General features: G+C 34.9%; 1 long non-coding RNA gene across 1 annotated transcript; it reads left to right on the forward strand.

Moving 5' to 3' along the window:
• Nucleotides 1-21,182: 21,182 nt before the first annotated feature.
• Nucleotides 21,183-45,744, forward strand: LOC126940293 (uncharacterized). Its single transcript, XR_007720695.1, has 3 exons — nt 21,183-21,274; nt 26,168-26,275; nt 45,613-45,744. It is a non-coding gene; the product is annotated as an uncharacterized LOC126940293 (long non-coding RNA).
• The last annotated feature ends 26,345 nt before the right edge of the window (nt 45,745-72,089 follow it).

Below are 72,089 nucleotides of genomic sequence, written 5' to 3' on the forward strand. Positions count from 1 at the left end.
TCAGTTGCCTTTTTATCTTCTTGTGTGTATATGTGTATCTATGTATCTATCTCTATTGTGTGCACATTATTTTTAAAAATAACAGTGATCTAACTGAGAAGAGAAATGTTGGCACAGCCTGGCCATGGATTCTACTCATTCTTGTTTAATCTAGTTTATATTATGAGATGGGTGAGGTGGAAGTATTCAGATTTCTGACATCTAGTTTTCACATATCCTGGTGGAGCATTTCATTCAAGTAACTATAACCATTCAAAATTAACACTCACATTCATACATACTATCTGTCATACTTAATTAGCAATGTTTTGATTTGATCTTTGTCGTGTTTTCCGTTCTAAAAGTATTTGATTTTTTTTTCCAAGACAAAGGGGAACTTCTCCAAATTATAGTCCTCTGTGATTTTTTTTAAAATTCAACGGATGACTTACTTCATAAAACTATTTTCTTGCTAAAATTAGCAACAATTTAAAAAAATCGTAAATGGTTATAACTGAATCTTTCTATTCTCTGTTGTTCCCATTTCTTTCTAATTGCAAACCATTCTTCCTGAGAAATAGTATATTTACTCCTTAATAGCCTTTCTCCTCCTGCTGTTTATTCTTTAGCTAAAGTTATAATCTCACATTTGTGGCATTATAATCATCTCTACAGTCACTAATTGTTCTAAAATGCTACTTTAGGTGAAGGTATACAGCAGGGAGTCAGTAAGCTATGGGAAAAACAATGATACAGTTCTCACCTGTGCACATTTCTTTGTGTGATGAAGGGAACAATTATCAAATAGAGGTTGATTTCCTGCAATTGCTTCAAGTTATGTTGTTTTTTGAACTTTAAAAAATAGATCATGTTTCCTAAGTTAGTTACTTTTTAGTGCTAACATATTATAATAGATTTTAAATCACTTCACCTGTTGAGCGAGTATAGTTAATTGTTTTGCATTTATTTTGCTTTGTAGAATCCAACCTATGTTTATGCTTGCTCAAAGATACAACATTCCCAATTATTTTCTAAAGATAATTTTTGGGATTATTTTGCGTGGGAAAATCTAGATGAAAACAAATTATGAAATAAAATCTGTGAAAGTAACTTGTACTTTGAAAGCACAATTATATTTAAAGAAAATCACTTATAAAATGTTAGATTCCTTTTTGGTTCTGTCACTGCATAATGAAACATCTATATTAATTTAGGTTCATTTAATATAATTTAACATAAGTACAAATCTGACTCAAAAATTAAATAATTTATATATGTATGTGTGTGTATATACATATATATTTGTAATTTAATGAAGACTTCATATATATTTAATGAAGATTTCCTTAAAGGGTATTCGTGAACTTTTACTTAACACACTTCTCAGCAAACTTCTGAGATTTCTTCTGCAGACACTTTCCTCTTTCCAAATCTCACAATTACAAAGGAATTTATCATTCTTTCCCGCTGTCCTATCAGTGTGCTTTTTTGAGAGTAACACATCTCTCCTCCTTTACCCTTTCATTTATCTTCGAATATCATAATGACTGCCCACATACTAACACTGAGTTCTTCCCTGTTGTCTGAACTAAATGAGCCAGAGGCAAATTGTCCTATTGTATTGTTTCCCTCTATGTACATATCACGGAAGTGTGATATTTTCTTGCATTACCTTCCTTACAAAAACACTCATGGAATATTTCTGATGCATAATTGTTGCCCTTTTTATAAGGATCAAAATTTCTTCCTCAGTGCATTGTTAATATAAACAGTGTGTCATTTTATCAATGACATACTTAGAATAGGTTATTAATAAATATTTACCTATCCATTAATACATATCAATAAATATTTACCAATTTAGGAAACTAATTTGACCCCAACCTTAATTCTACCTTTTTATGAACAACAACAAAACAATCTGGGAAGATAATTTCACAAAGTGCCAAGACACAGTACCTTGTTCATTCGTTGCTAAAACATTAGATGTTTTCTCCTGTAGCAATTGCTTTCATTTCTATAAATTGAACCATTCACCTGTTCAATGAAGCAAATAACTTCATTATATCATATTTGTATTGAGGTTTTTGAAACCCTGATGAATTTGATTTTCTAGATTGGATTTTTAATGTTTGTGCAAGTTGTATTTTTTTCTACGCCTATGAATATTCTTTTGGAAGCTACTCTAGGGGCCTGTCCTTTAGTTCTCTTGCTTTAGACACTCTGAAAAAACAAGGCACTGCTGCAGTGGGAGGGCTCCCTTTCATTTGTTCTTGGTGTTGTATGCCCTTAGAGATTCAAAATCACTTTTCGGTTTTAGCTTAGTGGAATTGAAAAGATTAACTCCAAGAGGGTCAAATCATATGACCTTGGAAAGAGGATTTAATGGAGATATACTATTGATTGTTTCTGAATATCACCTGCCTAAATTTTTGTAGATAGCAAATGATAAGTAGAACACTGAGTAAAAGGCAAAACTTTTAGAGAAGTAACTTTAAAATTTCAGGTTATTTTTCCTGTTTTGAAAAATATATGTTTAATATCTCCTTACCACCTCTTGCAAGTAATAGTTTATCTGTTCATGCATAGCAAATTACCTCTCATGTAGCTTAGAGAAATGTGTGAACTCTTTATATAAATGAAAAGCAGATTGCTTCTTAGAAGAGTAGGTACTACTTCTGGCTCTGCTACCTTCTCTTTTGTAACCTTGCTTAAATTACTTAAAATTTACTAATGTGTAATGATAGAGTGCTACAATACGTGATCTTTAGTATCTTTGCATATCTCCATAAGGCAGGACCTTAATACCTGCCCTCTGTTATTATATTGAGCTCTCTGTTTATATGTGTGTGTATCACAGCATATTTTTGATTCTGTAACTGACATTTTAACATGGTTATGTTAAAATCATGTTAAAACTAATCATGATAAAATGTTAAGTTACATAATTGGACTTGCGTTATCTATCTTGCATTGCATCAGTCACCCAAGTTCTAACTACCATATGTTCCATTACTAAAATACAAAAACATCAGCAGGACAAGTTATTTAATATCAAAAACTCCCTATGGGTCTTTTTGTATTTCTGTCTTCAGTATACTCACCTGTTTTATGAGCATGTAATCTCAATAGAACTCCATAATTATATTATAAATCTATGATAATTTTTAAAATAATAGATGAAAATGCTAAAAATAATAAAGAAGAATCAAGATATTTTATAGACTCATGTTTTTTATTTTAGTATTGGAAAGACCTGAAAGAAAACACCACCTCTTATTCCTGAAACATTTCAATAAATGGTCATTCAGCTTCTGATCGCTTCCCCCGACCGGGGATCCAAAAACTTCCAAGCTGCCCACTTTGAATCATGGACAACTAACAATACTTCCACGTAGTGAACTAAGCTTTACCGCTTTGGGACTTTAATTGTTATCACTAGCTCATCTCTTTGAGGTAGTATGGTCTAATTTTCCAAGGAAATTTCTTCAAACACTTGAGTATAATTATTATAGGCCCTATAGTATTTCTATTTTTTAGAATAAACATTGCCAGCTTCTTTAATTATTTTCACAAACTCGTAATGAATGGTCTTAACACATACTTCTGAATATACAGAAATCTATCTATCAATTTAGTGTCCAGAAACAAACATACAGCTGCAGCTGTGAGAATTTAATCCTGAGTCAATTGGGATCTCACATTCTTTGACTGCATATCATCTTTAATTAAAATTGTTTAAAGTAAAGACACATATTTATATCAGCCCAAGCACACTTTTAGTTTTAATGCAGACAATTCTAAATTTGGAATATTCTTCAGAAATATAACCATTGCTCGAATTATCTGCATTCTGATTATTTCACAACTTTGGTAAGTTACTGAATGTAATTTCAAAATGTCCATGTTTGTATACGCATATTTAATAAAATTGAAAGTTAACCATTCACTAAACTCTGAATAGATTCAGATAATTTTTTTGAGTAGTAAAAATGTGTACAATGGGTGTCTTAGTCTGTTAGGGCTGCAAGAAAAAAAAATATCATAGATTGAGTGGCTTTTAAACAACATGTCATGGGTAATCAGCAACTATCTCAGGAAGATTTATTAGAGAAAGTATAAACATACATTTCAAGGAAGCAACAGGCAGGCCAGCAAGTGAGGAGCTGACTGCAAAGAGACAAAGGCTTGCTGGGGTTTTTATAGGATGGTGTCTGTGCTATGTGCTGAGGAGGGCTTTGTGCAGTATTGATAATGCCAAGGTTGTAGCAAGTTAACTTGCAGTTTTTATATCACCTGAGGGTCTAGCAATAACTGGTCTGGGAGATTGTGAGTTATTTGTGCAGGAGGGCTATGCGTTCTGGACCATGAAGAAAGGCAGACTTAGCTTATCTGCATTCTTTTTTTCTTTTCCTTGGTGTTACCAGCCTGATTCCTTTTTGCTAATTAGGACTGCGCACAACAGAAATTTATTTCTCACAATTTTAGAGGCTAAGAAGTGCAAGATTAATTAAGTGCAATTTTAGAGGCTGAGAAGTCCTGGGCAGGACATATTTCCTGTAGATAGCAGTCTTCTAATGTAACCTCACATAGTGAAAGGTGCAAGGGATCCCTCTGGTGTCTCTTTTGTAAAGGCTGTAAAATCTCATTAATAAGTCCTCTGCCGTCATGACTTAATCACTTCCCAAAGGCTCCACCTCCTAATACCTTGGGGGTTAAAATTCCAATATATGAATTTTGGGGCAACATAAATATCCAATTTTTTGCAATGGATAAACAGACTCTAACTACAAATGAGGTGACAGTCTGTCGTTCAAATAATAGTTGAACTAGGGAAACGTTATAGGAAGAATAAGAACAATACAGGGAAAGAATGAGTAATCATGGTAATGTATTCCCTAGCAAGATCAATTAGTGAGAAGCCTTACATTAGTGAGTCAAAAGGGGCACTAAAGCAGACACATCTCTGAAAGAGAGTTGAAAATCAGTGCAATAGAATCTAGGAAATAATCTATTTACTATGTTATTAGTAAGGGTTCTCAAGAGGGACAGAACTAATAGGAGACACATATGTATATGTATGTATGTATGTATGTATATGTAAAGGGGTATTGATTAAGTTTTAACTTACATGATCACAAGGTCCCACAATAGGCTGTCTGCAAGCTGAGGAGCAAGGAGAGCCAGTCCAAGTCCCAAACTGAAGAAAGTGGAGTCCCATGTTCGAGGGCAGGAAGCATCCAGAACGGGAGAAAGATGTAGGCTGGGAGATTAGGCCACTCTCTCCTTTTCACATTTTTCTTCCTGCTTTATATTGACTGGCAACTAATTCGATTGTGCCCACCAGATTAGTGGTGAATCTGCCTTCCCTCGCCCACTGACTCAAATGTTAATCTCTTTTGGCAACACCCTCAAAGATGCACCCAGTATCAATACTTTGTATCCTTCAATCCAATCAAGTTGACACACAGTATTAACCATCACAACTATTATCACCTTGAGTTGAGCCTGTGTGGTAAACTGTTCTGACATTGGGGAATGAAAGACAAATAATGCACAATTCAAGTTCCCAGAGTTCACAATCTAACAAAGACCATTAACTCATGAACTTGTGTATTATTTGTTCTCAAGCTGCTATAAAGAACTGCCAGAAACTGGGTAATGTAAAAGAAGTTTAATTGACTCACAGTTCTGCATGACTGGGAGACCTCAGGAAACTTACAATCATGGCAGAAGGGGAAGCAAGCACGTTCTTCTTCACATGATGGCAAGGAGGAGAAGTGCAAGAAGGGTAAATGCCAGACACTTATAAAACCACCAGATCTCATGAGACTATCTTATTATCACAAGAACAGCATGGGAGAAACCACCCCCATCATTTAATTATCTCCACCTGGTCCCGTCCTTGACATATGGGGATTAAGGGGATTACAATTCAAGGTGAGATTTGGGTGGGGACACAAAACCAAACCATATCAACTTGCTATAATAAAACGTGCTGGGAATGGAATTACATAGTAAAACTAAGTCTTGATATCGATAAAATTACATAGTTTCAAATATGTCCATGTAAAAATGTAGGGTAGCTAAAAATAGAATGCAAATATAATATGATGTACATACTACAAAAAATACAATTGACAAAAAAAAAGCCTAACAAGCATAAACCATTTTATGAAATAGCAAAAATAAAAACTAAAATCTTATTCACCACCTTAAATATGAATGTGTTCTTTTTCCTTGTTAAGGAATCAAATTTAGCAAATTTAAATTTATCTTTTCGCTATTTACAAGAAATTTTAACTAAAAATAAAATTATATGTAAAGATTGAAAGGAAGAAAAAATATGTATTTTAATGAGTTAATGTTAACAAAGGCCAAGCATAGTGATACTAGTAACAGAAATATCCACAGTCATTATTCTCAGAGCTTGACCTATTTGTTGCCTAAAAATAGAAATGCACAGTTTTAAATAAAATTAAAAACAAGGTTGATTTAATTTAAAAATTAATATCACTTGAATTTTTATGTATGCAATTAAAATGCATTGCGCCCTTCAAGTAAAAAAATAAAATACATAAATGAAACATTGTAGCAAAAGTAAGAATTGGCTTACAAAAAAGAAAAATATCTATAAATATATACATATTCCAAAATCAGAAATCATACAGACTGTAACCTATAATTAGAATGCAATGAAACTATATTATAATGAATATAAATATGCAATTTAAAAAATCTGGTTTATTATTTTATTCAGTCTTCTAAATAAGTCTTAATCACAGATAAAATATAAAAGCAAATATGTATAGCATAATAAATACATTCATCATTAGATAAAAAATTATTTTAATTTTTTGTCATTAATAAATAGAATTGTGTATACCAACCACCACTGTGAAAAGTTGAAAAATAATTAAAAGTTAGCTTAAGGGACAGAAGAAAAACATTGATAATGAAAGTGAAAATCTATGAAGTCAAAATTCAAAAAGAACTAAAAATCAAAGACTTTGAAATGACCAATTTATTCAACAAGAACTGTTAATACTTTCACATACAAAACATTACAAATATACCCACATGTACACACACCCCACAAATACACATCCACCATGAAGAAATAGAAGTAAATATAATAAAGCTAAAATAAGTTTCAAAGTAACAAGATGAAATTGACAATTTTGTAGTGGCATACATATTGGTAAAAATTAGGAGTTACAGTAAAACCAAGAAATAGAAAACCTAAATAGAACATTAAATGCTAAATATATTTTAAGCATTGTCTAAGGATTACTCCAAGAAGAACTTTACAAGGAAATTCTATTTTAGTTGAATCAACTGGATTGTCCATACACACAATTTTAAACATAAGGCAGAAAGTTTTCCCAAAATAGTTTTAATATGCAATTATAATTATGATTTGCATTTGGTATATTAATATACATGTCTATTTCTATCATTTACCAATCATCTATCTATGTGTTTATATACAAGATCAGTCATTGTTGGCAATTCGATAATTTAGAGTTTTTAAAATATTCTGACATGAATCTCCTATTTAAATGTTTACATCATATAAGTTAATTTAATAATGGAAGGTAAATATAAAAATTTTAACTTATAGTCAAGACATAAGTTAGATCATTTTGGACTCAGGGTACTAATGAAATAGGGGTTAATATAAAGATTTAAAGTCAGGTGGTCTTGTGATGGATGCCTTAGAGGTAGAGGCTGAGTCAGAAATTGAAGTGCACATAAAACTTCAAGGATTTATGGGTATATATGTGAAGGAAAAGAAATGAAATGCACATGCAGCTTTAAGTCCTGTTTAGGAAAAACTTGTAATGAGCGAAATGAAGCAGAATAGAGAAAATTAAAGAGACTAGCATGGTTGTGCTCTCCATTAAATTCTAAGCCTAGGCTACTCTAAGGGTAGATTCTGCAACATAAAAATGTACTTCAGTTGAATCAATGGATATAGTTGTTTGTACCTCTTATAATTCATAATTAGCTGTGGGTCAACTCTTAAGAAAGAAAGCATGCTACTCTTTGCAAGGCAGTGCCAGTTAGGTCAGTTCTCTGGAGAACCGAAGCAACTGTGAGTTATTAACTGCCAACACTCAATAGCAACTAGAAGACAAATAAACTGACCTGGCAAAAGGTATCTGGAGGAGACAACTTGAATCTACTGTCTCCAGCCTTTGTACCATTTAATTCTTTTTTTTTTTTTTTTTTTTTTTTTTGCTTCTGGAGAAACTTAAAAGAAGAGGCATAACAGAATGAATTGCACTCCCTGTTGCTAAAGCTATTTCTAGTTTCAGGACTATTACTCATCATCTCCATCCTGGAACATCCATTCAAAATGTTTCCCTCCCGTTATATATAGCACTTCTGCTGATCTAGGTACCCTGTCTGTTGGGATAAAGCAGACTTTCATTTCTGAATTGTCTGTGTCCCTGGTTTCACATGCGCTTACCCAGCTGTGGTTGCTATATTTGTTCATTTATAATTAAAACGGAACCTGGAAGTACAAAAAGATACACCTTAGCACATTAAACTAAGTTCCAGGCATATTCCCTTCCTATACCATTCCAACAGTACTAACTTCTCATAAGTTTATTTCCAATAATTCTTCCAGCTTGATATTTCTTTCATGCCTGTTGATCTACTGATACAAAAAGCATCAAATGACCAAGTGAAAGCTGGGGTTTTAAGTTTGGAGATAGAATTAATGTGTTTGTGGTGCCTCTGCTCAGAAAACCAGGATTTCTAATCTCACAGAGCCAAGATGTTTGGGGATGGATTGTACAAAGTTACCATATGAGTCACAAGGAGTGATGATTGATAGTGTCATTCCTATTTATATTCCTTAGTTCCCAGATCCATTCTACCTATTGCAGACACAATACCAGATAATGGGTTTCAGTTTAAAATATAAAAGGATTCTGAAGTGTCACTCACCATCTGATATGGTTTGGATATTTATCCCCCCAAATCTCATGTTGAAATGTAACCTCCAATGTTGAAGGTGGGGCCTGGTGTAAGGTGTTTGGATCATTGAGGCAGATCTCTCGTGGCTTGGAGCTGTCTTCAGGAGAGTGAGTGATTTCACATAAAATCTGTTTGTTTAAAAGTGTAGAGAGACCTCCCCCACACTCTGTCTTGCTCTTGCTTCTGCCATGTGATATGGTTGCTCCCACATTTTTTCCCATCATGATTGAAAGCTCCCTGAGGCCTCTCTGGAAGCTGAGCACATGCCAGCATACTATTTCCTCTATAGCCTGCAGAACTGTGAGCCAGTTAAACCTCTTTACTTCATAAATTGCCCAGGCTCAGGCTCAGGCTCAGATATTTTCTTATGGAAATACAAGAATGGCCTAATACATCTTTTTTTTTTTTTTTTTTTTTTGAGACGGAGTCTCACTCTGTCACGAGGCTGGAGCGCAGTGGCACAATCTTGGCTCACTGCACCCTCCACCTCCTGGGTTCAAGCGATTCTTCTGCCTCAGCCTCCCGAGTAGCTGGGACTACAGGCGTGTGCCACCATGCCTAGCTAATTTTTGCATTTTTAGTAGAGACAGGGTTTCACCATGTAAAACATCATTCTTAAAGGGTATCATCTTCAAGCTGTCATATGATCTTTATCGTCAGTGATATGTATTCGAAGGGAAGGAAATCAGTATGTTGATGAGATGCCTGTACTCTCACGTTCATTGCAGTATTATTCACAATAACCGAGGTACAGGATCGAACTCAGTGTCCATCAACAGAGGAATGTATAAAGAAATTTGGTACATAATAGAACACTTTTCACCTATAAAAATAATGAAATTATATCATTTGCAGCAACATGCATGAGCCTAGAGGACATTATGTTAGGTGAAATAAAGCAGGTACCGAAAAAAAAAAATACCACATGATATTGGGGAAGCTAAAAAAGTTGATGTTGTAGAAGTAGAGAGTTTTTAGGGATTAGGGAGTTGGGGATAGGGAAGGGTTTGCTAAAGGATACAAGATTACAGCTAGATAGGAAGAATAACTTGTAGTGTTTTAAAACACTGTTGGTGACTTTAGTTAACAATAATTTATGGTTTATTTCAAATAGCTATGAGATAATATTTTGAATATTCTCAACACAAAGAAATTATAAATGTTTGAGGTGATGAGTAAATTATTTGCCCTGATTTGATCATTGCATTCTGTATAAATGAAATATCACTCTGTACCCCATAATTATGTACAAGTGTAATGTTATGTGCCAATTAAAAACAATAATAATTTTAAAGCAGAGAAAATACCAAGTATAGCTGAGGATGTAGAGAACACTTGTGATTGCTGAAGTTAATATACAATGGTGCAATGTTTATGAAAAACTTTATGGCAGTTCCTCAAAAAATTAAACACAGACTTAACATATGATTTAGATTTTCACTTCTGGAAATACATACCCCAAAGAAAATAGAAACTCAAAAAGATAATGTTAGTATAACCATTCTCACAGCAGCTTTTTAAAAAATAGCTAAATGTTGGAAACAACCCAAATGCCCATTGACAGTTGAATGGATAAACAAAATGTGACCTGTGCATACAATGGAATATTATTCAACTTTAAAAAGGAAGGAAATTCTGACACATGGTACAATATGGCACAACACTGAAAACATTATTCCAACTGAAATAAGACAATCACAAACAGACAAATATGGTATAATTCCACTTATATGAGATATCTAGTATAGTCTAATTTGTGATGATAGAAAATAGAATGGTTGCTGCTAAGACAGGGAGAAGGGGCAATGGGGAATTATTTTTTAATGGGAATACAGCTCCAGCTTGGAAAGATACTGAAGTTCTAGAGCTGGATGGTAATAATGGTTGCACAACAATGTGACTATACGTGATCCCACTGAATTTAACAAATAAAAATTGTTAATATGGAAAAAAAATCATTTCACGATCCTGTCAGGATGGCCAATGCACCTGATGGTCTTGCGACTACTGTCTCAAGTCCTCTTCCGCAAAACTATTATCTTGGCATCATTGTTTTTCAATTAATTGCACACTCCATTAGTGCTTAGATAGTGTGCTATGGGAAGTCCTGAGGGGAGAGAAAATATATAGCCAGGATATGTGTGAATCTTGTAGATATTCACAGAATGAATAGCTCCCCACTCCAGAATGGAAGAGATCTGATACAATCAACCTGCCACCCAATGGCTACTGAGCATCCTGAAGCGTGAGGCTATTCTGTGGGCTCACCAACAGCCTTTATTGCTTATAAGTAGTACATTTTTCAGCAGTCATCACTAGAGCAACCTTGGAAAGCAGGATCTCATACTTTAGTCCCACGCAGAGCTTCCATTTCTGCTACTCAATTTACTTTGTACATAGGCCTACCACACAAAATGACCAAGGAAAGAGTCATGCTCACATCAACTGATCAAGTCACCGTTGGGTATCTCATGTCTTTTTCTTAGTGTTCTCTTGTGTGTGCTGGTGAATACTATAAAGTTTTCACACTCTGGTCATTGCACATGCCTCTACACTACATATCCCTAACCATCCAATCAGCTAAGCAATTTCCTGCAATTTGTAATTCCATATCTATTCTTACTGGGACCACTTCTCTCTTCCCACAAGGTAGACTACTGAGTGCACTACCTAAAATAAATTTAGAGTCATCTTTGGGTGAGGGGATAAAGATACAGCTGCCCATTTGTGGCATGTACAGCATATTAAACTGTCTCATCTCGGAACTCAGCTCTGATTCCTTCACTTTAGCTAACTTGGTCATTGGGATCCCCTGTGAGGCCACAGATAAGAGCTGAAGAAGAGGTGTCAGTATAGCAGGGATAGGTGACACAGGATAGGGGGCTAGTTCACTTTACACAGCTTATGTATGCCCTCTGTCCAATGCAGGCAAACTAACTTCCATGCTACGAAAGATTACTTTCTGAGCTTGAGAGTTGGTGGGTTTGACAGCAGCCAGCATATGACGGACAGGTCTGGCTGCATGGTCGTGTGACGTCTCATGGTCAGATATTCTGCAACCTCCAAGGGACTAGTAGCATGTCAAGAGCTATTTTATGTTTTACCCTAGAAATCTGGAGGTCTGTAATGTGGCTTTTCTTTTGCACTTGACAGAAATTTCAAATGACACTCTTCTACCATAGATATCTATCATAGTTTGGGTCTGCCAGATCACATAGCCTAAACTGCTGAGTTGCCAGAATAATCAGCTAGACCTGCTGCAGAGCCATTTCTTACTCTGAACTCAATTCAAAATTACCCATCTTCTGCGCACCTATTAAGTAGGTAAGAACAGTATTCTCAAAAGTATATTCTAAATCCTAATGGTAAGAAGATCTACCAACCACTCAGCTTCTTTCTTAGAGACAGACAAGGACTGCAAGGTACTACAACCTGTTTTTTTTTACTTTAAAGGGGATGTCCTGGAATGTCCTCAGCAATTCACCTCCTAAAATCTCAACCCAAGTGGCAGGCCTTTGAATCTTTGGAGGGGTTATATCCAACATCCAGAGAGCATGTATCTTCCCAGGACATTCAGATTAGATGCCGTTTTGTTCTCATCAGATGTAATTATCATGATGGCATTGATAGAGTGGATCTATGACGTGTTCATAGGAATGCCAGATGGTTTAGATTCTGTCACACTGTACTGTAACAGAGTGAAAACGAATGAACTTAGCATTGGGTCAAGACTATAGAGTTGTCTTTACAATGTGAATGCTATAGCATGTAATTTTCCACACTGATGGGTATGGAAAACACATTTGTCCAGAAAAAGTTTTATTCTAGTGGCCAAGATTGTGTTGGTTGGCTCTAGTAAAAATTCCTTATCCAGCACAGCAGCTGCAATTGGGACTACTATTTGATTAAGTTTGTGGTATCCCACTTACATCTGTCATTGTCCATCTGGTTTTTTGCAAGTGCCAAACTGGTGAGCAAAATGAGAATATGAGAAGACAAGATTCATGCATCTTTTAGGACTTTTTGGGTGAACCTAATTTATGTTATTCCCCTAGAATGCAATTATTTTTATTTTACTCATATTATAGTGAAGACAGTACGTTAGTAAGGTACTCTATTTAGCTTTTTCTATTACGATAGATCTAACTCTTCAGGTAAGGAAAGAAACCTCAGTCATTTTCCGATATCTAGGTAAATGCATTCTAATTATATATTCAGCAAATTACTACCAGGTAGGTCCATGGATCTAGTGGACTCACTGTGAGATGAACCTGCATAAAGACTCCCTTAATACCTGACTCCCATATATCGTTAGTCCAATAGGGAAACTATGCTAGCACTTTGGATTTCCAGTTATTGGTATCAACTCCACCCTTGTAGTCAAGGGTTCTCAAAAGATCCGGAAAGTTCCTTTTCCTCAGTGTATAGTTACCTAAGAATATAGTTTTGGGTCCATTTCCAGCAGAGTTCTTGCATCTCTACTACATTTGGAGAGTTATTGGAATAATCAATACTGCATGCACTTGCTACAGTGTTTAAAGGATGTTTCTTCATGAGAACCCAATCTTGGACTAGTTCTCTCTTTCAGTCAATAGGTCTGAAAACTGGAGAAAGAATTAAGACTACCATTGTAGCAATTGAGTGCAGTCTTACTCTCATTCATTATTAACCACTTGTGATTATACATAAGCAATACTGTTATTGATTACTTATTTATATTGCTTACTGGAACACCAAATTATACTATCCATCTCTGTAGAGTCTAGCAAGTCAAAAGCCCCAGCTATCATTCTGAACCTGTTGTTCATTATGGTAATTATACCCACCTTATTTCTATTTGTAAATGCTGCCACCTCGCCTTTGAATTGCTACATCTGATCATACCGTTTGCTACCAAGATGACTAATTCTGTAATAGCATCTCCTACCATTAGTTCTGGTCTACCAAGTAATAGGCATGACAAGCCTACTCAAGGAAGTTTATGCTTCTCTCGCCACTGTGTTTGTTTTTACCTTAGGTAAAGAACACCTAAGGCTTTCCTGATATCCCTTTAACTGTTAATAAATACAATTTTCTAGCATAAAAGATTTTAATCTCGGCCAGGCATGGTGACTCACGTCTGTAATCCCAGCACTTGGGAGATCAAGGCGGGTAGATCACCTGAGGTCAGGAGATAGAGACCAGCCTGACCAACAAGGCAAACCTGCGTCTGTATTAAAAAACACCAAAAAAAATTAGCTGGGCATGGTGGTGCATGCCTGTATTCCCAGCTACTCAGGAGGCTGAGGCAGGAGAATCGCTTGAACCCAGCAGGTGGAGGTTGCAGTGAGTTGAGATTGTACCACTGCACTCCAGCCTGGGTGACAGAGTGAGACACCAACTCAAAAAAATAAATAAATAAAATAATCTCAGCAAAGTTGGAGGCTTTTCCTTACAGAGTAGCCCCATGATAGCAGTCAAAACGATCAGAACCTTTTGTGCTCTTCCATAGTCTTTCATGACAGTTCTCATACCTCTACTTCTTTAATGTGAGCCATTGCTTTTCTTAAAATTCCCAGAGCTACTCCACCTGTAATAGAACACACCCTGGGATTTTTGCAAGGACGTTAAACCCTATGTCACAGCAGAGTGACTCTATATTAACAAACATTCTCTCATTCACCTTTACATTTTACTTCCTTAGGAGGCATACCTAGTTCTACTCTCTCAGGCACATGATAGCCAGGTCTTACAGCTTCTTCAGTATACGATCCTTATCTTTCTTTAGCAAATCCAGAACTTGCCTAGTAAAATCATGTAGAGATTTAACCCTAGTTATTGGTCTAAGAAAGAAGAGATGAAGGTAGATTCCAAGGAAGGAAGCATTATCTTACAAGATACTTTCTTATTGGACATTTGTATAGTTCTTAAGCAAGGCAAGTTTCTACATTTGAAGTGAGGAACGGAAACAGTTAAGTGAATTGTTCTATCATTGATATTATGCAAATGCATCTAAACTTGATTTAATATTTATGATTTTGTCGATACCCTAATCTTGTCATTTTCTCTCTTTAAATGTTAGAGATATGGTTTGAGACAGGGCATTCTTTTCCACCTGTGTTACATTCCAGATTAACACAGGTAAAGGCTTAGCAGCTACACTCCATAATGAGCGATGAGTAGAGATGGGGTTCATCAGCCAGTAAGTAACCCAACTCTAGAAGCTCATCCATAGAGCTTACTTTGGAAAACCAATTTTGTTTTTCCTTCCTTTATCCAGCACTCTTGGAATCCACTCCTGTCCTACCCTCCCAGTTCCTGCCTTTACAAGTTGATCAGTTTTGCAGCTCCTTTGCCATGTAATCTATTTCCTTAATCTTGCCCAGTTGCTTCCTAGTGATATAACCCTAGATATTGGAGTGGCAGAGGGAAGGAGAGAGTACCAAATGTCTTAGTTTGGGTTTCCAAGAAACAAATTGAGAAAAGTATTCAAGTGCCTGTCACTTTATAATAAAGTGTGCTTCAGAAAAACCTGCAACCGAGGAAATGAAAAAAATAGGGAAGGGAAAAGAGCTTGGCAAGGATTCAGTTTCAGGTAAAGCCTTGCTAGAGTTGCCCCCACCTGAGAAAGGAAATCTAGGCTCTTGTATGTCCATATTAGTGAGCCATTAGCTATCCCTCATCCAAGGAGTGGGGGTTGGGTAAACAAAACTTCCCAGACTAAGGTGACTCTCATTAGTTGTGGCTAATTCTTCAGTGAAGCTAGGATAGGTTTGGAGGAGGATGAGGAGCTGGATATGATATTCATTTCTTATAGCTTCTGGGGGTTGGATGCAGTTATCCTTTAAAAAAGATCCTTAAAAGAAAAATATTTTAAACATTTAATTCTATTTTTTTTGTACTTATATTATCTAGCAATGTAACATAAAACTGCTTTACTTCTTTTTAGCTCTTGTATCTAGAAAGTAGGGGAACAGACTGAATGCTAGCTAGGGCTTAGTTACATCTAACATTCTTTTTCTCAATATGGAGAAAAAAGTACCTTACTTAAGTCTTCTTTTAATGAACTTATAAGATCATGATGTGAAAGATAGCATTTAATCTATTAAGTTGTATACATATGCAAAATATTTCTAATTACATAATCATTAATTGAACAAAATATTCATTATCAATTTATACTAATAAGTAATACATAAAATTATAAAGTTGCAACTGTATTACATGGGTCTGCATCTAGACATGTTATATGGAGGATTATAACAGAGGATGCATATGTTAATTACAGCAAGATTTCTCAACCTCAGCCCTACTAACATTTTGGTCCAGATAATTCTTTGTTTTAAAGAGTTGTCCTATGCTTTGTTGGATGTTCAGCAACATCCTTAGCCTTTACCCACTTGATACTCCCAGTTGAACATTGTTGGTTTAGAGCAAAAGCATAACAACATATGTCACCTGCTTCTGTAACAGACTACTTGGGTAGTCAAAAGAGAGTCCAGACTTCCGTATGAGACAATACTAAAGAGTTCAGAATAAAATGAAAATGTCTCATTTTTTAATTATTTGAAATCCAAATTAATACCTGTTCTTAGTTTCCATGGGAAGCCTAACTAAGATATATATTAATATGCATTTTTAATTGAGAATTGCTCTGGATTTGAGCTGAAGTAGATATACTAAAGAGATTGGTACTGAGATTTCAGAAAATGTGTAATTCACAATGTCTGTATTGTATTTCTCAGGGTGGCATGAAGAAGCAGAAGGCCTGAATGATTCAACAGGTCACCCAAGTAATGTGGAGATATGCAGTGGTAGGCTGATAGCCTAGGGATGGCAGAACTAGATGTGCTCCAGCAACTAGCAAAAAAAGAGGAAGTATGCCATATTCTGAATAATGCTGAAATTCTCATCTATTGAGTTCTACCTTTCTTTGAAAGCCTACTACTTAGAATAGACTAAAGGTGGTGGTGTTCTAATGAGCTAGAATTTGTTAATTAAGTGGGGAGTTTTTCGACACCAACTCTCCAATGTGGCCATTGAAAGGATGGAAGCATATGAGCTATGGAGAAAAGTCACTGCAACATACAGACTTTGCAGAGCAGCAAAATCAAAAGTAATCCAAGCAGCTTATTCAGAATCAGAAAAGATAGGAGAATTAGGCACCTCAATGAGCTGACTCAGAAACAGGCAAAAATTGTAACTCTTTTCTCTAAATATTCTAGGAAGGGAAGAATCCTTGAAAGTCTGTGATTTCTTATACCTAAGGGAATGTGTATCAGGAGAGAGGTGATGGTGGTGGTTGAGGTTGACAGGAGACAGATGCTTAGATTAAAGCCGTTTTCCTTGAAATCCATTATCAACAGATACAAAAATGCCACTTTTAAGATTGTCTGTTTCATGTTGGGGCCAGTCCTCCTCTTTAGTCAAAGTTTGTACCCCTGGGCTGTATGTGCTGACAGTTGTCACACCCACCGCTGATCCAAACAATGTCTGGAAGAGCTCAATTTAATTCTGTAATTGCAGCAGAAAGAAAAAGATGAAAAACATAGAAAATGCTTGGTGCCATTTGCCAATTTATGGAACTACTCTGCTATAATATCTACTGTTCAAGCAAATACTAATCATCTATGTATCTGAGTACTAACTTAAAGAAATGTACTCTTAAGTTTCTGATAAAACCGTTATGAGCACATGTCACATTCTTCTGCTTGACTTTATGTCACATCTCTTCCTTTCCCATTATATTTTGACTCAGACCCATTCTTCTCCCTCAAGGCAGAGGATCAGCCTGACCTATTTTATTTAATTGCCATTTGGATTTCAGGGGATTTTTCATTTTGAAAAGTAGAATTTTTCTAACTGAAGGTATTTCAGTTAAATGTACTTTGAAAATTAAACAATTGAGGTGAACTAGTTATATAATGAGTTCCACTAAACAAATTCTGATATGAAAAACAAGCAAAAGTGAAAAAAGAATTTTCATCATGTATCACAATCTAAGCAGTTTCAATAAAGCTAATTAAAAATCTTTCTCATTTTCACAGTGGGTAATAGTTTCAATCATGACTCTAATAACTCTTTCAAAAAATTATTAAACTGTAAATGTGTTTTTATACCGTGTATCAATTTTCAGGTTGAGTTAGATACAAAAGTGTATGATTTTAAAGTAAAAAGTTAATTGCTCATCGAATGAGTCATAGTAGAATCATTAACACACAGCCTCTTTTAGATTAAAGTATATTCAAATATTATAGTTTTAAGGAGAATTTTGAATACCTATACAGGATGCTAAATTAGATGTGTTTTATTTTTGTTGTAGGGATATCAGATTCTTACATGTGTTATATGCCACTACCACGCCATGGCCACTGTGCACTGAACATGAACTCAGGTAAACACTGAGAGGTGGAAACCTCTAAGCACATGCTCCCTGGGTTGTGTTGATTTAGCCTTCGTTGCTCTCAAATTCTCATTTTAGAACAAAACTTCCTTGTTCATTAATTGTGAGCAGAACTTCCCAGTGCTTCCTCTGAGTTGGTTGTTTTTACTCTGTGCTTCAGTTTCTAACCTCTGATAATCCAAACTCTGGTGATATTATGAAGGTTTAATAGTAATAGTTTAATAGTTAGGACATTTCTAAATTTTCAGAAGATTCTTTCTTATATTGTGCTGAAATAGCTCACACACAGTAGCTACTCTTCTCTTTTCTATCCCTAGTGTTGTACTTTAACGCACTCATTCATTTCAAATGTATTTATCAAAGATGAACTCTATACTAGGTGCTGTTTAAAGAACAACATCAAATACTGACAGAGAACATTACTACGTGTCATCTTTTCGAGTATTTCCTATTTTTTCATGTTAAAGTTGAAAGTGTTTGCCAACCATATTCTATTGATTTTATCTCTTAAACATCACTAATTCATGTGTTTATTTATCTTCACCTCCACAGTCTTAGTGAAAGCTTTCTGGTTATTCTTGTTTATACATAAGGTTCTCTAATTATCCATTCAATAAGGAAAGTAATCCCTAGAATTTGCAAAGCTGATAAATTTTCTCCCTGGTTAGCCTCTATAAACAGATTTTCTTTGTAGCACAAATATAAGCTATAACTTTTATAAAATGTTGTACAAATAATCTGCTTGTTCTGACCCTTGCTTACATTTTCAACATCAATTTCCACTACTCTCCCTTCGGGCATACCACTCTTCATTCAGATATGAAGCATTCTGATCTGTTTCCTGCCTCCAGGTCTTTGCACATGCACTTTCTCTCTCTGGTTTTTCACTTCATCCTACTCTCTTCTGGGAAAACTACTCACCATTTCTCAGGAATGATCTGAAAAAAAGCTGACTCAAACCATCCCATGGCAGAAATTGCTAGCTGTTTACCAAAATCCATTCACTCTTTGGAACTATTTGCCAGACATGTAACTGAGTGAAACCGAAATGGAAGGGATGCGTGTTACTATAGGGAAAAGGCTTTTATGAACTAGTGTGTCTCTTACAGCTCTCATTTTCCTCTCCCTGGATTCATGTGAAAACAAGGCCCAGTAGAATTGCAGAATCACTTGGAAACCGGATCAGTGAGACCTGACTGAATGGAGGAAAGCCACACCTTAAAGAGTACATCTTCCATGGACAACCAAGCAAGTTTAGTGCTACAGTTTTTTATGATCTTCCGTTGCCTATTTTCATTTCTTATCGATTTTAAATATCCATAATTGACATTATTATTGCCAAGCACAGTTGAAGACAGAACAGAAAAATAAACAGAGTCACAAGACTTGTGTTATGCTTATGGAGGGGTAAAACATAAACAAACCAACACATATTTACCATTACTGGTATAAAAAGAGAAGAATAAGGTGATTAAGAAAGCTAATTACAGAGGTAATGTTACCAAAATTGGCAAAATGGGAAAGTCCAGAGCTCAGTCCCTCCTCAAATGTAATTAATGAACTGGCAAGAATCAACAGAAGTGACTTTCCAGAACACTGGAATCTATTTGAAACCTTACCACAAACAGGGGATGTCTTGAAAACAGAAGCTGTTGCTTTGTGCACTGTCCTGGTTTAAATAGCCTGACTACCAAACTCCACGCACAAGGTTGATAGCAGCAGTGAGGATGGCAGCTGGAATTCTATTTCCTCAACCAGTGCCAGAGGAAGCAGACTCTTTTTTTTGTTTGTTTTTAATTATACTTTAAGTTCTAGGTTACGTGTGCACATTGTGCAGGTTTGTTACATAGGTATACATGTGCCATGTTGGTTTGCTACATGCATCAACTCGTCATTTACATTAGTTATGTCTCCTAATGCTATCCCTCCCCCAGGCCCCCACTCCCTGACAGGCCCTGGTGTGTGATGTTCCCCACCCTGTGTCCAAGTGTTCTCATTGTTCTCACCCACCAATGAGTGAGAACATGTGGTATTTGGTTTTCTGTCCTTGTGGTAGTTTACTGAGAATGATGGTTTCCAGTTTCATCCATGTACCTGCAAAGGATATGTACTCATTCTTTCTTATGGCTGCATAGTATTCCATGCAGTATTCCATCCATGGTGTATATATGTCATAATTTCTTAATCCAGGAAATAGACCATATTCTGAAAGAATTGTACTTGAAGCGTCAGTCTGCCTGGTGACTCCTCAAATCCATGTGCAAAGTCCTCCCTTTGCTTTGCCTGACATGGAGTCCTCCCAGGGCTGGACAACTTTCTGGGCAGCTATGGCTAAAAACTTTGAAAGATACAGGTATTGGCCTCACCAGCCTGGGGCAAGAAACATCATTTTTTTATTTTCAGAATTATATTGGCTATTCAAGTTTATTTTCATTTCCATGTACATTTTGAACCAACTTATTGATTTTGGCCAAAATACTGATAGGATTTTAGGGAAATTGTGTTAAATCTTTACATCATTTATGGAAAAATTGACAGTGTTGCTTCTCATAATGACAATGGTGTATAGCTCCTTTTATTTAAATCTCCTTTAATTTGCTTTATTGTCCTATTATAGTTTTTAGTATGAAGCTCTTGAACACATTCTGTTGGATTTGTACCTATATAGTTCATTTTGTATTACCTTTTTTTTTTTTTTGAGATGGAGTCTCACTCTGTCGCCCAGGCTTTATTTTATTATCTTTTTTTTACCTTTACATACTTTAAAAAATAAAAACAATAACACTATACCTTGTTGTCCTCCGTATTTGTTGCCCTTTCACTTTCTATTTTAGGCTTTTGTCTTCAGAAGCAAAGAGTTTGGTCAAGGCTTTTTGCCTCTTCCCTTGTGGCGGCTGCTACCTTCTTCCAGGCCTGTACCAGGTAGGTGGTCTTATCCTGCCTTTTACTCATTGCTCAGACTAACTTCTGTGTGCCTTATGGAGTTTCATGATGAATAGCAGAAGAGTGCCTACAAAATCTCCAACATGTCTGCAGCTCTCATGTTAAGCTACAGTCAGTCTTTAGCAACAAACTGAAAATTGTAATGGAAATTTTTTTTCTTTTGAAACGGACCTATTAAGGCCATCAAAAAAATTTTTAAATTAACATAGAAATCGACATTTCTAGTCTTAAAACTTGAAAAGTGCACTTGTTTTATCTGAGTTCTTTCCTCTGGAAAAGACCCTCAGGACTCTCAAAAGGTATCAAACAAGTAAAACTCACCAGCTTATCACATCCAGACAGTGAGATGCCAGGCCCTGCATTTGTCGTGATTCCTTCCTACCCCTCTCGAGTGCCTATGTTCCCACACATAGTTACATTTCTTCCCTGCTATATAAACCCTCTAAGTTTAGTCAGTCAGAGAGATGGATTTGAGACTGATATCCCATTTCCTCTACTGCAGCCCCTGATTAAAGCCTTCTTCCTTGGCAATCATCACTGTCTTAGTGATTGGCTTTCTGTACTGCAAGCAGCGGGACCAAGACTGAACCCCTGGGTTTCAGTAACAGATTTTGGTTCCCTGACAGAAACCTGTTGCTTGTGGCTCAGCTGCCATGGGCTGGGAGCCTCAGAAGCCCTCCTGAGCAGTGTTTTGCATCCAGACAAGATCTGCTGCTCTCAGTTTGGAAAATTTTAAAGGAATTTCCACTTGCAGGCTAACAAGCCCAGCTGACTGACAGAGAGAAGCACTCTGACTGTTTCAGTATGGACACTTGGGGGCTTGTTCGTAATTGTGTGTTGTGTGTGTGTCCAGACAAGTGAGTGTGTTTTGTGGCTACCACACAGTGCTATCTGCTTCTCTGAATTTGGAAAATTCTGAAGGAATTTCCATTTCAAGGTTGAAAAAGCCCAACATATTGAGAGGAATGCACCGTGACTGTTACAGTTTGGACACTCTTGGGGATTGTCTGTTGCTGCAGAAGTTGAACTGTGTTTTGGTTATTTTGTGTGTGTGTGTGTGTGGGTGGGTGTGAATATAAGTTATGGGAAATTAGAATTTGCTAAACTGATATTTGTTTTGTAATGCTGTTTGGCCCCAGTATTCTTTGGAGTTTGGAGTTTGCTGTTGAATTAAAAAGTGAGATGAATTTCTATGTATTCAGGTTTTTATGTTGCTGTTCTAAGCATGGTTGGGCCTCCTTGTTAGGGTCCAAGTGATATCCTTCTGTGGTGCTGTTTGGCTCCAGTGTTCTTTAGAGTCTGGGGAAGTTTGGTCATCAAAAATTAAACGGCTTTACTAAAAAGTGGAAATGGCTTTACCAAAAAGTTTGGTTCACAGCCTTCATTGGGTTGCCTACTGGGGCAAAAAAAAATATGTAGCTATGTAAACTGGTGAGTTTGTACAGCTATCTCATGGCTACAGTTCTGAAATAAAAGCCATTGGATCTTTGTTTTTATGTGTGTATACATTCTGTATGTATTTATGTATGTACATTTATTATGTTAAATGTTGTATCTACCAAATTGGCTTACAAATGAAAGAGCACTCATAAATTAAGTGAGTCCAAAGTATTTTTCAAGTCCCCATGACATAAGTAAACCTTTAATAAACAATCTGGTTTTAAAATTATTGATAAAATATAAATAGAACTATCTTCAGAATTGTCAGCATACATCTTTGTCTGGGTTTATATTTGTCTCTGCTAGATATTTTGAGGTATTAAGGTTTGGCATAGAACATTATAAAATGATAAACCCAGCCAAAATGAACTAACCTTGGTGTATGTCACTTCTTTGACAAATGAGACTAATTTAATGCTGTTAGCTGAATCTTCTGCGTTATTGCCAAAAATACCTGTGTAGTTAATGTTAAAGTTCTTAACTAGGTGAGTATTTGATGTTCACTGACTATTAAAAAAAATGGTTAACAAGGAAATAGCTAACTTTAAATGAGGACAAGCTGTGTCTAGTATCACAGTTTTCAAAAGTAACTAGAACTTAAAAATGAATAAAATGAGTACATGTAAGTGAGATAAATGTTGTAGGTAAACTTTTTGTGTAATATAAGTTCTTAAACTTGTTTTGGATTTTTTTTTTTTTTTTTTGAGGCAGAGTCTCGCTCTGTCACCCAGACTGGAGTGCAGTGGCATGATATCAGCTCGCTGCAAGCTCTGCCTCCTGGGTTCACGCCATTCTCCTGCCTCAGCCTCCTGAGTAGCTGGGACTACAGGTGACCGCCACCATGCCTGGCTAATTTTTTTTGTATTTTTAGTAGAGATGGGGTTTCATCATGTTAGCCAGGATGGTCTCAATCTCCTGACCTCATGATCCTCCCGCCTCGGCCTCCCAAAGTGCTGGAATTACAGGCGTGAGCCACCGCGCCTGGCCTGTTTTGGATTTTATGATAGATGCTCACTGGATATCTGGGACATTTACAATTAAGAGAAGTTTATGATATTGGGAAATATGTTTCTAAAAATTGTGGAATGGTTCCCATCAATAAAATGCTAATATTGAATAGTCAGTTCAGGATTTCTTAATTCCTAGGTTTTCACTAAAATTTGAGGTTACTAAGGATAAGAATTATATATTCTGGTTAATATATAATTATGTATATAAAATATGCCAAAGATGTGTTTTTATAGAGAAAAAGAATCATTTTACTAATTTGTAAGTTATCAAAAGTTAATTCAAATTATGTATTAGAAAAGGTTATTTACAAAACAGGGTAGCAAGGAACCAGTAAATATTGAAGAGAGATGTAAACATAGTTACGGATATGAAGATGTGTTTTTGGTAAGGAAGGTTATAAAGAAAAACTTATAGTTTTGCATGGGAAAAGATCATGTGTGGTGAATTATTCTCCTAAACTAAAATGACTGGATGACTGGTTGTTTATTTAAAAAAAAAAAAAAAAAGAAAGAAAGAAAAAAATAAAAAGAAAAGAAAGAAAATTTAGGACAAAACAGAAAGTTCAAGCATATCATAGATGGTCTGTGTAAGTCATATGCAGTTTTTACCCTGTTTCTCCATATGTCTGTATTCATGCACGTACAAAGAAAATAGAAAGTGGAAAAAGTTTAAGTAATAAGATATTATTTAAAGCCTGATAGAAAATTGGATAAATTTGGTTGATTAATATTGCTTATAGTTAAGGCTCTTTGTCTTGATGAAGGTAAAATAAGAAATATAATAAATAAATAAATACATTGGCAGTTTGGCATTCTTTTTTAATATAATTAAACATGCAGCTAGATTTAGAGTGGCATGCGTCACCATGCCCAGCTAATTTTTGTGTTTTTAGTAGAGACAGGGTTTCATCATGTTGCCCAGGATGGTCTCGATCTCCTGACCTCATGATTCACCTGCCTCCACCTTCCAAAGTGATGGGATTACAGGCATGAGCCACCACGCCCAACCAATTTGTCTCTTTGCATTACAGTGCTCTCTTAGTTCCACCATCCATGGACAGCAGTGTGTTAGAAAGTCAGTAGGCCACTTGCCTCATTGCATGGGGTGGCCACCCTCCACCAGCAAGGACAAAGGGCTGGTGTGTTGACCTTTCTGGATAGCCAGACACAGGAGTTCCTGAGCTCTTGTCTGGTGTCCATGAAGAATGAGGTTGCACAGACAATTGAAGGGCAGAGAATTTTATTAAGCAATGAAAATGGTTCTCCATGGAGAGGCAAGCTGCAGAGGATACTGGATGGGCTGGTCATTTTCCCGCATAGTCAGGTTGTCTCTTCCATAGCCCAGCCATCTCTTCCCTGAAGCCCAGCCATTTCACTGAAGTCTGGCCATCTTCCCCTCTACCAAATGAGTCTGGGGTCTTCAGAGGCACAGGTTGGGGGTGGGTGGGCTGTAGGTAGTTTTGGAAAAGGCAACATTCAATTGGTAAAAGTACACTATTTAGGGATATAGTGGGCAAACAAGAATAGCATTTCTCACTTTGATGTTTCAGTTTCAGGCATGGATTGAAGGTAGGGTTTCACTGGGGACCCAACCTTGTCTGCCTAGAATTTCTCTGCCTCTTACCTCTATCATTACTTTGATAAGATGGGCAAAGAACCTGTCAATTTTTGATGCTTTTGGTTACAGTTCTGTCACTAAAATGCTAGCAGTTAGACATATGCAAGGAGTAATCTAACCACTTTAATACAATGAAGTGCTGCAGGCAGTCACCACAGGACACTAAATCATAGTGTTTTAATTTGTAATATAATAGACAGAATGATAGGATTTTCTGTAGTATAAATATCCTATGAACTAATCCTTGTGCTAGTAAGTTACAGGGCTTTGACTTCTGGGTCTGAAAAAGTCACTGCTATATCTTGAGCATTGACAGTAGTCGAATCCTTGTCTTCAGACCTGGGAAAACATGACAATCAAAATGAACAGTTTTCTTGAGACACAGGGTCAGAAATTAAAACTATTCAGTTGAGGCCCAAGGACTATTGTAGAAAAGGTGGGCATGTGAGATTGTAAGAACCGATTGAGGGCTAAGATTAGTTCAGAATTTTTCTATGAATTAAACATTAATATCAAAAGCACACTGATGCGAGGCCTGAATCTGGGCTCATGTGTCATAATGATAGGGTTTTCTTGGAGTATTGATCTACTCTTTAATAAAGAATTGTAAAAGCTTATAAAAAGTTTACGGATATCTTACCTTATGATCAAACTGATTTTAATTAAATAGACATGCTTATAAAATTTATTAAAATAACTTTCACATTAATAATATATCATACAAAGGTAACATTTTTATTTTCACTTTTGAACATGATGTTGGTAATATTATTAAGAGAGAAAATATTTTTGCTTACCTTTTAGGTGAACTGCAGGGAAAAAGTGGAGGAGGGGGAGACAGATTCCTTTGGCCTCATACTGTCTTTATTAAGTCTTATTGTTTGGGAACCTGAGTCTCCTCTCTATCAAAAGGTAAACATTTCAATTTTATCATTTTGGCTAAATGAATGACTATTTTATTGTGACCTGTGATCCTATTTTGTGATTTCAAGTGTCTTAATACTTTTATATTCGTCGATCTTCCCAAGAGCAAAATTTCAAGTTCTAAAGCCAGACTTTTTTACCTCAGAATAACTATTTTGGATATTAGGTTTCCTGAAGTCCAAGGAGATATAACTTTTTCCTTTTGAGCTATTTATAACCTTTAACAATGGAGTATACTATGATAAACATAATTTGAGGCACATTTCTCCATCTGCCTAATTTCTCCAGAATTTGTAAATTATTTGTATTTATGAATATTTTGAATTCATACAACTTCTTTGAATAAGTTCAATAAGAATCTATTTTCTAACAGGACACAAGTGGAGGTACTGGTTATTTGCTCAGGGCTTTAACTGAAATGGTTTTGTGAGAGGTCTAGCAAGGCCAATTTAGGAGAACCTATGTGGACAATTAGTCTTGCTGCATTTTGTGTGGGTAATTAGGCCAAGTATATGGGACTGCAGCTTACTTTGCAGGTAGGTTGATCCTGCTATGATCTGCCTTTGGTGGAAGTGGGGGACTGGAGAGAGAAAGATTGTTTTTCAGAAGAAAACTAGTCACCCATGCTATGGAGCTTCCCATGATTCCCCTCCTCAGCATGAAGAAGACAGAAAAATTGACAACAGATTCACCACGATTGAAGAATGGATAAATAGAAAAAAGGGGCTGAAACCAACCCAAATGTCCCATAGACTCTTTGTTTTTATTTTGATAAACATAGAAATTGACTCTTCTGGTCTTAAATCTTGAAACTTATGCCAGTTTTATCTGGGTTCTTTCCTGAGAAATGGACCCTCAGGACTATTAAAAAGTATCAAAGAACTGAAACATGCATCCAGGCAATAATATGCTGGGCCCTGCATCCATGATTGCTTCCTTACCCCACCTGAGTTCCTGTTTTTTTCATGCATAGTTACATTTCTTCTTTGCTAAATAAAGCCATAATTTTCGTTCATCAGTGAAATGGACTTAACACCCATTTCCTTGGGTGCAGAACCTGATTTGCTTGCTTCCCTATTAATACTCATCATTTTAGTGATTGGCTTTCTGTGCTGAGAGAAACAACATTTCAGTGACTGGCTTTCTGTGCTGAAACCCTGGCATTTAGATAACACTTTAATGACAGTATTATTTTCCTTACCCTCTGCCATCAGTGAGCCAGTCTATTTCTCCTTACATGCATCTATTACTATTTATTTATTTATTTATTTTTAATTTTTTTTTTTAGATCATCGTACCTTTGATGTTATTTCTGTAGAAATAATACCCCTTCCAGCTTTATACTTGCATTACTCAGGGCTCTCTAGAGGGACAGAACTAATAGGATATATGTATATACAAAAGGGAGTTTATTAAGGAGAATTGACATACATGATAACAAGATAATCTCCCCTGATAGTCCATCTACAAATCGAGTAGCAAAGAAACCAGTGGTGGATTACTTTGAGTTCCAAAACCTCAAAAGTAGGGAAGCCGACAGTGCAGCCCTCAGTCTCTGGCCGAAGGCCCAAGAACCTCTGGCAAACCACTGGTGTAAGTCCAAGAATCCAAAAGCTGAAAAACTCAGAGTCTAATGTTTGAGGGCAGGGAGCATACAGTATGGGAGAAAGATGGAAGCCAGAAGACTCAGCAAGTCAAATCCTTCCAACTTCTTTCTGCTTGTTTTTTTCTAGCCACGCTGGCAGCTGATTAGATGGCGCTCACCGAGACTGATGGTGGTTTTGCCTTTCCCAGTCCACTGATTCAAATGTTAATCTCCTTTGGCAACACCCTCACAGACATAACCATACTTTGCATTCCTCAGTCCAATCAAGTTGACACTGAATATTAATCATTACACTACACTACTTCTTAGGCAAAAGTTGGAATCCTGATTTATATTTTAATTTATATAATTTCATTGATTGTGATAATATACTCCTTTGGGTACTTTCTTGTAGATTCCTTCATTTTAATAATGTAATTTATATTCTAGGTTTCCCAAATTGTCAACAGTTTTAAGAATCTTTTACAACAACTTCCTCTCACTCACTAGTATGATTCCCATAGAGAGATAATCTATCAGTCCAAAATACAACTCAATTCTTGATGTGTTTTCTTTTCTGTCTAATATCTGTAGTGAGTGTTTCATCTTATATTCCTTCCTTTAGCATCCTAAGTCTATAAATTTGCCAGACACGTGGATTACAGAAAGAGCTATTTATCCTTCCAAAACTAGAATCATTGAATTCATTTTAAATTCCCCTAATAAGGCATAAAGTAGTCTGTGCTGATGCCTTCAAATCTAGACATATCCATGCTGAATGGTTTTCTGACAACTCTCAGTATTGATTCTGCCACTGCAGCTTTAAAAAGTTCTGTCGATTTTCATTCATCAGAGCTACTTCTGGGAAAGACTTTTCAGTTTGTTTACAAACTCTCTTTCTCTCTTATTCGATCTGTTCCATATTACTCTGTTTTCTAGCAACACTCCAAGATTTATTATAAGTTTAAAATTTACCTTTATAAAAACTGCTTATTTGTAGAAGGAAACAGCAAGTATATTTAGAAGCAAAGATAGAACTAGAACAAGAAAGACCCAACTTTGCAAACGTACTGTAAAAGCTGGCTAAAGTCAGGATAATAGATGGATTCAAAACTTTTGGGTGTAAATTTACTGATTAATGATGTATTTAAAAGAAAAAAATGAACTTTTGCAATGAGCTAGTTATGGCACTTAGTATCTCATTCAAGTTGTCAAACAGTATCATCAATAGTGGTAAATGATAATTAAGATTGATCAATTAATGTGGAACTATTTTAAGTTTTTTAAGTTTGAGGAAATTATACTATTGTTTTTAAAAAACAAAGATAAATAATGGATACCATCATGTTGAAAATGATTATTCCACATGACATTACCTAATCAGAGCATCAGCTTCTGAGTTGCCTTTTAAGACCATAATACAAGGTGATGGTGGGAGTGGATGCTCAATAGTTATGCATCAATGGTAAGGAGAGGGCTATTTAAAGTAAGAAAATGGCAAGTGGAGCATGTAATCATAAAATTGATCCACATTTTATGCTCATGCTTCTCTTGTAAGGTGTATTTTTTTAATTGATTAACAGTAGTAAACCTGCTGTGTGTATGCATATATATGTGTATACACATATATTTCATTTCATGATTTCATTTCATTTCATTGTATTATATATATATGTATTATATATATATGTATTATATACATATACAATGAGAGTGGGAGAAACAGTTTTTTTAAACCTAAAATGGAAAACAAACCCCAAAATTGAGCAAATTTTATGATGTGAGTCTGAAAATGTATCTAAAAGAGTGTGGGTAAACTTCAAGAGTTGCATCTTCAAATGATATGGTATATGTACGTGTGTGTGTATGTGTGTGTGCATATGTGTATTCATATATATTTTTTCTTCTCTCCAGTTCTTTTCGTTCATTCTGAATTCCAATTACACAGATTTCAGACTCTAATATTATCTAACTGATTCTATGGCTCTGTTCATTTCCATTTATATTTGTGTGTGTGTGTGTGTGTGTCTGTGTGTGTGTGTGTGTGGTGGTGATGGTGGTGGTTGTTTTTCACTTATTGCTCTTCCTTCAAGGTCACTTTCTCTTTCCCTTGTCATCTCCATTAAGGTTTATGTTCATCTAGCGAGTTTACTATTTCAGAGATTGTACTTTTCACATCTAAGTTACATTTTACATTTGCTTCTCCTTATAATATGTAGATATATGAAGAATTCCTATCTTTCCTTAATTATGAGCATATTGTGGTGATCTTTTTTTATGGTAGTTATAGCTGCTATTTTAACATTGATGTCTGCTATTTACAATATTGAGGCTATCTTGTTATTGGTGTCATTTTTTTCCTTTTGAGAATGTTTCCCATGTTCCCAGTTTTTCTTATATAAAGTAATTTTAGATGGAGTCTTCAGAATTATGAATAGAAACTTGGAAAGACAGAAGATTATGTCATTTTTCTCCCTTGAGAGTTGTTTCTGTTTAGCATTCAACTATCTTCACTGGACACAAATCAAACCTGTTTATTGGCCCCATCCACTGTCTCATTTTAGATATATAATTTTTTGCTGAATTTTTTTTCTTAAATCTATTCCACACATGCATAGTTCAAGGGTCAGATAGAGCTATAGTAGAGATAATTTGCCATCTTTTTTTTTTTCTCCAATTTTCCATTTTCACAAGTTTTTCCTCTTTTTGCAGCAACCACTGATTCCCCATTTTCAGTTCTCTAATTTTCCAGGCAACAATGATGGGATTTCCACTGACACCTGATATACTATAACATGCAGAATCTCCAGATAAAATCCACAAAAAGTTGAATCGTACTGCATAAAAATTCCCTCTCTGAGCATGTACCTGCACCAAAATATGACAAATTCTTTTATTAACCAGTGCTGTCTTGTATCATATCAAATTTCATAGTAGCTTTCTGAAGGCAGCCATTTCGGTGAGATCTTATTCATTAACAGGTTATGTCCTGTCAATATTCTTTTCTGATTACATGTTATATTAGACTGATTATGGTTCAGGCTTTTAAAATGATTCCTTGGCCAGTAATGCTTCAGACCTTTACTTTGATGGTGATGTATGTCACTGAAACTAATCTTCAAATATGGTTGCATTGTTCTTTTGACCAGAATATTCTCTTCTTTCTGTGATCAGCAACAACCCCATTGTACACCTAGCATTGTTTTATAATCACTATTTGCTTAACTATTTATTTCAGTAAAGCATATGCATCTTACAATTCAGAACCACACTTTAATATTTTTCTTTATCACCAAGGTCTATCTAGTCCTCATTCATAAAAAGTAGTTAATATATGTACATTGGGTGAATGAAATGATTAAGATGAGTAAAATTATACTACACCATTCTGTAATCTCCTCTGCTGCTCCCTTGTTGATAGGGAACTTATTTGGTGTAAGTCTTGCCTCTGGATCTGAGAAAATTTTGAATATTATTTCAAGAAAATAATCATGGAAGCTAGATGAATGCTAAAGTTAAATGGAAACATATCAATAAAGTGAATTTAAAAAATAGTTGGGGAAGGTGACTTTCCTGAAAGATATTCAAAACTTGTAAAATGTTACTAAATGTTTCAACGAGCACTTCAGTTATCAAGAGAAGTACTCCTCTGGTAACTTGAAGAAATGTGCATCCTTTAAGTGCTGCATTATTCACATTGGAAGAAACAGCTTAATAAATAAATCACAAGGCAGAAATGCAGACTTTTTAATATATGATAAATAAGGATGTTCTGCACATTCTATAGTAGACACACATCTTTTTGGTGCTGCCTAGCATTTTGTAAAACATCTGACTCATTACTTGTCCTAGAGTCTCAGCCTTGAACAATGCAACATAAAAATAGTTCTTTGTAGAGGCTTCTAGTTACTATCTCAGTCTAAAGATCACTAAGGACTTAAAAAATACAGTATTTAAAGTTATTTCACCTTTAATACTTCTCACTGAGATGTGTATTACGTGGTTGTGAAAATGATCATTATTACCTTTTATCTAATTATGTTAATTTGAAGTATATTTTAAGACATCCTTCTGCCCTCTATAAAAATATAGTAAGAAAAAGTAATAATAGATTCAAATTCAGTATATAGTTGTGATACTCTGTGCTAGGTACTATTGTAGATATTAGAGACTTATAAAATATGACCTTCACTCAGGGGAATTTTAATTAATTCAGAAAATACTATAGAACACAAAATATGCTTCACTTATATTAACAATAAAGACTACATTGACAAAAAGATTGAAAGTATTGAAGGACTTGATAGGATAATAGATACCACCAATAATCCCTTTTGTTGAGGAATGTTAGCACTCTAAATCATTTTTCATACCAATGTTTTCACACAAGAGAAGTTATGTATGGGCCGTATAACATTTTTTCATTTTGTAACTTATTTCATCTAATTTTTATGTCCCAATTAGCCTGATTATTATACATTTTATATTATACAAATATCAAAATATTACACATACCTCAAAAATATGTGCAACTATTATATATCCATTTAAAAAAGAAAAGTGTTAACTACATAGATTTATGTAATATATTTTGAAATGTTATCTCTGCCTTTGTAGCTTGTCTAAAAAATATAATATTCAAAATATATTATTTTTTAAAACATAGAAATTATTTATTTGTCAATATAATTATATTTTCACTGATAATTATGACATGTAAGAGGTAAAAAGTAATTTTACACATTCATATAAATCAGATATCCATTTACAAAAGTTATCTAGTCAGAGCAATATATCCTTTTCTTGGTCCCATGATTAAAAAAATTTAAAAAAAAATTGACGTATCTGCTAAGGGGATCAAACTCCATCATTACGGTCAGTAGTCACACTTGGCCCTACTTCTTACCACACTCACACAAGATAGCTTTAAGGATCTAAAGTAAAGTGACACTGGTGGTTATGTTGAAGAAAAAAAGAATGTGATCATAATATGTTGGTTTGCTTTGTGTTAAAAAAATAAAAAAAGAAAGCTAAAATTGTTTTGCAAATAATTTAGGCAGGAGTACATGTCAAACTTTTGCTTTATTTTGCTGTAAGGTAATAAAGGCCTTAAGCAAGCAAAGTAAATATATTACTCTCATAAGGGTGATTTTTTTAAGACAAGATAAAGCCAAAACTTAGTTATTACAATTACTTGCTAGTACCATAATCTCTTTATCAATATAAACTTAAATTATATGTTTCAATGTTTGTAGCAAATATGTGGGAGACATAGACTAAGATTAGTCCCCTCTCTAATCTATACTTTGGTAAGTCCTCCGAAGTTCTCTTTAAAGAAGAAACCTACAGTATATCACGCAGTCATATCTCCTGACTTGTGGAGAAATTCTACTAAGAAAATGATTCTGACATCTGAGATGTGTGAAAACAAGGTGTAAAGATAGTGTACAATGTTCAAGTCCCTCACTGCAGTTGTCACTATGGTCAACCCTACTCTGGTGGTTCAGTGGCTCAATGACCTAAGCCATTCAATTCCCTCTTCCCTTTTGTTTTCTTAAAGTGTGTTTGATTTAACTTTCTTACCATGAGCAGCACAAAGTCAGAGATAACCAGGTCCAGGCAGGCTTGTGTCTTTCCACAATGTCACACTATTATTGATGCAATTTCAATCCTAAAAGCAAGCCTCATGGGGTTTGCAAGGATGTAGTTCTTCTTAGTTCATCCTGTTCACAATAGTCGGAGCTGTGAGCACACAGGCTCAAGCAATTCCACAAATCAGTCAATATTGTAATCCATATACAATAGTATACATAGTTAATATAAAAATATTATAAATTAAACAATCCACAGCAAACAAAGTATACTAACATTTAATATCCAGAGAAAAGGGTTAGGAAAAAGCGTTAATGAATCAGTTCATGGAAAGCAGCATGGACAAAAACAATGTCCTACCTTGGCCCTGTACAGACCATGAGCATCAGCGACTTGCAAGGAAATGTCTTTGATGTTGTAGCAGAGCCTTAGGCTGGGGTTGCCAGGTGCTTATCACAAGTGACAGCAAGACGTTGTCTAGTAAAATGTATGTTTAGAGCTGAAGAAGTCCTGCTCTCTTTATGGCCACAGAATCTTCTGGTGAGGGCTGATAGTGGAAGAGTGTGCTTGGTTATGTCCTTATCTGGTTGGATGCAGTCTTTATTGATTAGGTAAAGCATCTTGTCTCTGTTGGCATGGTGCCTATTGACATGTAAGATGGAGCCTTTTTCTAAGATGGAGTTACTTGTGTACGGGGTGCTGTATAAATCTCTTCTATTAGAAACAGAAGTATCTTGATTATTACGAAAAAAGATCACATAAAATGTCATGGAAGTTTGACAAGATTCAACATAGAAAGTTTAGAACACCAAAGGAGAAAGCTGTGAAAACAAAATGGGAAAGCGAAATGAAATCATGGCATTATGAAAGTGTCTCAGTGATGTTTTGGGACCCAAAAAGAAAAATATTAGAAATATACTTTATACTTTTATGGAGAAGAAACTGGAAGTCATTTTTGTCTTATTTTCTCTCCTAAATATTATGAGCTCAGTTGGCATTACATACATGTTGACAAAATTTTAGTGTGTTTTAGGCACCAGAAACCTTGACAAACATTGAAATAAACTGATGAATATCAACTAATTGTTAGACTTATTGCTCATAGCAGTTGAGGCTTCCTGAACTAGAGGCATTTTTAAGAAGATTGAAATATCATTGTGCACAATATGGGCAATAGTATGAGAGTGCTGATGGTACAGAAGAATGGAAGTCAATGAAAAATATTTGACTTAAATGATGCATTAGAAAGTTAGACGTCTTTAAGTCTTGATTGAGCAATATCAAATCTATTGCACTCTCATAATTTGGGGATTCTTGGAGATTCCTGGATTGTTATATTTCAAAGATATTCTGGAAATAAAATGAATCAAGAAGAACTGAGGTGAGGACATGCAACCAAATCCAAGAATGTCTAAATTTATAAATATTTTTCAAAGAATTTGAAAATATGAGTGTTTATATTAAATTTTTAAGAAGCCTTTAAAAAAGTTAATTTCTAACTAAATAAATTTCAGGTCTGTCATTACTGTATTTTAAAAATGTCTTTAAAATAAAATTAGCTCTGATTTATAAAAAGTACTTGTTGCAGATCTTCGGTTTAAGAACAACAAAAACAAATTATTTTGCTGTGTTGACCAGATTCCTAATAAGAATTGTTACTACACCAAGCAAGTTAACTATCTTAATGTTTACTCTAATAAAGTTAGCTTCTTAAATGTTGTACTCACACAGCCTTTCCTTTAACCTGCCCTTAAACTTAGGTTCATGGAAAGGTCACTGCTAACAATGATAAACTTTGAGTGCCTTAATGATGGATTTTTATTCAGTTGCTCATCACCAGGGGAGTTATATATCTAGAAAGAAGGGAGCAGTAATTAAAAGCACAGACTGCTTCGGGGTTTCTACTGTAAGTGTAACTCAGGCTTGCTAGGGATTAATGCAGATTCTAGCTGAAATTCCTAGACTGCTAATGCATTCAATCACTCAGATAGTGCTAAAATATTGCAGAATAATCCTTAGAGAAATTTTGTAACAATTTTTGTGTTGCATCCTAATAGTATGTTCAGAGACAGAAAGCAATTTTTAACATCAATTACACATTATATGAAAAGCTCTCACTAAGCTCACAACTGCATGCACAGATATATATACATTGATAGAGTTTAGAAGCTCATAATAGTTTGATTTTACAGTACTTTAAAGTGTTAGGGAATAGTAATATGTAAAAATTCATTTGATATTCAAAAAAATCCAAAGTAGAAGTGATGAATAAATAATAGATTTTCAGATAATACTTTAAAAATTCTTTGTACATGTTTATGGAAAACCATTTGATACCTTAAAAACATGATAATTACATTTGTGAAAAACAAAAACATACTGATATAATCCTAAACAGTATAGTTTGTATTTTATTTTTGTATATGAAAGCCATGTATGTTTTCACTTCAAAACCAGCAACTTATGTATTTATAAATATTGAGGAACTCCAATTTTATGTTTTGTGATCACAATTACAGAATAATTTAAATAACATGCATATCAAAACAAAATATGCCCATATGTTTTTGTAATGTTTAAAAGCACATTTGAAGAGTTCTAAATGTGTTTCAATTTTGTTTGGTCAAATTTTCAGTTGGCTTAACCATGATGTTCAAACATGGAAATAAAAGTTTATTAAAAATGGAATAAATATGGTCTTGTAATAGCTCCTTAAAAATATCAGACTTAGCTTCAATATTTTAAAATCTATTAAAAAATACACATATTAAATAGACCCTATTGTATAAATACATACATGCCTACTTTGTACACAAAATCAATCTTCCTCCATAGAATGTAAACTACAGCAAAGCAGAATTTTTTGTTCGGTTGTTTTCTCTGCTGTAATTTATTTTCAATTTCTAGAATAGTGCATGGCACTTACTGAGTTCACAAAGAATATTTTTGGTATAGACTGCAATGGTTAATTTTATGTATCAACGAGGTTGTGTCACAGGGTGCCCAGGTACTGGGTTAAACCTTATTCCGGGTTTGTCTGGGAGGATGTTTTGGATGAGATTAACATTTGAATTGCCAGACTGAGCAGAGCAGATTGCTGTCACTACTGAGGTAGCCTTCATCCAACCAGTTGAAACCTTGAATAGAACAAAAAAGCTGACTCTCCTGTAAATAAGAGGAAAATCCTCCTGACTGAGCAGGAACATCCACCTTTTTCATACCTTTTGATTCAAGCTGATACATGGGCTCTTTGTGGGTCTTGAGTATGTCAGATTTTGAACCACACCATTGGCTCTCCTGAGTCTCTAGCCTGCTGACTATTGATCTTGGGACTTCTCGACCTTCAAAATCATTTGAGCCAATTCCTTATAATAAATCTCTCTCTCTCTTACCCTACACACACACACACACTCTATTGGTTCTGATTCTCTGAAGAACACTGATTAATAGAGGTAGCAGTACATTTTTAAAATTCTATTTTTTCCAAAAAGACAAGAACTTTTGGATTTATTAAAGCCAGGATGAACAGTCAACTATAGAAAAATAAATACATTTTTAAAACTAAATGTTCATCAACCCATATGAAAACATGTGTACTTGTAGAAATATTGTCAGAGACTCAGCAGGGTCTCAGGATGCTGGTGAGACCTCAGCCCCAGCTGATTCCCAGACCCTTGATATATTTGCAAGAAAGAATTCAGGGATAAGTCAAAATGAAGTAAAAGGCAAGGACTGTTACTGCAAAACAAAAGTACACACTGAAGAGAGAAGTGCAGGCATGCTCATGAGAACGAGTCACACACCACAGTTTGGGTTTCTCATTTTATGGGTGTTTCTTTAATTAGAGGGTGAAATAATCATTCGATATTCTGGAACAACGGAGGATTTCAAGGATGCCCCTCATTGCTATCCCCTTTCCTCCTTATTTGGGCTTGCCCAGAAGAGTTATGGACATGTCACCTTGACTGAGATTTTGGCCATTTACTCTCTCTTATTTTGGGTTTTCTGTTATCCTGTGGATTTATTTTTGCATAGTTCCTGTTTTAGCTCTTGTTTGGATTTTTCCATCCTCTTGTGACTACCCAGTGCTATTCCTAGCTCAGAAGCAATTATGTGCTATTCAAATAAAGTACCAACATTCAAACATTTTCTCTGTTTAAAGGGTTGTTCATTTTTTCTATCATTCATTGACTTTTCCAAATTTTTATTTGTGTTATTTCAGCCATTAAGTTGTGGTGATTTGTTACAGCAACAATTTTTAAAAAAAATTATAAACCCTTCTATCTCAATGACCACATTTTATTAATCTCATTGGCTAATCTTTCTGATCTCTTCTTCTATGTGTCAGATGGGAATTTTAGGAGCTCTCCTCTTTCTTACCTAAATTCACTTATTTTTATTTATTTATTTTTTGTCCAGTCTCAGAACTTTGAAGACCAGTGTTATGGGTTGAAGTGTGCTCTCTCCCTCTCCAAATGAGTTGAAGTCTTAACCCACCGTGCCAGCGAATGTTATTTTATTTGGAAATAGGGTCTTTACAGTCCCTTTCCAGACTTGATTAACTTGATTAATCAACTTAATTCGAGTTAAGATGCTGCCATTACGGCGGGTCTTAATCTAACATGACCAATGCCCTTATAAATGAGAAAAATGTCATGTAAAGAGAGAGACACACAGGAAGAGTAGCATGCAATGACAGAAGCAGAGATTGGAATGATGCAGCTGTCAGACAAGGAGAAGCAAGGATTGATGGCCACCACAAGAAGCTACAAAGAGACAAGGAAGGATTCTGCCCATACTTTCAGAAGGAACATGACCACGATGAGATGATGATCGTGGACTTTTAGCTTCTAGAACTATGAGGAAGTTGTGTTTGTTGGTTTGTTTGTTTGTTTCAAGCCATCTAGTCTGTAGTACTTTGTTATGGCAGCCCTAGGAAACCATCTATGATGCTACTGCTCATTCATTCCCAGAAACAAACTTCTCTATCTGATTGCTTACTAGATATTTTGATCACGAATTTATATTGGATTATATTTTTCCCGATCTGGCATGCCCAGTACCCCCTTTGGAGGTCCCTTCTGCATGGTGAGGAACAACTAAGAGCATATCCTGGTGTCTACTGCCCTCTATGGTTCTTGTTAGGACTGTCAGGGGGAAGGTTTCAGTATCTGGATAGCAAAAGGAAAGGAACACCATTATTCTCTAATGGAAGTAGCAGCCAGACGTGTGGGTAGGCATGAGAGTCACAGCCCGATACATGAGAACTTGAGAATCACCTGATTCATTGCTACATACTGAGACAATATGAAGTTTGTCAGTCAGTCTTAAGATTTGAAAATTTCCAGAGAACACTTGAGAACTACGGGCTTCAGTGCTTTGGTGTCTGCTTCACCTCTAGCTATGATTTCCCTGACCTTCGGTAATGATTTCCCTGATCAATGTACCTGGATTCCCAAATCATCCAACATTGGTATGAATCCTAATTTCTTTTTCAAATTTATTTTCCTGAACAAAGTCAAAGCAAAACCAAAGAGCACAATAAGCATCTCAGCTTTACCATGCCCAAGACTAACTCCTGCCCTTTGCTGTCCTCTCTTCTGACCCCAGACCTGCTCCTTCCAAAGTATTCCCAGCTCAGTCCATAAAAACTTTATCTGGTGATTCAGCTATGACTATTATAACTATCCTTCATTGCTATATTTCTCTCACATCCCATTCCCAATTCATTAGTATATTCTATTTAAAAATACACAAAAATCTGACTGTCTCACTACTTTTTCACTACCACCACAATGGTCTATTAACAGTTGTCTGAATTCTGATTATTGTCATAGTCTCAACCAGTGTTTCTTCTGCTGTTACTCCCTTACAGATTATTTTCAGCACAGAAGACCATCCATTGTACTATATAGAGCTATATTATATTGTCTGAATGTATTAAAGGCATGGTGGCTCATACTTTTAATTCCAGCAACTGAGGAGGCTGAGGCAGGAGAATTACTTGAGGCCAGGAGTTTGAGAGTACACGTAAATGGTGTTGTATAGTGACTGTGAGCACCCTCTCAACGTTGATTCTATCGACACCACCTATTAGCTGGGTGGGCTTAAGAAAGTGATGTAATCTCTGTTAAATACAATTTGTTCTTCTTGAAAATAAGCTCTAATACTTTCTCGTAGAATTGTTAGTATAGGACCTAATAAAATGTGCTCTGAAATGGTGACAATAATTACTATCATCAGAAAAATACTGGATCCCTTGAACTGTAAAATATGACCAAAGTTTATTCTTACTAACCTCCCATGCAACATGTATCCAAAGGCATAAATACAAGAACATAAATACAGACATCTTTTCATTCCCAGGAAGAAATGTCTCTTTAGGTTTGGCAGATGGTCCCTGAACAAGTTTGAACTATTTAGGGGGATCATTAACTCTGAATTAGTTAAGAAGAATAAGCAAATCTTGCATGTGGGAAACTAGTCCATTTACCTTACAAAGCAATCAAAGCAAATTTCTTATGGGAAAAGTAGTGGAACTGTCAGCAGTAGGATACAAGAAAATATCCTTAATACAGAAAGAAAAGACGATGGTTTGTTTTCCTTCTCTCTGCCTCTCTCTCTCTCTCTCTTCTTTCTCTCTCGTTATCTCTCCCTCTCACTCTCTCTCTCTTCCTCTCTCCCTCCCTCCTCGCTGTCTCTCTCTTGCTCTCTCCCTCCCTCCCTCCCTCTTATCTCTTTCTCTCTCTCTCTCTATCTATCTATCATTTATCTGTTTATGTATGTATATGTGTATGTATGTATTTATCTCCATCCATCCTATCTATCATCTATCTATCTATGTATCTATCTATCATGTATCTATGTATGCATCAATCTATCAATCTATCGTCTGCTTTCTGGAAAAAAAATTGACTTTTACAAATGTTATTTTCTTTACCTCTCAATTACCATCACAAATTATAAACTATTATCACTTTTAGTCCTTATGAAGTATCTTCTAATGGATACATTGTTTTTTTCTTACTCAGTTAAGTTAAAAAATAATTTTCAGAGAATTTAATGAGAACCATCTGTCCAATTACTGTCTTAAAATATTATTCAGCCTTGAGGCACTTGGTGGTGTGGAGAGAAGGTTGAATGATGTGGTTTTGTTTGTTGTCTGCCTATGTGATGCCAACACCATATATGGCCATTTTTTTTTGCCGCGTTCTCAACTATAGTTATAGGCAGGTTACTAACTCATTGTATGAAACAAGATCTCTTTCAATTTATTTAGCTTATATCGATATGTCAGTGTTTCTGAATACTTCAGTTGGTATTTGAGCACCAAGGATGAATAGGCTGCTCCAAGATCTCATTGGTTTGCAGGAAACTTACTGAGTGTCTAAAGCATGTAACATACGTAACATACTATCCACTGTGTATTTTACACATTTTATCTCCCTGGAATTCTTTTTACCTATAATGTGGGCTCAAGTCTCCTCTACACTCTCAAAACTCCTAAACTACTGGGTGAATTGCTTAAATTTCAACCCACCCAGGAATCTACCAATATTGAAGTCTTTATAGTTCTCCTTATGATTTTCTAGCTCCACATACCTAGAGAAATATGAGCAGATTTGTAAAGTTTAGGTTGCATTGTATCTATCAGATAAATATCATGCCTTGTGTTTCCCTCAGCCTTGCTATCCCTCCAAAAAAAACAAAAGGGATAGTTTTTCCTTTTTAAATGTCTATTGTCTAAGGCAAGTCAGTCTTTATAATCTAGTCATCTGAATGCAGTAACCATCAAGAAACAGAAAAAATCAGAAAATATTTTAAAATATCTTCATACTAGACTTTACGTTACACTGAATCTTTCAATTTGACTTCTGCATTCTTAAAATATGTCTTTTATTTTAGCTAAAAAATATTTCAGTTTTCAGGACTCTAAAGGCTTCTCCAGGTTTAGAGTTGACTTCTCTGGGTTTTATGATTAGACCCAGATATCTTAAAATGAACGCTTTAATTTTTTTGCCATAGTAGATAAAACATTGTTTACTACATTAATATTTAAGGTTGTCAAAGTGTATGTGATAATTTAACATGAAACTAATAATTTTATTATTACTATAATTAAATGTTTTCTAGTTGAGATGCATTGTGTGGCTCCCTGATGCAAAAGAATCACAGTAAAACCCATTTATTTTCTTGTTTAATAAGTATACATTTAGAGAAAAGCAGCTAAATTATAGGTCAAAATACATTGCAAAACTCCAGTTTTGTAAATATTATTGGGAAGTTATATTCTAAAAAGTACTTACATGAAATTGTTCTATGGGTGAAAATTTAGATCATTTAATGTTTTTGTCATCATAACCTCTGTGTATATTTTTACACACTTTAAGATAATTTTATTAAATACATTCCCAGAAGCAGATATGTCAGGGCAGACACACACATAAAATGTCAGTATATAATGCTGTAAACCAAAAATAAAATCCTAAGCCCCCCAGCCAACTGAATGAAATCTCCTCTTGGCCAGGAGGACCCCAGAGAAACCTAAAAACCTGGATTGTTGGCCATGATGGAAGGAGGGTTGGACATTTCTCATTATATCCTCTCCTTTTTGGAGTTCAGGCATAACTGGTCAGCGTTAACATTGAAATAGAGAGTATAAGACTGACAAAATAGTCTCTGTGACAATAAGTTACCAAATTCCAACTTGAATCCGGTATAGCATCACATGCAAGATAGCAGACCTTGAAGGAAATAAAAATATTTTACCTCAAAATAAATTTGACAGATTTTGAAATGGCCCTGCAAAACCATCTCTTGTGGGGAAAATTTGCATCTGTAGAGAATCTCCATTAATGCAGCAGGCCTTCCCTTTGTAGGTATATGTCTTTCCCAGATCTACTACAGATTAAAAGAGTCTAACCTTTAAGGTCTGAAAAGAGACATTTATCATTGATTCTCTCTAAAGGCTGCTACCTGGAGGCTTCGTCTACCTTATGAGAACCTTGGCCTCCACAACCTCCCCTTATCATAACTCAAGTGTTTACTTGAAGTATTTAGGCAAAGCTTAACTCTTTCAACCAACTGCCAATCAATCAGAAACTCTTTGAATCCACCTATGACTTGTGAATCACCCTACTTCAAGGTATTCTGCCTCTTTAGGCTACACCAATTTACATCTTCCATGTATTGACTTATGACTTACCTAAAATGTATTGACTCAATGGTTTTAGCTAAAAGGTATAAAGCCAAACCATACCCTGGATAACTCAGATACACTTTCTCAGGACTGCTTGAGACTGTTCCCCGAGCCATATTTACTCATATTAGCTCAGAATAAACCACTTTAAATATTTGACAGTTTTGTTTTTCTGATAACAATGCCAAATTATTCCCCAAAAGTGACCACAATCATCTTTCAATCAAAGGTTATACATGGTTAATTTTCCTAAATCTAGACCAGTGTTTATAAGCAATGATTTTAATTCTTCTTTAATATAGTAATTGAGAAATGGAAATATAGTAATTGAGAAATTAGTTTTAATGTTTCGTATAATTTCACATATTTATTGACATTGTGCTTTTATTTTCTTGAGTTGTCACTTTTTTGTACCATTTTCTATATTATGTTTTTATTAAACTTTATGTATTATAGATTATAATCTTTTCCCAGTTCATGTTCCAATTTTTGGTTTGTTATTGTTATTATTTTTAAAACAATTGATTAACTTTTCTTTACTATTGTATAACTTACTCATTTCAGGTTATTCTTTTATTATAGTAACTGTAAATTTTATTTTATAGAAATTATGTTTGACTCTTTACCAAATCTAGCTTCTATTTATATTATTGCTAATTCTTACATTTTAGTATCTGTTAGAGTCTAGCCATAATGTTCTATATCCTTATATTTTTATTTCTTTTTTTTCTTTAATGTCCCTGAGGGCATTTAAACATAAAGGTTTGAGTCTCTTTCCGATTGCTCTATTATCTTTAGCTCTTGGCATGTGAATTTGACAGCTCCTAGATGTACAAATTGTCAGTTGCTACCGAGTGCTCACTATTACTAATAACTTACCCAATGACTTGGTTTGACTGAACATTAGTGGATTTTCTTTCCTCCCCATAGTCTCTTAAATTTTGGATTGACTTAAAGCTTCAGCAATCAATATGGTGCCACAGAGAAGAACATTTCCTGCTAAATTAGCAGGCCAGGGTGAACAGACAACCTGATCATGGTGTCTTCTCACCCCTACCTGCTTATCCTACTTACCTACAAAGTTCCTGCCAGCCCTGTTTGTCTGTTTGTTATTTTGACCGTCACTTTTCCTGACCATTCATAGGTGTTAAGTTCCACTAATTGCAAGGTGATCGCTTTGATGTTTTCAATAATGACTTGGGACATAACCTGCCCCACAGACTAATCTAATCAAATACCAGCACTTCGAAGGGAGAATTCCTGAAGTCAGTATTTTAGATTTGTTCTGACCACAGGAGGACTTTTCCAGCCATCTCTCTCCCTGTTAATCTTTGGCAAATTAACCAGCTTACATTTCAGACTCTGTTTTAAACAAACTTACCAATTCTTCCCAATTTCCCTTCATCACAACTTTCACTGGTTCAAGAGCTTTCATAGGCTTGAACACCTCCGGGCACTGTTGCAAGTAAAGTCAATTTTGAGGGGAGGGATGGAAGTTTTGTACTGTGACCTGCTTCCCCCAGGGCAAATTCTCTGAGCCACAGTGTCTTTGCTGTGGGTGAGGACGATGGTGTGCTTCTGTCTGAAGACACTCCCCCTTTAGGAACTGAGCTGTCAGTGGATAGGGAAGGCAGCCGCACTAGGTCTACTTGACTTGCCTCTCACAGCAATGAGTCACAGTAAAGGCAATCAGGACCCCAGAATTCTCAGAGGCATGGGTTAGACCCCCAACACCACATCTCAGGAGCAGGAGCTCAGTGGAAGAGTAGTCTCTGCCTCTTGGCCACACTCACTAGGAACTTAGCCTCCACAATAGGTAGCTGGGGGAAGCATGAGAAATGCTGTCTTGCCTGTCTTTGGAGAATGGCCTTCTTCTTGGGACCTGCAGGGAGAAAGGGAGCCCTGTGTTCTTGGCTGTACCAGTCCAAAGTGGAGTTTTCATCTCACACAGCTGGGGGAAGGTTGGAGGGCACGCAGTCAGATACTGCAGACTCACAATTCTTAATGAGTTTTCATAGATTTTCTTGAATAAATATTTCTTCATTTGTTGTATGCCCTTAGGGATATTTCCAGATACTTTAAAAAATACCTTACAAAAATTTTCACTATTTATGCTGAGGAACTTCTCCTGCTGTCAAGTGAGAAGTGGTTTGCTATGTTGACTTTTGATATCATTTTTTGTCACTTTGATTAAATAGGTAGCCAAGTATTGTTTCTCACAACCCACGATTCTACTTAATCAAATGCTCAAACTTTCCAACAACTTTTAACATTTTTCTCTTCCTCAAAGCAAGTCCTAAATTAAAGATATATTTTCCACATAAAACTGTCTTTGAGATTTTCCAGAGAGTCCGTGGAAAATCACAAAGGATTTGCTCTTTCACCTTGTAATGACAGAGGTGCTAGAAATGATTAGGGTTATTTGATATATTGTAAGTTTTATGGGAAATGTTGTCAAGTCAAATGAAATACTTGGCCCTTCCTAGATTAAATAGGTATAAATAAATTATTAATATAAATATTTTAGAGACTGTATAAGGCTCCTAGTAATGTATCAATGCTCTCACTGTTCTGATATATTTGTATTCATCAAAATTCTGTCCTGTTTTGCCTGATGTTTATTAGGCAAAAAAGTATAGTGTTATCAGTCATAATTTCAGTAACCTTTAACATATTGGTAACTGTTAAATGTCTTTCATTTGAATACAGTAGAGTCTAGGTCAGTGGTTTTCAATTAAGAATTAACATTCCTTATTATGGAGTTTTTTTATTTATTTAAGTTTTTTTCTTCTTATTCTGATTTTTGTACATGACTAAATTCTTTAGTGGTGATTTTTGACATTTTGGTGCACCCATCACCTGTAGTCTTTTCTCTCTCATCCCCCTCCCACCCTTTCCTCCGAGCCCCCAAAGTCCATTTTGTCATTCTATTTTTTGTTGTTGAGACAGGGTCTCCCTCTCTCCCCGAGGCTGGAGTGCAGTGGCGTGATCTCGACTCACTGCAAGCTCCCCTTCCTGGGTTCACGCCATTCTCCCGCCTCAACCTCCCGACCAGCTGGGACTACAGGCTCCCGCCACCACGCCCAGGTAATTTTGTTTTTGTATTTTCAGTAGAGACAGGGTTTCACCGTATTAGCCAGGATGGTCTTGATCTCCTGACCTCGTGATCCGCCCACCTTGGCCTCCCCAAGAGCTGGGATTACAAGTGTGAGCCACCAAGCCTGGCCAGTCCTTTGTATCATTCTTATGCCTTTGCGCCCTCATGGATTAGCTCCCACTTGTAAGAAAGACCTTATAATGTTTGGTTTTCCACTCCTGAGTTACGTCACAGAATAATGGTCTTCAGTTGCATACAGGTTACTGTGAATCCCATCATTTCATTCATTCATTTTTATGGCTGAGTGGTAATCCATGGTGAATATATGTATTTTTTATAAATATATATTTATAAATATTCTTTATCCGCTCATTGATTGATGTGCATTTGGGCTGGTTCCATATATTTGCAATTGAGAATTGTGCTGCTATAAACATGAGTATGCAAGTATCTTTTTTGTATAATGATTTATTTTCCTCTGAGCAGATACCCAGTAATGGGATTACTGAATCAAATGGTAGTTTTACTTTCAGTTCTTTAAGGAGTCTCCACACTGTTTTCCATGGTAGTTAGACTTGTTTACATTCCCACCAACAGTGGAAAAGTGTTCATTTTTCACAGTGTAAAATATGAAAGTGTTCCCTTTTCACCATAGCCATGCCAACATCTATTATTTTTTTGTTGTTGTTGTGGCAACCTTTTCAGAAGTAAGGTAGTATTGCATTGTGGTTTTGATTTGCATTTCTCTGATTTTTAGTTATGCTGAGCATTTTTTCATACGTTTCTGGGCCTATTTTTATATCTTATTTTGAGAATTGTCTATTGATGTCCTTAGCCAAATTTTTGATGAGATTGCTTGTTTTTGTTTGTTTTTCTTGATAATTTGTTGGAGTTCATATAGACTCTGGATATTAGTCCTTTGCCAGAAGTATAAATCGTGAAGACTTTCTCCCACTCTGTTTACTCTGCTGATTGTTTCTTTGGCTGTGAAGAATCTTTTTAGTTTGATTAGGTCCCACCCATTCATCTTCGTTTTTGTTGCATTTGCTTTTGGGTTCTTTGTCATGAAGTCTTTGCCTAAGCCAATATCTAGATGTGTTTTTCCAATGTGATCTTCTAGATGTTTTTTTATGATTTCAGGTCTTAGATTTACGTCCTTGATCCACCTTGAGTTGACTTTTGCATAAGTTGAGAGATGAAGATCCAGTTTCATTCTTCTACATGAATGAAATAGGATGTCCTTTCTCCACCTATGTTTTTGTTTGATTTTTTCAAAGAACACTTGACTGTAAGTATTTGACTTTATTTCTGGGTTCTCTATTTTGTTCCATTGGTCTATGAGCCTATTTTTATAGAAATGCTATGTTGTTTTTGGTGACGCTGGCCTTATAGGACAACTCAAAGTCGGATAATATGATGCCTCCAGATTTATTCTTTTTTCTTATTCTTGTTTTGTCTATGTGGACTCTTTTTTGGTTCCATATGAATTTTAGGATTATTTTTTTCTAGTTCTGTGAAGAATGATGGTGGTATTTTGATGAGACTTGTTTGATTTGTAGATTTCACTTGGAAGTATGGTCAATTTTACAATACTGATTCTAGCTGTCCATGAGCATGGGATATGTTTCCGTTTGTTTGTGTTGTCTATTATTTCTGTCAGCAGTGTTTTGTAGTTTTCCATGTAGAGGTGTTTCACCTCCTTGGCTAAATATATTCCTAAGTATTTTATTTTGTTTGCAGTTATTGTAAAAGGGGTTGAGTTCTTGATTTTATTCTCAACTTAGTCACTCTTGCTGCATAGCAGAGCTACTGTTTTGTGTACATTAATTTAATATCCTGAAGCTTTGCTGAATTCATTTAAATTTCTAGGAGCTATTTGGATGAGTCTTTAGGGTTTCTAGGTATATGATCATGTCATCAGCAAACAGCAACAGTTTGACTTCCTCTTTACTGATTTGAATGCCCTTGATTTCTTTTTCTTGTCTGTTTTCTCAGGCTAGGACTTTCAATACTATATTGAATAGAAGTAATGAAAGTGGACATTCTTGTATTGTTCCAGTTCTTGTCTTGTTCAGTATAATGTTGGCTGTGGGTTTGTCATAGATGGCTTTTGTTACCTTAAGGTATGCCCCTTCTATACCAATTTTGCTAAGTGTTTTAAGCATAAAGAGAGGCTAGATTTTACCAAATACTTTTTCTGCATCTATTAAGATGATCATGTGGTTTTTGTTTTTAATTCCATTTATGTGGGGTATCACATTTATTGACTTGAGTATGTTAAACCATCCTTGCATCCCTGGTATGATACCAACTTGATTATGGTGCAATGTCATTTTGATATGCTGTTGGATTCAGTTACTGAGTATTTTGTTGTTGGGGTTTTGTTGTTGTTGCTTTGTTTTTTTGAGACAGAGTTTCACTCTTGTTGCCCAGGGTGGAGTGCGAAGGCATGATCTTGGCTCACTGCAGCCTCTGTCTCCTGGGTTCAAGTGATTCTCCTGCCTCAGCCTCCTGAGTACCTGGGATTACAGGCACCTGTCACCATGCCCAGCTAATTTTTTGTATTTTTAGTAGAGACCTGGTTTCACCATATTGGCCAGGCTGGTCTCTAACTCCTAGCCTCGGGTTATCTGCCCTCCTTGACCTCCCAAAGTGTTGGGATTACAAGCGTGAACCACCGCACTTGACCAGTTACTAAGTATTTTGTTGAAGATTTTTGTATATTTGTTTATCAGGGATATTGGTCTGCAGTTTTCTGTTTGGATTATCTCCTTTCCTGATTTTGGTATTAGGGTGAGGCTGGCTTCATAGAATTATTTAGGAAGGATTCCTTCCTCCTCTATTCTGTGGAATAGTGTCAAGAGGATCGGTACCAATTCTTTTTTGAAAGTCTGATAGAATTCAGCTGTGAATCCATCTGATCTTGGACTTTTTTTTTGTTGGCAGTTTTAAAATTATCATTTCAATCTTGCTGCTTGTTATTGGTCTGTTTAGAGTCTCTAAATCTTCCTGATTTAATCTAGGAGGGTCATATATTTCCAGGACTTTATCCATCTCCTCTAGATTTTCTAGTTTATGCATGTAAAGGTGTTCATAGTAGCCTTGAATGATCTTCTGTACTTCTGTCATATTGGTTGTAATAACTCCTTTTTCATTTCATTGATATACAGATGCTACTACAGGCTTACTGAATGTGTTTACTTAATAGTCTTAATGTATTTTTATATATTTTAATTATTGGCTTGTTATTTTTATAGTATGTTATGTCTTAGAATTGTTGTGTATCTGAAATTTCTTCTGTAAATATTATGTTAATCTCTTTTCATAAATTAGATACACTCGATCTTTGTTGAAAATAAAATTAATAATTGAATTTATTAGACAATTTCTCTAAAACATTTGGGATTTACTTTGTTTTGTTTTGCATTCCACAGAAACAACATTGCCACTTACATTATTTTTATAATAACTTTTATATGATATTTGAGTTTCAAAAATTATTAGCAAGATTGCCAGAAACATTTTAAGCCTTTTATCACCTACATGTGGTTTTTAACTCTCATGCATGCCTGAAAGCACTTTTGAGTCAACTACAGGTCAGATTTGTCAAAAAAAAAAAAACAAAAAAACAAGATTTTCTTACAGACTCATAAAAATTACTGTGTCAGCCAGGTAGTTTTGAGCAAGGCCTCTGATGGAATAATTTAAATAACAGACCATCTCAGTGGACTGAGTCAGGATATGAAGAATTCTAGTAAACAATAAAGCAGGTGGGATAAAGAGATGCTATCCCAAGACTGAGCAGAACAAAAAATTAATTACAATAGTCCCCATTCATCTGTGGTTTCCTTTTCCTCCATTTCAATTATGTGAAGTCAACTATGGTCTGAAAATATTAAATGAAAAATTCCAGAAATGAACAATTCATAAGTTTTAAATTGCACACCATTCTGAGTAGTGTGATAAGATATTGTACTGTCCCACTCTGTCCCTCCCAGGATGTGAATTGTCCTTTTGTCCACAGTCTCCATATTATATATGTTAAACACTCATGAGTCAATAAATAGCATCTTTGGTGTGGATTATCATAGCCCTTATCATATCATCTGCCCTGGTAGACAAGTGCTTATGTTCAAGTAATCCATATTTTACTTAATAATGGCCCCAAAGCACAAGAGTAGTGTTGCTAACATATTGCTATAGTTGTCATACTTGTTCTGTTTTTAGTTGTTGTTGATTTCTTACTTTGCCTAATTCTCAAATTAAACTTTATCAGGGTATGTATAGGAAAAATATAGTATAGTGTTAAGTGCTATCGATGGTTTCATGTATCTCCTGGGAACCTTGAAATGTATGCCATGTGGATAAGTTTGGATTATTATACATAAGACTGAATAAACTTGTGTATAATTTTGAGATAAAAAAGGATAATTATGGTTTTGTTTGAAACAAAATTGTTGCCGCGTTCTATTTCCTGGACTTAAGAAATCTTTCTTTTCCTTTAAGCTATTTATAACCGTAAAACTTAGTCGACTATGCTTTTGTAAACAGGATTGACATATTTATCTTTTCTCTCTGTCTGGCTCCTCTTTGAAATCTATTATTATTACTTTCATGGCAATATAATTTTTGCGTAGATTCCGTAAGAGTCTGCCCTCCTTATTAAAGGAATACATTGGTCATGCAACCAAGGATTTGACTGAAATATCATATTTAAGAATATTACTCATTTAATCAAATATGAAAAGACACTTTTAAGGAGGTAAGATTAACTTAATGGAACCAATGCTTACAAAGACCTTTTGAGAAAATTGGCTTGTTGACTGGGTTATAAGGTTTCCAGTCTTTCAAATGAGTGGGTAAGTTCACTTCCGGTCAGACCCAGGAATCTTAGCATATTTTGGTTACAAAGAGAAAAGTGAAATTCACTCAAATCTGTAAGTACTACACACAAAATTGTACAGTAAGCTCTCAGCTCAGCTTCATAGCCTGGAGAGGCTTTTAAAAGTCTAATCTGATACATTTTATATAAACTACTAGCAAAGCAAGTTAAGCAAGGCTTTAAGGTAAATTATCATTGTTGTAGCACCTATATAAAGAATCAGGCCAAACCTAACAAGGCTAGTCTTACTTTATTGTCAAGAATAATGGATCCTTGAAATTATCTATAATCAAAGAGAGGGTGACTGTAAAATAAACATTTTATATATCAGAAAATTATAAGACACACTTTTGGTTTACATTTCCTCTCTCACTATGGATAAAACAGCTTTGTCCCTTAACTGTGAATTGGGCTATGTCCTGTCACCTAACACAAATTGTCAACCATTACCAAGTGTTTAATTCTTCCATTTTCTTTCATCATCTCTTAAAATCTTCCAAACAAGTTTGTCCAATTTTTCTCTCTCTCTCCTGACTTGGTGTCACCAAGAACTAAAACTTGACTCTCCAGCACCTTATTGGATCTAAAAAGTACTGCAAGCTAAAAGTACACCAACGATTTGATGTGTACTTTGAAGGACTCATCATTGTTGCAGTTCTATCATGAATAACTTTTTGTGCCTTGTGCTACTGCTGCGTGGGCAACTCGAGAAATGCATTGAATCTTTGCTATGATTTGCTAAGAGAATAACCAGGATTATGTGGCAATCTTACCAAAACCGCTAACATCATCACCAGAGAACTATAAAATGGAGTGGTGCTTCAAAATATGTGTCCGTGGACATAATTTGTGCTTTCTAGAAAGACATTTGCATAGTGGTCACAGCAATTACTGTATGTATTTTTTTTTTCACAATCTCTTTGATGTCTATGCCATCACCAAAAATATTCAGACCACAACCTTGAAAATTTGATGATTTGCCAGTCCTCCTTATTCCACAACCTAAGGATTCTTCAGTCCTGAAATATTCTCATCTTCCCACAAACTTCCCTTCAAAACTTACATATTGATTTTATTCACTTATTTAGCCTTTAATAATTATTATTTTTATTATATTCTTGGCTTATCTTTTCTAGTGCCTGATATATAAGACCTTCCGACAACTGCCAGTCTCGCAAATACTCCAGAGATGAGACAGTCCATCCTTCAAGGCCAACAAACTCATAAAAGCCAGTCTACCTCTGAAAACTACTTTGACTAATCTCAGCCTTGCAGTGACTCCTGTTCTATTCCTATCAGTGTCTAAAGGGCACGCTTTGTGTCTAACAACAGGAGGTGCTGACCAAGTGCTCACAACATACTGTAACTTACCCAGTGACTTGGCTTGTCCACACTTTAGTCACGCTTCTCGTCTCCCCCTCTGGCCCCTAAAATTTGGCTCAATCCAGAGTTAAGCAAACACTAATGTGCAGAACGTCCTCCCTTAACAACTCATTTTCAAGAGTCAACTGACAACAGAGAACATTTTCTACTAGACTGTTCCATTGATGCTTCATATTCACTCCCATACCTCCGTTTCACCCCTACATGGGCAGGATTTGCAGGAATTTCCCCACAAAGTTCCTGTATACCCTGTTTAAATCTCCCTATACAAGAAAGCTCTTTTTCTGTGTGATTTTGAGAAGCTTGTTACAGACGCTGAGGTCAGAGTGCTTTCTCTATTGTAGTAGTCTTTTCAAATAAAATCTCTCCTTCCTTAAGTCTAGATTTGTTTTTTAATTGAGAGTTGGAAATAAGTTTCTATGTATGCTTTGTGATTACTGCATGTGAGCTCATTAACCAGGGCCTTATTTTCTCCATTCGTAGGTAAGACAGGCTTTGCTCAGCTCCTTGAGTTATAGAATTTATCGGGTTTAGCTGTAGCCATGCATTGGTCTTAAGGCCTTGACTCTGATCTTCATACTAGTTTTAAAATCCAAGCCTCTAAGCCATATCCAGTCAAAATATACCCTGGGGATAATGCAACTTTGATTTCAGTCTACCACTGTGTTTTTTGAGTTCCTTTATGTTAATTGGCACCTAGGTATCACTCTTTTTTGTTTTTAAGCTCATATACATTAAAATTGCTTTTGTATTCACTATTTCATATGTTTGAAGTAGTAAGGCATTATAAAACATCAGTTAAATACATCATAGTAAAAGAAATTACTCATTGGAAATTTTGTAGAATAATTTATTCAACTTTATTTTATGTCTTTTAAAATAAATGAGCTCTATCCTTTGGAATAGGAAAAATACCTAGTTTACATTGTAGTGTTAAGTAAAGCAGTAAATTAACAGTACTATTCGTATGATAATTCCTGTTTGTTAAAACATGTTTATGGCATAATGGTATTTACATAGACATAAATGATAATTCTTAGAAGGATATATTTAATATTATTAATAGTTAGCATTAAGAAGTAGGATTGGAATAGGATTATGAGCTCTTCTCAGAAATCCTTGATTGATGGCTTTTTATATTGTTTAAATTTGCTCTTCCTTTTTCCTTTTCTCTTACAAACAATGTATCAGTGAGCAATTTTGTGAGCACTTCTAAAAGATAAATTCATAGACAGTAGTGCTTAAAGCATGAATTGTAGAAGTCTTTCAGGAAATTATATTATTAATGTGTGTTCTCTATAGGACTTTAGAATATATTACTAAATTGTTTAATAGCATTAAATATGCACCTATTTTGTGACTAAATATAATTTAGTTTAAATTTGTTTTTTATTCTTGGGTAAGGAAACTAAGTGACTAAAGATTCTTAAAGAGATCATGTGATTTTTTATTCCATAGAAGGGAGAAACTAAGAGAAAGTTGTATTGAGGTAGGAAAAATAATTTATTTAGTTTTTATTTCATTTTTGTCTCTTGTTAGAAAAACAAAAAGGTTTATATGATAAAAGTTTCATCAATTGTGAAACATTCATTATCTCACAAAACTCTCTGGCTATAAAGGAATAAGAAATAATCAACAGAAATGCATAATTCCCTAGGTCTTGTAAGTGGACCACCAATCTTCACTGGTCAAGTCACACCATGCAGAGCGAATGCTTCAGAGAATGAGAGGCATGCAGGAACAGGGAGCTTCTCTGACTACCTTTTACCTACTTAAGAGCAGTGTTTATCAGTGGCACCAAAGGGTCAACATATACATTTACACTGTTGTTGTAATTATTAAATGAGGTACCTAACATAGTTTAACAGCTGGAAATATACTTCATTTTCTCCCGGGGTATTAACCCTATCTAGGGTTGAGCTGTGAAATTTCATAAATTAGTAATATCTGAATTGAAGGTTCAGGGATGAGTCAAATATTGTCAGATGAACTCTAAACAACTTCAATGGACAGAAAGAAAGTTGTGCAGATGGAAGTATGTGTGAGATGATATGGAAACTTTGGGAACACTTAAGATACACGAAATTCCCTGAAGAGGGCAAAGGAGGGTTTAGCTTGGAATGTCAGGAGATGAAGATGAAAGCAAACATGGCCCAAAAGGTAATCAACCTGTCATGACATGCTAAGAATTTTTGTACTTCATTCTCAGTGGCACTTAGTTTTTTATATATATATATATATATATATATATAATAATGCATAGAAAATGAGTAGTAGATATTCTCAAAGTTTGTTATACATTGGTCTAGAATAGAAATCAGGAAACTACTTGATTAAATAATGCTTGTAAATTGAAAGAAGTACATATGTGATAGATTTATTCGTATATTAAACTAAGTTTTAAGTTAAATGACCACTGTAAAATTTATAATTTAAAACATAAATGAAAATATATTTAATGATAAGTAAATATAACCAGAACTATTTAGGAATATTAAATAGAAATATAAAAAAAGAACACAACTGTTTTCCAACATTCACTATGTTTATTAAAAGCCAAGAATGGGCATATAAATTTGGGTTAATGTTCTAAATAATTTTAAACACTTTCATGCTTCTTAGCACTACCTCTATTTCGCTTTCATGAAAATCTGTATTTAAAGAACCCTGATATGGTTTGGCTCTGTGTCCCCACCCAAATCTCATCTCAAATTGTAATCTCCACATGTCTAATGAGAGATCGGGTGGGAGGTGATTGGATCATGAAGGCAGTATTCCCCATGCTGTTCTCATGACAATGAGGGAATTCTCATGAGATCTGATGGTTTTAAAAATGTCAGTTTCCTCTGAACACTTTCTCTCCCCTACTGCCTTGTGAAGAAGGTGCCTCCTTCCCCTTCACTTTCCACCATGATTGTAAGTTTCCTGAGGCCTACTCAGCCTTGCAGAACCATGAGTCAATTAAACCTCTTTTCTTTTTAAATTCCCCAGTCTCCAGCGGTATCTTTATGTAAGTGTGCAAATGGACTAATACAAACACAAACACAGATGGTAGTTTTGGTGTTACTTCGTTAAAGAGATGCAGCATTTTCCCAATTTTGTGAGTATCAGGTCTTTTGCAAATGATTCACAAGTTTTTTTTTTTTTTTTAAATTTTACAAAGTTTTAAAATAAGATAGTAAATCAGGATGTTTTTAAATAGAACTGTGCAACATATTTTGTGATGAATGATATTGAGGAAATGGCCTGACTTTTTTAGGTCTGAGTTTCTTTATTTCTAAGCAACTGAAGGAAGTGGAAATGCATGACATCTAATATCCCTTACCACAAGAAATAACGATGCTTTATTTTCACCAAAAATATTCAGTATGAATGTGTGCATACATTTAAACACATAACCAAGTGACTATGACATGGTGGGGCAGGAAAATTCAGTAGGCTGAATAGGAATGTGTGAACCAAGGAGGCAGTCATGCAGATTCTCTCAAAAAGATATCTTTAAATCACACTCAGAAGAAAAATAGGAAGTTGTTTATATATTAAAAATATACTGAACCTCACACATGCATATACTCTCTTATTTTCTAATATAACATAAAGCTAAACCTAAGTCCCAGATAGTGAAAACAAATATGATAAGTTAAAGCAGGAGAAAATAATGCCATGAATTAGTTTGAAGACAGGATAGATATATTACTTATTGTAAGCCCTATCACCAAATTGCTATGGCTAGTTTTTAATACAGTTCCTATAGAGGGCAGGAGGTGTAAGTTACCTTGGAACCAAATGAGGTCAGAAACTAAAACCAAAATCACTCCAAAAAACTTCATAATCCAATAATAGTTGTCCTCTAATAAAACTTACACTAGAGAAAAATCTGCCTATGTATTTAAGAAGGTCCCAGAAAGTCTGTCCTATGCCTCTATGCTGTGGTAGCAGAAATGTCTCTTACAAAAAATTTAATCCCTGAACTTGTTCCATGTACAAGTGAGAAATCCAAGTTAACACTATGCAAATGATATGAATTTTGGGAGGAAGAATTAAAAAGAAAAATTCTAGCTTATTAACATTTTGTCAAAATTCACAAGAAGTACTCTCTTGAGAATAAATTTTATGTCTTTAGCCAATATTTTTAGTTGACTGAATTGTGTTTATTGTCATATGTTCTTTTTTGTTTGTTTGTTTTGAGACGGAGTCTCGCTCTGTCGCCCAGGCTGGAGTGCAGTGGCCGGATCTCAGCTCACTGCAAGCTCCGCCTCCTGGGTTTACGCCATTCTCCTACCTCAGCCTCCTGAGTAGCTGAGACTACAGGCGCCCACCACCTTGCCCGGCTAGTTTTTTGTATTTCTTAGTGGAGACGGGGTTTCGCCCGGTTTGCCAGGTTGGTGTCGATCTCCTGACCTCGTGATCCGCCCGTCTCAGCCTCCCAAAGTGCTGGGATTACAGGCTTGAGCCACCGTGCCCGGCCTATTGTCATATGTTCTTGTTGGTAAGAGGATTTACTGGATTTGGAGTTCTGTATGTAGTTACAGAACAAAACAATTCCCATTATATATATATAATATATATATACACACATATATATATATATGCATGCCTTTTTGTCAGACAGTAAATTGCTTAGAAATGGAAAACTTAGTTACCTCTTTTTGTCATCCAGCTGCCTTTGAATCCATTATTCTTCATCGAGACAGCTTATTTCCCTGAGTGTTTTAACGCAATTCCAGAAGTTATAACAATAACACATTACATTTAGTACAATAGAATGATTATCTCTTCTACTTTCTGCTTCAGTCTCATTCAATAAATTAAAATCTTTTAGAAAAATGTATTCAGTCTGATAGGGAAGCACTTCAGCAGGCATACTACTAATGTCTAGTAGATATCTCAATAAATAAACCTTTCCTTATTTTCCAGATGTTGTTTTTATGCTGCATTACTGCTCACAGTAAACAATAGACTAGTAACACAGACAGTACAGGTTTAATGATGAATTAAACTGCATTGCATTGACATTCTCTAAGCAAGTAAGCTCTATATAATTGATTTTCTTTCAGAGGTCAATGTGTAACAGCAGTTTGAAAGTGACATCCCCAAATAAATTGTAATCGTTGACCCCTGCCGCAACTTTCTGTATATCATTAGCTGAGGCATTAAACCTGTATGTTTCTTCACCTGGATTACACAATAAAAATAATGATTTTCTACCAGAAGATTGTGAGTAAAATCATTGATACAATGTTTAAAACATTGTAAAATATTAATTCATACTCCTCAAAGACAGATACAATTAACATGACTGTATAATGATCATTATGAGTACATTCTCTCTCAGTGTATGTGTGTATATACTAGTTAAATTGCAAATTATAATTATTTAGAAGGTAACTCTTCTAAAATGTCAATGACTTAACTAGCTTTAGATAAATGTAAGAATGGAACTTTAGAATTAATAAATAAGCAATATATTACAGTATTTGAAATAACATTTCATTTTCTTTCACTCTTAGCATTTATATTTATTTACCCTGTAGTTTCTGTGACTTTACCCGAATTATGGTGATTTACATTGCCAACTTCTCTTTGAAGTGTGTGTGATTTACAATTTTTTGACTATTTTGAGATTTTTTTTTTTTTTTTTTTGAGGTGGAGTCTCGCTCTGTCGCCCAGGCTGGAGTGCAGTGGCCGGATCTCAGCTCACTGCAAGCTCCGCCTCCCGGGTTTACGCCATTCTCCTGCCTCAGCCTCCCGAGTAGCTGGGACTACAGGCGCCCACCACCTCGCCTGGCTAGTTTTTTGTATTTTTTAGTAGAGACGGGGTTTCACCATGTTATCCAGGATGGTCTCGATCTCCTGACCTTGTGATCCGCCCGTCTCAGCCTCCCAAAGTGCTGGGATTACAGGCTTGAGCCACCGCGCCCGGCTATTTTGAGATTTTAAACTGAGAGCACGTTTTTACTACTTATATCACTATTATTTTCACAATATATTTGTGTGATCCTGAAGTAGAGTGACATCTTCTTTGGAACAATCGCTTCATAAATTTGATCAATTTGAAAGTCCAAACATGTGGCATGTGTTAGGATTGCCTTCTTTTGTAGTAATCCAAATAATATTTTCTTGTAAACACCTACCACATTTTGCTTATCTATTCATTCATAGTCAGATGTTTGGATTGCTTCTACCTTTGGCAATTACACATAATTCTGCTTTGAAGATTGTTGTACAAGTATCTCTTCAAGTACCTGCTTTCAATAATTTTGGTTATACACCCCAAAGAATTACTAGATCATATTGTATTTTTAACTTTTTGAGGAACTAACATAGATATTTCAGCATTTCACATTCCCAGCAACTGTGCATAATGGGTTACAATTTCTTCACATCCTCACCAATACTTGTTATTTTCTGTTTTGCTTTCATTTTTTCGGTAGCCACCCTCATAGATAAGTTGATATCTCATTGTGGTTGTCATTTGAATTGTCCTAATGATTGGGGGTATCGGCCAGCTTTTCATACACTTATTGACTGGTTTAGTATTTCTTATGATAAAACATCTATGCAAGTCCTTTGCTCATTTTCCAGTTAGTTTCTTTGTGTGTTTTTGTTGTTGTTGTTGCTGCAGGTTTTTTTTTTTAATATTCTAGATAGTAACCTCTTATTAGATACATAACTTGCAAATATTCCCTCTCATTTTGTGGGTGGTCTTTCACTCTATTAATTGAGTCCCTAATACACAAAAGTTATTTTGAAGTAATCCAGTTTATCAATTTTAGTAGGTTTTATCTCAATGAATTTTTTATTTTACTTAAGTTGTCAATTTTTTGGCATATAAGTTTCTTATATTCCTTAATTACCCTTTATTGTTGGTATAATAAATTTCCATTTGTCTTTTTTTCTGTATTAGTCTGACTAGAGGTTGATCAACTTTACTGATATTCTCAAACAACGTTTTTATTTTGTTGGTTTTTCTATGTTAATTTTCTGTTTTTCTATTTCATTAATTACTTGTTTGATCTCTGCTATTTTCCTATTTCTTCTTGTGTTTTTTTAAATTCTTAAAGGAGAAGCTGAGTTCATTGAGTTTAAAAAATTTTGTTTTCTAATGGTTAGTGTTATAAATATCTCCCTAAATACTGCTTTACAGTATTAGTATTATAGATTTTGGTATGTTGCATTTCAGTTTTATTTGTTCAGAATATATACTTTCTAACTTTATTTTTTATTTCTTTTGACGTATGTTCTGTTTAGAAGCATTTTGTTCAATTTCTATAGATTAGGGAATTTTCCTGATATCTTTCTGTTGTTTTTTTTCTAATTAAATCCCACTGTGATCAGATAATGTACTATGTAGACTTTTATCTATTTAAATATGTTAAGACTTTTATAATGGGCCACGGATATATTACAGGGAGAGGGTATTGACATATCTGATTGTGACTGTGGATTCTTTTATTTCTTCATATGACTATCAGTTTGTTTCATATATTTGAAGCTATGTTTTAAGTGAATAAATATTTTGGATTTGTAGATCCTCTTGCCAAATTGACCTCCTTTATAAGTGGATGTTGATTTGTTACCCAATCTGGTAATAATCAGGATGTCTTCCAATAATGTCCTCTAATCAGGATGTTTCCAACATTTAAATTTAATGTCATTATTGATCTATTAAAGAATATCTATAGCCTTACTAGTTGATTTTTTTGTGATTTTACTGGTTGGCCCATGTTTTTTTCTTACTTTTTCCTCATTTTCCGCTTGTATTCTATTATTTAAATTTTTATGATTCCATTTTACCTACATTATTGGCTTATTATTTGAAAACTTTTTTTTTTTTTTTTTTTTTTTTTTGAGTGAGACGGAGTCTCGCTGTGTCTCCCAGGCTGGAGTGCAGTGGCCCGATCTCGGCTCACTGCAAGCTCCGCCTCCGGGGTTTACGCCATTCTCCTGCCTCAGCCTCCGAGTAGCTGGGACTACAGGCGCCCGCCACCACGCCCGGCTAGTTTTTTGTATTTTTAGTAAGACGGGGTTTCACCGTGTTAGCCAGGATGGTCTCGATTTCCTGACTTCGTGATCCACCCCGCCTCGGCCTCCCAAAGTACTGGGATTACAGGCTTTTGAAAACTTTTTATATCTTTTATTTATTGCCCTAGAGTTTACAAAAGGCATCTTGCTTTTATTACGATCTACCTATCAATTGTATTACACCATTTCACGTACAGCATAAAATACCAAGTATTTATTTCTAAAAATTTGTTTTATTGGAAATAGTTGTCATATAAAACTTAGTTTTTAGTAGTTACAATGAAACAAAATTTAGAATAGGAAAAATATCTTCTGAAACTATATTGTTATGCTTAAAATTTCCAACAACAGCAAAGACTTAAAATTCTAACGCTCATTTGTCAAAAGCTACTTACAGTCTATTTGTCAAAGAAGCATCAGTTTCTATGGGAATGAAATGAAGTACTCTCAGCAATGGGTTGCAGAAGTGTGTTAAATTTCAATGACTAAAACTCAGCACTCCTCTAATAACATAACTAAACACTCACTGCTAAATTCAGCAATGGTTTTTCAAACACATTCTTAGAGTGACTATAATTCTCTGAATAGTGGCTAACTGAAAATGAGTATTTATAGAACAGTTTTTGAAATTATTAGAGTGTAAAGTATGCATCTTTAACCCTGTACAAAATCACCATGTTATAGAATTCGCAACTTGGTTGTTCATTTAAATAAAATACTTTCAATATACCATTACTATTCAGAAATGAATAGAAAGCAATTGAATTCTCCATGGGAACTTGGATATACAAGGTCTGTTATTTGTCATCACAGTATTGGCTTGCAAGTTTAAGAGCCAAATTCTCTTATTTACCAAAATACATACTTATGATCTCCTGATGTGATCAAATTATCATTGAAGTAGTAAATCACTTCCAAGGTTCAACTCCACTTGACAATGTATCAATGTCTGAGGCATAGGGTATTTTTTCCCCAGAAATATTTTCTTTACCAACAGGATGTGATTTTAGTGTATGTTTTGTTTAATTTTCAATGAAAAATATTTTTAAAAATCTCTACATATTCTTGGTGGGGCGCGGTGACTGACGCCTGTAATCCCAGCACTTTGGGAGGCTAAGGCAGGTAGATCACAAGGTCAAGAGATCGAGACCATCCTGGCCAACATGGTGAAACCCAGTCTGTACTCAAAATACAAAAATTAGCTAGGCGTGTGTCACATGCCTATAGTCCCAGCTACTCGGGAGACTGAGGCAGGAAAATTGTTTGAACCCGGGATGCACAAGTTGTAGTGAGCCGAGGTCGCACAACTGCACTCCAGCTTGGTAATGGAGCAAGACTCGGTCTCAAAAAAAAAAAAAAAAAAAAAAAAAAAAATCTCTACATACTCTAAATGATAGGCTTCATTCAGACAGACAAAGTAAATAATTTTTGTTATTCAAGTTATAGTCATAGCAATTTATGTCAAGAAATTTAGCTGAATAATCTGGTTATTTAACAAAGTTTTCTTTTTTGTTTTGGTTGAACACATTTTGAGGAAAAACATAAAAGTAAGTATGAAAACAAATAAAAACACAACTTCCAATATATTTCTTCAGAGAGAGTCAACACGTATAAATTAACCTGCTGCCTCCCCATTCTGAGTGCTGTTGTCCTCTGTTAATGTTTACTCAACCATTTTGGCTCAGTTACACTGCCTCTGAATTCAGGGCTTAGTTCTGACCACCAAATACTAGAAGACACAATGAAGAAGCTGGTGGATATTCAAGTGATGCAAAGAATAAGAAATGCTTAAACGAATGCAAATTATAAGATTTTTTTTTTAAATGAGTTCTTATAATCCCTGCCTTTCATTTGAAGTGCTTAGTTTACTAACATTTAATGAAAATATTTATATGATTGAAGTTTGGTCTGCCTTTTTTTTTTTTTTTTTGACTGCTGTTTTTATTTTATGTTCCTTTCTGTCCCACTTCTGGCTCTTTTAAATTATTTGGACACTCCTAAAATTATTTTTTATTTTATTTTATTTTTTTTAGATAGAGCCTCGCTTTCTCAAGCAGGCTGGAGTGCAGTGGCGTGATCTCAGCTCACTGCAACCTTCGGCTCTTAGGTTCAAGCGATTCTCCTGCCTCAGCCTCCGGAGTAGCTGGGACTATAGAAGCATGCAACTACGCCTGGCTAATTTTTTGTATTTTTTTTTTTTAGCAGAGACGGGGTTTCACCGTGTTAGCCAGAAAGGTCTCGATCACCTGACCTCGAAATCCACCCGCCTCGGCCTCGCAAAATGCCGGGATTACAGGCGTGAGGCAGGCACTGCGCCCGGCCCTAAAATTTAATTTTTTAACTTTTCTATTGACCTTTCAGCTCAATCTCTTTGCATTATATCTTTTCGGGATTTGCTTAGGGATTAATATTTATAGTGTACCTTTTTATGTAATATGTTTACTGATAACCTTCAATGATGTAAATTCATTTATCCACCATATCAATCTTTATACTATAGGTGTCATATGTATTGCTACCACATATATCTTACTCCCACAAAAAAAGGGTTAAAATGTTTAAACAGTCGTGTAAATTTTAAATGAAGATTAAAAATATTATTGTATATATAAAACTGTATTTACTATTTCTGATGCTCTTCATTTTCTTATTTTAATGGCCAGATTTTCACTCCTGTATATTTCCCTTCAGCTTGAAAAACTTCACTTAGCATTTCCTGTATCACATATCTAGTGACAGCAAATTTTATTATTTTTTTCTTTATCTGAAAGTGTTTCTATTTTAAATTCACTTTTGAAGGAGATTTAAATGAATACAGAATTACCAGTTGAAAGTCTTCATTTTTATTTTTTTCTTCTGTCTCTTAAAGCTGTTGTCCCTCTCTCTGTGGTCACCATAGTTTCTACATTTGTGGTAATTAAAATCACTGATTCTTTTCAAGATTTTTCGTATTATTTTTGGCTTTTAGAAGTTTAAATATGATGTGCCTAGGATGATTCTCTTTGAATTCCTCTCATTTGGGGATTTTCTTGTATCTGTAACTTTATGTCTTTTGCCAGAGTTGGAAAATGTTGGCCATAATTTTATTTTTCTCTTATCCCTTTGTGACTCAAATCATGTAAATATTAGAACTTGGTGAAATTCTCTTAAAAGTGTGTACGCCACTTTTTGCATGTTAACATGGTTTCAGTGCCCTACGATATCAGACTGGCAGTGAAATGCATGGATATATTGTAAGTTCTGCCTACATTTTTGAAGGACTGACAAAAAGGTTTTCACAGCAGCTGCGCATTTGCATTTTGCATTTCCACTAGCAGTAGTATAAAGGTTGCGGTTTCTCCACATCTTTGCCTCCAGTCGATTTTTTATATTTTTTGTTGGTTGCTCAGTTGGTTAGATTTGGTTTGGTTATACTCATGTTGGTAGGCATAAAGTGGTGTTTTATTGCAGTTTTGTTTGCATTTCTGTAATGACCATTGATGTTGAGTATCTTTTCCTGTGTCTATTGGCCGTGTGTGTATTTTCTTTGCAGAAATATTTGTTAAATTATTTTATTTTTTTAAATGATTTTATTATTTTAGTACACCCACTGGCTAACACGGTGAAACCCCGTCTCTACTAAAAAATACAAAAAACTAGCCGGGCGAGGTGGCGGGCGCCTGTAGTCCCAGCTACTTGGGAGGCTGAGGCAGGAGAATGGCGTGAACCTGGGAGACGGAGCTTGCAGTGAGCTGAGATCCGGCCACTGCACTCCAGCCTGGGTGACAGAGCAAGACTCCATCTCAAAAAAAAAAAAAAAAAAAGAAAAGAAATATATTTTAGATACTAAAAACTTATTAGATACACAATTTAAAAATATTTCCTCTCATTCTATAAGTTGGTGGTCATTTTTACTTTTTTGATAGGGTCCTCTGAATAACGTAAGTTTTTGTTTTGTTTTCTAATTGTGATGACATCCAATTTATTTTTAAATTCTTTTTATCTTTGTTCTTTTGGTGACGTATTTAGGAAGCCATTACCTAATTCAAGATCACAAAATTTTACACCTACGTTTTCTTCTAAGAGTTTTATGTATAAATCTTTCATCCATTTGAGCTAATGTTTGTGTATAGCATGTGATAGTGATCCACATTTTTATTTTCCATGCAGATGTCCAGTTGTCCCAGCACCATTTGTGGAAAAGACTATTCTTCCCTTATTGAATAATCATACGTCCCTGATGTGTTTACTTCTGAACTTTCAATTATAATCCATTGATTTCTATGTTTATCCTTATGCCAATCCCACACTGCTTTAATTACTGCAGCTTTGCAGTAAGTTTGGAAATCGGACATCGGAGTCCTACAATTTTGTTTCTATTTTAAAAACTGTTTGGCTCTTCAGGTCCCTTATTTTTATATGCATTTCAGGAGCAGCTTGTAGGCCAAAAAGCCTGTTGCAATTTTGATTTGGGACAGCATTGAATCTGTAGGTCAATTCAGTGACTTGCTATCGTACAACATCATATCTTCCAATCGATGAATAAGACATGACTTTTCATTTGTTGGTCTTATTTAATTTCTCACAATGTTTTATATCTTACACTTCCTTGTTAACTATATAATTACACATTTGTTTATGTTGTTATAAGTGAAATTGTTCTTTTATAGATTGTTCATTATCATTGTACAGAAATTAAACTGATTTTCATATTGAGCTTGTATCTGTTACTTTGCTGAACTTCTTTATTAAGACTTATAGATTTCCATGTACATGTATTATTAAGGTATTCTATCAATAAAGTTATATATGAATTGTGAATTGAGATAATTTTACTTCTTTGATTCCAATTGGAATACCTTTTATGTCTTTTTCTTTTCTTATCTGGCTAGAACTTCTAGTATAATGTGGAATAGAATTGGCAAGGGTGGACACTCTTGTCTTATTCCTGGTCTAGTGGGGAAAGCTTTTTTCAATATTATATATAATGTTAACTGTGGGATTTTGGAGATCCAAGAAAGTTTCCTTCCATTTCTACTTTGATGAATGTTTTATCATGTTGAAGTGTGTATTTTGTCAATTCTTAAAAATCAATTGAAATAACTATTTTCCTTTATTTTAGTAATATCAGATATTACCTTGATTGATTTCATATTTTGTGCCTACGTTGCATTATTGGGGTAAATTCCATTTGATCATAGTGTATAATCCTTTAATATGCTGCTGGATTTTGTTTGCTAGTATTTTGTTGAAGATACTTGTATCTATATTTATAGGGTATGCTGGTGTGTAGTTTTTATTTCTTGTGATGTCTTTGTCTGGCTTTGATGGCAGGGTAATATTGCCCTCATAAAATAATTTGGAAAGTATTTTCTCATTTTATTTTATAGAATAGTTTGAGAAGTAATGATGTTAATTTCTTTTAAAGCCTTGATTAAAACAGAGAAGGCATTTCTCCTTCAGCTTTTCTTTGTTGAAGCCCTCACTCTTCCATACCAGTAGCAGATTCTCTTACTGCTTTTAATTAGTAATTTTTAAAATAGGCAGATGCTACTTGTAATAGCCCTATGGTTATTTAACACGGGGGAACTATGTATTTATATATATACAAACACACACACACAGAGTGAGAAATATAAACTATTTTCTATGAATATTCACACATGGGTAGGCAACTACATGGTAGTATGCTCTATACCAAGTTACAATTTGAAAACATGAAGAATCTCTTTGGCATAAAATTGGAGCACAGGCTTTTATTATTATTATTATTATTATTATTATTGAGACAGAGTTTTGCTCTTGTTGCCCAGGCTGGAGTGCAATGGCATGACCTTGACTGACTGCAACCTCCCCCTCCAGGGTTCAAGCGATTCTCCTGCCTCAGCCTCCCAAGTAGCTGGGATGACAGATATGTGCCACCACGCCCAGCCAATTTTGTATTTTTAGTAGAGACGGGGTTTCTCCATGTTGATCAGGCTGGTCTCGAACTCCTGCCCTCAGGTGATCTGCCTGCCTCAGCCTCCCAAAGTGCTGGGATTACAGGAGTGAGCTACCGTGCCTGGCCGAGCATAGACTTTTTAATGAAGGAACTAAATTATTTAAAGTGTGTAAGAACTTCTGAACACACTTGACACAAATAATACTTATGAATAAGTGTCTCTAGAGGATGAAAAGAGAAAAATTAACTCATTTGTTGAAGAACCTGAAATTCTATGTATAAAAAAATGGGGAATTGTGTATCTATACATATAAATATATGTACACATGTATATACATATCTACACACATATAGCTCCAACAAAATTTAGTAATATATTTTAATATATGTATTCATTAATAATTATGGAAGAAAAATTTTATAAATGAATTATACTTTAAAAATATTTTTGAGTATTCTAATTATAAACCTCTCCAGATATCTGTGGAAAACAAATTTAAGAGAACAGCCGTTTTACTATTTAGTCACGATATCTGAATTAAATATGAACTGTCAGTTCTTTAATTGAAAGCATTTTTGTTTTTCATTTTCAACTTTTACTATCATATTAAATCTAAATTAAACACTTATTGGAGGCACTCAATTTTAAATGTTACCCTTTTATTTACTTTGGCAGTCAAATGCCAAATGGATTTGCTATTCTAATTATATACTTAGTAAGATTTCTGCACAGAAGTCTAAAGCACTTGTTCTTCTATTAAGTTTTGCTTTGTTTTCTTCAGCTTCTTCAATTTCTCACTTCTATTTATTTTGTCACTTAATTTCTTATTTACTCACAGTTCGATTATGAAAGCTGGATGATTTTTCTAGTGACTTTCCTTAAATTGTTGCCTAATATTACTACTAATAGCAGCAATAAATGAACTTATAATTTGAAAATCAGATCTGGAAAAAAATTCATTTTTTACTTATTTATAGAAAAAAATTTGCTATAGAATACTTATTTTTATTTATGTTTATAGACTCCTCTAAGCATAACTTATTTAAAATAAGACATACATAAAAATAATTTTCTGTATTTGTAACTATCAAAATAACTTTTTCAAAACATTACAAATAGTTGAAAACAATATTAAACTGTAGCAAATATTTTTAGTGTTAGATTTGATTACAGACTTTTATGAAATTATATTTTCTCTATACAGTCTGATTATTTTTGAAGTATCCTATGCACATGTAGAAAATACTACATCTTTATATATGAAACCATGACAGAGACCATGACTTTAAGCTTAGGAAGTTTGCAGTTGAATAATTTATTACCTAATTTACTGGTTTCTTTGTAAATATAGCTTTTGAAATGCATATATATGTATGTATTTAAACACGTATAAACATATATTTTAAAATAGGCAAAGTGACTAATAGATTTTCTATTTTAAATACTATGCATTTTAGAGTTTTCATTTTTAAAATAATAAACTTAATAAAAATTAAAGTGGCACTATTAATAACAATACTATATTAAGATAGGCACATGAGCAGCATGCTCGTGAAATGGTAGAACCCATGGGTGACCAGTGGCATTAGATAAAGTTGAAGAATTTTAAGATTTAAAGACCTTCATTTACACAAACTCCCTACAAGACCCTAGGAGAGGTATTAAGAATGGTTTCATAAAATGAATTGTTCCCTACCTTCACCTCCCATAAATTCACTGAAGCCCTGACCATCAATGTGACTCTATTTGGAGACAGAGCCTATGAGAAAGTAACTAAGGTTAAATGAGGTCATAAGGTTGGACACTGATCTAATAATGTCATTATAAGAAGAGACAGCAGAGCGCTCTCTCTCCCCATGCACCCACACTGAGGAAAGGGCAACATGAGGACATAGTGAGATTGCAGCCATCTGCAAACCAGGAAAGAGGCCTTCACCAGAAACAGAGTTTGTTAGCACCTCTGTCAGTGGAATTCCAGCTTCCAGAACTTTGAGAAAATTAATTTTTTGAAGTCAACCAGTCTGTGATATTTTGTTATGGAATGCTGAGCTGACTAATATATATGGTGCTATGTTTACATAACAATTTCTATGTTTTAAAATATTTTATTTGCATTTGCTTCAACCAACTTTATTACACCTCTTATTTGTTTTCCATCCCACTTTTCCTACTGTCGATGTTGCTACAGTGCTTCCAGACAATTTTAGGATCTGGTTCAGAAGAAGCTGAGCTGAGATAGTCTGGATTTTGTGGAAAAAAATATTTTTCTGTATCACAGACACACAGAAAGTCAAATTTTACTCTCTGTTTAATCTAGGAGTGCTTGCAGAAGTCATTCTACTGCCCACAATCCCTAGTCCGTCACTATAGTGCAAAAGAAGTAGGTCTAGAAGAAGTATCACAACATCAACATGATACAAAAAACTGCCTAGTGTCAGTTATGAGGAGTTGATTAAATAGAAGAAACAAGATTCCACATGTTTGGAGTCAGAAGATAGTCTGTGAAAAATTATACTAATCATCAGGAATATAAAATAATATGCAAAAGATTGATTCTTATTGATGTCTAATCAAAAAGGAAGAAATGTTCTGTCAGGCATATACACTATAATGCATCATATGCCAGATAAGAAAAAAAAATAGGTATTTTTCTTTGTGGGGGCATTACATAAAGTAGAATTTATCAGAAACCTCGTATTTATAGGGCACAAGTTTGTATCATTAAAACAAATATTGAGTATGTCTGCGTGTGAGATCACACATTTTATATATTACAACTTATTATTGTGTTGTGTCAGCTCATTAGCCAAAGATTTGTTTCTTGTTTGTTTGACACAAAATACTGACATTAACAAAGATAATAGACAATTCATAATACAAATAACATTATAAGAGCATCAGTGACAAACTGGCTAATTGGTAGCATCAATTCAGCTAGTATATAAAATGTCACCCCAAATGAAAATTTTCAATGACTTGTAGTTTTGTATTCTAAGTGGAAGAAACCTGGTAATAGTTTTCCCAAATTTAACAATAATTCTGAATATTTGATAATAATTTCAGTATTAAGCTGTGAACCTGAATCGAACACTTTCTAAACTTGCTTCCTTTTAATAATAATAATAGTAATAAATGTAACAAATTTTTACAAGCATGCCAGAGGAAAGAGAAAACTAGTTTTCTGTAATTTACATAGGAAACTATATTATGAAATCATTGTCCTATGAAGTAGTCATGAAATATGCCACCAATATTTTAGAAAAATATATTCTACAGCTGTGTTGAGCTGTTTATTAATAAAAATGTTTTGTTATTTTTTGGAACTACATGAAATTTGTGGTATTTGTAATTGGTGGTGATTTACTTTCTCATGCAAAACTTTTATTCTTATGTAAGCTAGTAACATTAATTTTGAATTATTTTTCTAAGAGGACTCCACAAATTGCATATGTTTCAGAAACCACAAACTCTAGATCGTCCCTTGCCTATATCTCTGCAAAGTATCTATGCTAATAATTACCGTTTGTTAAGAACCATAGAGAATATTATTTCTTCAATTGTACAATTGAGTGGACTGAGTGGTAACCACATTTACACAAATAAGAATTTAATTGAATAATTGAATAGTCAATTAAATAGACCTCATATCTGTCTAACTCAAAAGTTTGAGCTGTATTTCTGTTAAATCCTGCTACATCTGATACACACGAATAGTTGGATTCTTTTCTACTGTTTGAGTCTCCGTTTTCAACTGTGTTCTTTTCTTAATTTGTGTATCCTCTTACTCTCATTGTCCTGCCCAGCCTCCATCCCACAGTTTGCCTTTTCTATTTAGTTAATATATTATTATTTATATTTATTTAATATCTGGTTTTGTCTCACTTACTTCAATCTGAGCCATTTCATCTCCCTGATCATTAAATCTTGAATATACATTTCTCTAAGTATGGAAAAAGGTGATTACTTTCATAGACACATTTTAAAAAATTTTAGTAGTTCTATTGGGATAAAATTGATGTACAAAAACTGTACTTATTTAATGTGTACAAAACTGATGAGTTTGGACATATGCAAACAACTGTGACAACATCACCACGATCAAGGAAGCAGGCATATCTGACACCTCCCAAAGTATTCTTGTTTCTTTTTGTTTCCTTGTGTCTTTTTGTTTTGTTTCTATGGTAAGAACACGACATGAAATCTATGCTCTTAGCAAATTTTGAAATACGCAGTACCATCTTGGTTAACTGTAGGCACTATTTTGTACAACAGATATTCAGATCATACTCAGGTGTATAATTGTAACTTTATACAGGTTGAATAACATCTCACCATTTCTCCCACCACCCAGCCCCTGAAAAACCAACATGCTATTTTTGGCTTCTATAATTTTAACTATTTTATATGTTTTCTGTAAGTGGCATTTTTCTTCTGTGACTGACTGAGTTCACTTAGCATAATATCATCCAGGTCCCACTGTGTTGCTACTAATGGAAGGATAGATTTCGTTCTTCTTTAAGGATGAATTATGTTCTATGATGTGTAGATACCACAGTTTCTTTATCCATTTTTATTCATTGGCCCATGGACACATGGACTGTTTTCATATCTTAGCTATTGTGAATAATGCTGCAGTAAACATTGGCATGAAGATATCCCTTTGAGATCCTGATTCCTATTCCCTTGCATATTTACCCAGGAGAAAGATGGCAGGATCATACCATAGTTTCATTTTCAATTTTTCTGGGAACATCCATACTGTGTTCCATAGCTGCCAAACCATCTTACATTCCCACCAACAGTGTACAAGGATTCCAATTTCTTCACATTCTCACCAGTTCTGATATTTTCTATTTTATAATAACCATCCTAGCATATGTAAGGTGATACTTCATTGTATTGTAGTTTTCAACTATATTTGCCCGATAATTAATGATGTTGAGCATTTTTTTTGGTATATGTTTTGGCCATTGGCATGTCTTCTTTTAAGAAATATCCATTCATGGCCGGGCGCGGTGGCTCAAGCCTGTAATCCCAGCACTTTGGGAGGCCGAGGCGGGTGGATCACGAGGTCAGGAGATCGAGACTATCCTGGCTAACATGGTGAAACCCCGTCTCTACTAAAAATACAAAAAACTAGCCGGGCGTGGTGGCGGGCGCCTTTAGTCTCAGCTACTTGGGAGGCTGAGGCGGGAGAATGGCGTGAACCCGGGAGGCGGAGCTTGCAGTGAGCTGAGATCACGCCACTGCACTCCAGCCTGGGAGACACAGCGAGACTCCGTCTCAAAAAAAAAAAAAAAAAAAGAAATATCTATTCATGTGCTTTTCCCATGTTTAATCAGGTTGTTTGTTTTGCTTAGTTGTAGAGGTTCGTTATATAGTTTGAAAACTAACTTCCTTATCAGATATTTGGCTTGAAATATTTTCTCCTATTCCATAGGTTGCCTTTTCATTCTGTTGATGGTTTACTTTACTGTATAGAATCTTTTTAGTTTGATGTAGTCTCACTTGCTATTTTCCTTTTGTTGCCTGAGCATATTGGTGGATATTGGTGTCATATCCAAGAAACAATTGCCAAGACCAATGTCATAAAGCTCTTCCTCCATTATTCTTTGTGGGAGTTTCACAGTTGCAGGTCTTAAGTTTAAGTCTTTATTCCATTTTGTGTTGAATTTTGTGTATGGGGTGAGATAAGGGTCTGAACTTATTCTTTTGCATGTAGATATCTAGTTTGCCAAACACCATTTGATGAAGACAGTGTCATTTCCCCATTGTGTGTTCCTGGCACCTTTGTCTAAGAGCAGCTGACATTACGTGCATGAATTTATTTCTGGACCCTCCATTTTGTCCCATTGGTTTTATGTCTGTCTTTTGTGTGTATGTCAGTGCCATACTGTTTCATTACTGTAGCTTTGTAATATATTTTGAGGTCAGGATGTGATATGTTTCCATCTTTGTTCTTTTTTCTCAAGATTATTAAATGGAAATAGTTGTCATTATCCTCATATTTTCATATAAGGAACAGTTTATGAAGTTATACATCTTGGCAAATTCAATTACATTGAAAAATTCTACATAGTCATTAAGGATCACAGCACACTTTGGAAAGTAAGTTTGT

The sequence above is a fragment of the Macaca thibetana genome, chromosome 17 (genome assembly GCF_024542745.1).
Source record: "Macaca thibetana thibetana isolate TM-01 chromosome 17, ASM2454274v1, whole genome shotgun sequence".
Lineage (NCBI taxonomy): Eukaryota > Metazoa > Chordata > Mammalia > Primates > Cercopithecidae > Macaca > Macaca thibetana.